The 72089-nt window shown below is 44.6% G+C and overlaps 1 protein-coding gene across 3 annotated transcripts; it reads right to left on the minus strand.

Moving 5' to 3' along the window:
- Positions 1-4935: 4935 nt before the first annotated feature.
- mtrf1 (mitochondrial translational release factor 1) lies at positions 4936-38779 on the minus strand. Of its 3 annotated transcripts, none has more exons than XM_068040137.1 (10): positions 38762-38779; positions 33404-33863; positions 30804-30895; positions 28247-28328; positions 23128-23235; positions 14538-14710; positions 9447-9564; positions 6756-6892; positions 6142-6240; positions 4936-5859 (listed from the first exon to the last, which is right to left on the minus strand). In XM_068040137.1, the coding sequence occupies exons 2-10, from the start codon at positions 33825-33827 to the stop codon at positions 5737-5739; spliced, it is 1356 nt and encodes a 451-aa protein (XP_067896238.1). In that variant the 5' UTR covers positions 33828-33863; positions 38762-38779; the 3' UTR covers positions 4936-5736. The 3 variants fall into 3 exon arrangements, with proteins under 3 accessions (XP_067896238.1, XP_067896236.1, XP_067896237.1); XM_068040135.1 differs by having other exon boundaries at positions 38680-38765; XM_068040136.1 differs by lacking the exon at positions 38762-38779 and adding an exon at positions 35055-35121.
- Between the last annotated feature and the right edge of the window lie 33310 nt (positions 38780-72089).

A 72089-nucleotide genomic window follows, 5' to 3' on the forward strand; every position in this document is an offset into this window, starting at 1 on the left:
TTGTTCTCCTAGTTGATAGAGGTCACGGGTTTGGAAGGTGCTGTCTAAGGAGCCTTGCTGCATTGCATCTTGTAGATGGTATACACTGCTGCCACTGTGTGCCGGTGGTGGAGGGAGTGAATGTTTGTGGATGGGGTGCCAATCAAGTGGGCTGCTTTGTCCTGGATGGTGTCAAGCTTCTTGAGTGTCGCTGGAGCTGCACCCATCCAGGAAAGTGGAGAGTATTCCATCATACTCCTGACTTGCACCTTGTAGATGGTGGATAAGCTTTGGGGCATCAGGACATGAGTTACTCGCTGCAGGATTCCTAGCCTCTAACCTGCTCTTGTAGCCACGGTATTTGCATGGCTACTCCAGTTCAGTTTCTGTTCAATGGTAGCCCCTGGGATGTTGATATGGGGGATTCAGCGATGGTAATACCATTGAATGTCAAGGGGAGATGGTAAGATTCTCTCTTGTTAGAGATGGTCATTGCCTGGCACTTGTGTGGCGCGAATGTTACTTGCCACTTATCGGCTCAAGCCTGGATATTGTCCAGGTCTTGCTGCATTTCTACACGGACTGCTTCAGTATCTGAGTCGTCACAAATAGTACTGAACATTGTGCAGTCATCATCAAACATCCCCACTTCTGACCTTATGATTGAAGGAAGGTCATTGATGAAGCAGCTGAAGATGGTTGGGCCTAGGACACTACCCTGAGGAACTCCTGCAGTGACGTCCTGGAACTCAGATGATTGATCTCCAACAACCACAACCATCTTCCTTTGCATTAGGTATGACTCCAACCAGTGGAGAATTTCCCCCCTGATTCCCATTGACTCCTGTTTTCCTAGGGCTCCTTGATGCCATACTCTGTCAAATGTTGCCTCGATATCAAGGGCAGTCACTCTCACCTCCCCTCTTGAGTTCAGCTCTTTTGTCCATGTTTGAATCTAGGCTGTGAAGAGGTCAGGAGCTGCATGGCCCTGGCGGAACCCAAACTGAGTGTCACTGAGCAGGTTATTGCTAAGCAAGTGCTGCTTGATAGCACTGTTGATGACACCTTCCATCACTTTATTGATGGAGAGTAGACTGACGGGGCGATGACTGGCTGGGTTGGACTTGTCCTGCTTTGTGTGTTCAGGACATACCTGGGCAATTTTCAACATTGCCAGGTAGGTGCCAGTGTTGTAGCTGTACTGGAACAGCTTGGCTCGGGGCGCGGCAAGTTCTGGAGCACAGGTCTTCAGTACTATTGCCGGAATATCTTTGTACTATCAGCAAATGTACCAACCATACATTTTGTCCCTTCATCCAAGTCATTGATAGAGCGTAAATAGTTGAGACCCCAGCATGAACCCTGTGGCACTCCACTAGTTAGTTTGCCAACCTGAAAACGACCCCTCTGTTTCCGGTTAGCTAACCAATCCTCTATCCATGCTAATATGTTACCCCTTATACCATGGGCTCTTATTTTGTTTAGTAACGTTTGATGTGGAACCTTGTCAAATGCATTCCAGAAATCCAAGTACACCACATCCATATTGTTTGTTACTTCCTGAAAAAACTCTACTAAATTAGTCAAACACTATTTCCCTTTCACAAAACCATGTTGACTGCCTAATTGCATTGAGATTTTCTAAATGACCTGTTCTAACCTCAATAATCAATTACAGCATTTTCCCTATGACACATGTTAAGCTAACTGTAGTTTCCTGCTTTGTCTTCCTCCTTTCTTGAATAGCAGAGTTACATTCGCCATTTTCCAATCTGATGGGACCTTTCAGAATCTAGGAAAATTAAAATCAACACATCTACCATCTCAGCACCACTTCTTTTAAGACCCTAAGATGAAGTTCATCAGGACCTGGGGACTTGTCAGCTTTTAGTTCTAATAATTTTCCTGGTGGTGGTAATTATTTTAAGTTCCTCCCTCCCTTTCAACTCTTGATTCCCAATTATTTCTGGGATGCTATTTGTATCATCTACATTGAAGACAGATGCAAAAAATCTGCTCAATTCCGCAGCCATTTCCTTATTTTCCATTGTTAACTCCTGGACACACTCTAGAGGACCAACACTCACTTTAATTACTCTTTTCCTTTTTTAAATACATGTAGGAACTAGCTATTTTTATAGTTCTAGCTAGCTTTCTCTCATATTCTCTAATTTCTCTCTCATTATTCTTTGCTGTTTTTTTATATTCTGTCCAATCTTCTGACCTGCCACTACTCTGCTGAATTGTATTCTTTTTCTTTCAATTTGATACCATCTTTAACTTCCTTAGCTAGCCACGGATGGTGCGGCCTTACCTAAAGTCTTTCTCACTGGAATATATCTTTGCTGAGTGTTGGGTGCTGAGTATGAAAAATCTCCTTAAATGTCTGCCACTGCATTTCTACTGACCTATCCCTTAACCTAATTTCCCAGTTTACTTTAGCCAGCTCTGTCTTCAAACCCTCATAATTTCCCTTATGTAAGTTTAAAACACTCGTCTTAGATCCACTCTTCTCACCCTCAAACTATATGCGAAATTCAGTCATGCTGTGATCACTGCTACCTAAAAGCACCTTTACTATGAGGTCATCAATTAATCCTGTATCATTACACATTACCAGATCTAGAATGCTCTAAGAAACTGTCCTGAAAACACTCCATGAACTCATCTTCCAGGCACCTTTGCCAATCCGATTCGTCCAATCTATCTGTAGATTAAAATCACTCGTGATTATTGACGTACCTTTCTCAAGCCCCCATTATTCCTGTATAGCCTATCATACAGTGTGGTTACTGTTGGGGGAGCAAGTGACTTCCTATCTTTACTATTTATCTCTACCCAAACTGATTCTACATTTTGATTTTTAGAACTACAGTTACCTCTTTATTGTACTAATGCTATCCTTAATTAACAGAGCTACCCGTCCACCTTTTCCTAGTTTCCTGTCCTTCTGAAATGTCATGTACCCTTAAATATTCAGGTCCCAGCCTTTGTCATCTTGCAGCCATATCTCTGTAATGGCTATCAGATAATATGTATTTATTTCTATTTGAGCTATCCAATTCATTTTTGTTATGAATGCTACACATTCAAACACAGAGCCTTTAATTATGTATTTTTACTATTTATGCAACCTCTTGCTTTAGCTGCTTGCACATTCTTAATTTTGTACATTCTGCCCCTTCCTGCCATCCTGATTATTTCCCTTATTGCTACCTTGTTCTCTTACCCTGTCCTCTCTCTTTTATCATATTTTCTCTCACTTGATCCCTCACCCCAGTTTAAAGCCCTATCGCCCTAGTTATACGACTCATCAGAACACTGGTCCCAGCACGGTTCAGATGAACACTGTCCCAAAGGTACAGCTCCCACTTTCCCCAGTATTGCTGCCAGTGCCCCATGAATCGAAATAACATTTTTCCCACACCAATCTTTGAACCACTCATTAACACTAATCTTATTTACCCTACACCGATTTGCTCTTGGCTGAGGTAATATCTGGAGATTATTACCTTTGAGGTTCTGCTTTTTAACTTAGCCCCTAGCTGTTCATATTCCCTACGCCGAACCATTTTCCTAGTTCTATCTATGTCATTGTTACCCATGTGAACCACAACAACTGGATCCTCCCCCTCCCACTGCAAGTTCCTCTCCAGCCCAGAACAGATGTCACAAAGCCTGGCACCGGGTAGGCAACACAGACTTCTGGATTCTCTCCTTTGGTGGCAAACAACTGTGGCCTATCCCTCTGACTATACTACTACCACTACATTTCTGTTTACTCCCCTTGCTTGAATGGCTTCCTGTACCATGGTCCCATGGTCAATTTGCTCATCCACCCTGCAGCCCTCATTCTCATCCATACAAGCTGACAGAACCTCAAATCTTTTGGACAATTTCAAGGGCTGAGGCACCTCCACCTGCCTTCTTGATCCTCTTACCTGCCTCACTCACAGTCACACCCTCCTGTCACTGACCAAATCAGATGATCCTGTTCTATGGGATGTGACAGCCTTCTGGAACAAAGTGTCGTGGTAACTTTTTCCCCTTCCTGATGCATTGCAGTGTCTTGCTGACTGAGCCGAAGCTCCTCAAGCTGCAGACGTAGTTGCCGTGGATCACACTGGTGTCTACCAGCTCCCACATACTGTAGGTGCAACACCTCACTTGCCCTGCTACCCTTAATGCATTTTAATTATTTTCTTTCATTAATGCCCCACCTCAGCAACACTTACTGAACTAATTTAAACCTTGGTAATACAATAAACCTCACTGCTTAAACTAAAACAGCAGCAGACTCACCAGCTTTTAGGTTTTTCTATATTCCACTTATTTACACACCTTTCCTAAAAAATAATGAATTAATCTAGCTATTTGCACACAGACCTTTACAGTAGATACTCACTGACAAATCAACTTAATGACTGCTATGATGTCACTGTTTGCTCTTTTTATTTTCACTCTTCCTTCAAACCCAGAGTGTGCCGATTCCAAGCAGCTGACTGGTGTGCCTCTCCGCCTCCCAGGTAAGTTTTGCATAATTTCTGAACACTTTTCTGTTTATGATTGTAAGGACTGCAGCAGATATTTCTCCCATGCTCTGTACCATAAGCCACTCTTACCCATGACCTTTTATACACTATCTAGTAATGCTCCATGAGGGTTCCCAGGGAGCCCTTGGAGCAGGCTTTCAGCTACCCCTTCAAGAACACCCTGATGCAGATCCACACTGCCTGCATCCAGGCTCACCAGCTGGACATGCGTATGTATTAGTCCCCATCCGTGTAGCAGAGCCTGGTCTCCAATCGCCTCAGCCATCCCTGCCATTGGACAAATACCTTGCTTCGCTCCGACCATGTGGTAGTTGGTGTGCAACGTGCACCCCCCCCCCCACCCCATGTTAAAAGAACCTACGCACAGGCAACTTCCACCCCTTAAAAGACCCACAACTCTGGAATGCAAGAAAGTCATCCTCGTTCCCTAAGATGATCTAGTAATGTAGCATCTCTGGGGTTGAACAGATAACCTCTTACTGCAATTAGCTCACTGAATTGACATGTTCTAGTCTTCGACAGTGGAAGAATGAACACAATTAGACTGTACAACTTGGGTAATAAGGCTATATTACAAATATACAGCACTTTTATACAATTTTTATACTCGCTCAGATATTTTAAAAAGCAACACTCTAAACCTGACAAACATATCCATCGAGATTTTGCTTAACCAATTGAGCTTTCAGCTCTATGTTGATCTGAGACATCTTGTAAACCAGCCCCGACGATGAGAAACTCTGTCAGTGCATAGCAGTCTCACTTACAGCTCACATCCAGCACAACACTGGCATCTGGGCTGGGCTATGCCCACTAGTGTAGAACTCCAAAGTGACTGCATGTTAACAAGCAGCTTTCCTTAATTCAGCTGTTCAGGAAAGCAAGCAGGCTATATTGAACTATTTCTAGTTCCTTGATGAGCATAATTCACAGCAACACCCCCACCAGACTAAATTTTCAGTAAAGATGAGCAGACACATCTTTTAAAAAAATCAAATTAGACCGATTTTATGTCAAATGATTAGCACATGATTAGCTCCTTTATAAGCATTAAAATTATACACTTTTGAATATTTCTAAGGAAATTTTACAACTCCCCACTATCCAGTATTTGAATCTTAATGTGAAGTGACTGGTTTCGGAAAAAATCTATAATCAGTTTGTGTTTTGTTTTGAATAATACTTCACTTGCTGACTTTTAGTTTTAACTCCCTTCTGTAGTTCCTTTATTACTTGTTTCTATAAGTTCCAGGAGAGCTTCCTTTTCCGCTGACTCTAGAAGCTTATTAATCAGTTCATCCAGCTGTCTCCCACCACACAGAAACTCCTAGAACAGAATAGAAGTGTAAGCCAAAGACAAGATGTGGGCTGCATAAAATGTTTTGCTGATAACTGAAAACTGGGCTGATAACCCAATGTGATAAAATGCTGCTATTTGTAATTCATTATAATGATTTGTGGATCTCAACCAAAATAGACTACACTTAGTCTGCAAACAAAGTAGAAGCTCACTGTTAATACAGTTGCAGGCACTAGAACTCTTGTAACTAAAATCCATTCAGCCTGAGAGATTTATAAATACATTAATACATCTTGATATATTCCTCACCTTAATATCCCTCACAATATAGTTAATCCGGTGATCTGTAACCCTGTCCTGGGTGAAGTTATAGGTTCGAATTCTTTCAGACTGTGATCTTGTTCCAACCTATTGTAAACAAAAGGTAAATTAAATCTCACTACAGCTCAAATCTACAGCATTTAGTAAAAACAATTGTTTTGAACTAGAAAATAAATTGGAATGTTAAAACATGCTAGGAAAAAGTGAAGATTATTCATTTATCCATTATTTGAACATACATTATCTTAATTGAACCTGCAGCTTACAGTCTCCTCGGGGCTACAGTTTTGCCAGATCTGTGCAAACGCTGAAGCTCAGAGTGTGCACAGTATGAGGGACCTTGTGTCTACTTTGTGCAATATTTTTGAAATATCTCAATCAACATGACTTCACAACAGAGCCAAAGATCAAAATAGAAGCAGTACCTCGAGCCGCTTCCTTAATGTGGTCTTTGGACCAGCACAGCAGAGAAGGGAATCAGCATCCTGGTGAATCCAAAGAGCCAGAGTGCAGGAAAGGATGAAGTCTGGCCCCATCCAAAACCTGCCCTCCACTGATGATTTAGTAGGTGAGATTAAACTTTGTTCGTTATGAACTGTTACCTGCAGTTTCCGGGTACTCTGCCTTTGCTCCAGCTCTTTCTCTGCAACCTGCTGGTACAGTTTTGCTTTCAGTAAGCGCATGGCCAGCTTTCTGTTCTCTAACTGTGATCGGTGCTGTTGGCATTCTATTGTTAAACCTAGGAAGGTTAGTCTGTATTAATGATCTGATAATATCACAAAAAGCACAACTATATAAATATCAGGTCTGCCTTACATACTCTCTGATTCAGTGGCACCATCAGTCCTGTAAGTGATCTGAGCTGTGTACATTCAGGAATGTGCCTGTACTGCCTAATATCGAATCACAGGTGAAGACGCTAGAATCCCCTTGTAATTGGAACTGGACTAGTTTTTCACATGTGTCTGTCTCCAATTTGTCACTAGACAGACTGAACCACTTTAGTGAGATGAGACTTGGTGCGAATCATTAAGTCAGTTTATTTCAAAGACTGCAAGTGAGCACGGAGGATAACAGATGTAAACAAATCTAACCTAGGTGGTTAATTGCCTGTCTCTCATTGTCCTCTTCCCCATTTAGTGATTCAACAGTAACTTTGTCATTAAGCCATCTCCCTCTCCCCTGGTTTGGGGAGTGGTCCCAATAAATTACTTCTCAAAATGGGTGAACTATGCTGACTTAACAGCCTTGATATTAAACCACCCCCCTCCCCTCTCACTCTCCCACAGACATCAGTCAGGAGGGGTGGTGGGTTAAAAATGGGGACTGTATTCCTAACCCACTGCATCCAGACCTGACAGGATACTCCAATATATTTAAATAGCAACCAATTTAAATTTTACAGCTGAGGCACAGGTTTCCCAGGGCTCGGGAAACCCAACAGTGAATGGGAGTGGGTGCTGCTGGCTCCAAAGGATAAGTGGTTTTTACAGTAGTTCAAGTCAGGAGGAGCAGGAGTGCTTCCCTCAGTCTCTCGAGGAAGCTGCTTTCTCTGCCTCCCCCCAGCCCCAGACCTGATGGCCTTGTGCTCCCTCCAGCCGATCACAGCTGATACCCACCATTACAGTCGACTTTTTCCCTCATCGACCCTACAAGCCCTGAATGCCGGAGAACATCCCCAATGTTCTCTGGCTGTGGCCTCCTGCTACTGATTTTCCCACTCGGCTGGAAATGGAAATAAAAATGATAATGAGGTCCTGTTGTTAAATTCAACAGGATCTCTGCCTCCTCAGCCTTGCTGGGTTCTTTGGCCATTTTCACCCACCTCCCTGTAAATATTGTGGCCAACAAATCAATTGACACTTGTCAGAGTTTTATTGTAACATCCCACAAACTGGCTGGTCTGGCTTTAACATGTCTTCAATGCCTGATCCATTAATATATAAACCTGTCCTCCCATTGACTGTAAGGAGACTTCTTAGAATCCACTTGAACTTAAATATGTTATGGACAAAAGAGCTAAATTCTAGAGGCAAGGTGAGTGACTGCCCTTGACATCAAGGTGGCATTTGACTGAGTATGGCATCAAGGAGCCATAGTGAAATTGAAGTCAATGGGAATCGAGGAAAACTCTCTGCTGGTTGGAATCATACCTAGCACAAAGGAAGATGGTTGGGTTTGTTGCAGGCCAATCATCTCAGCCCAGGACATTGCTGCAGGAGTTCCTCAGGGTAGTGTCCGAGGCTCAACCATTTTCAGCTGCTTCATCAATGAACTTCTCTCCATCATAAGGTCAGAAGCGAAGATGTTCACTGATGATTGCAGTGTTCGGTACCATTCACAACTCCTCAGATACCGAAGCAGTCTGTGCCCGCATGCAGTAAGACCTGGACAACATTTAGGCTTGGGCCGATGCGGCAAGTAACATTTGTGCCAGACAATGACCACCTTCAACAGGAGAGAATCTAATCATTTCCCCTTAATGTTCAACAGCGTTACCATCACTGAATCCCCCACTATCAACATCCTGGCGGTTACCATTGACCAGAAACATAAATGGACCAGCATGTATGGACTGTGGCTACAACAGCAGGTCAGAGGTTGGCAATTCTGCGGCAAGTAACTCACTTCCTGACTCCTCAAAGCCTGTCCACCATCTACAAAGCACAAGTCAGGAGTGTGATGAAATACTCTCCACCTGCAATGGGTGCAGCTCCAACACCATCTAGGACAAAGAAGCCTGCTTAATCGGCACCCCTTCAACATTTACTCCCTTCACCACCAGCGCACAGACAGCAATGTATACCATCTACAAGATGACCTGCAGCAACTCTTTGGCAGCACCTTCCACATACATGACCTCGACCAAGAACAACAAACAGCAGACACATGGGAATATCACCAACTGCAAGATCCCTTCTATGTTGCACTCCTTCCTGACTTGGAAATATATCGCTGTGCCTTCACTGTTGCTGGACCAAAAGTCTGGAACTCCCTTCCAACAGCACTGTGGGTGTACCTACACCAGATGAACTGCAGCGGTTCAAGAAGGCCATCTTCTCGAGGGCAATTATGGATGGGCAACAAACCCTGGCCTTGCCAGCAATGCTCACATCCCATGAAAGAATAAAAAAAAACTCATTTAACTTGTTTCCAAATCTTTGTAGAAAAATGGTCCAAAAGTATAAGGTACCACTGGCAGTAACATTCATGCTGTTTGTTCCTGGGGTAGGCAGCATATTATTGCACAGGAAAACCAAAGAGTTTTACAGGAAAAGCAGACAGCTACTCACTTGTTGGAATATGGACAATTCTCACTGCGCTGTCTGTTGTATTTACGTGCTGTCCCCCTGCTCCTTTGGCTCGAAATGTATCAATCCTCAAATCATTGAGATCTACTTTAATATCTACCTGAAACAGGAAGTAGATTAAAGCAGAGTATTAACTGTGTTTTCAAAGTCAACCGTAGCAATCCTAGTTAGTGTACTGCTGAAAATTAACTTTTAACACTAACGTGTTTTGAAGTGCCGAGTCATTCAGATTCAATGACTAAATTATCTGGAACACACTCAGTGTTATGCAAGAATTTTTACACTTAGCAGAATGTGATGCCCAAAAATGGACACAGGCACGAAAGCAAACAAATTCTGTCACTGACAGAGTTTCTGCTATCTTCTACTTGCCTGATTTGGAAGTGGAAACATTCGGAAAACGCGCAGAAATTATTAAAAACCTGCAAGAGAACGGAAAACTACAAAAGTATTCCTTCAGATCCAAGCTTCACAATTTTGGGAACCACTTAGACTGGAGCTTATCTGACTCTCATTTCCTTAGAAATACATAGAAGTTACAACATGGAAACAGGTCATTCAGCCCAAGTAGTCCATGTCAGCATTTACCCTTCATACGAGTAAAAAGCCCCGCTCAGAACCTTGAGGGTTAGGAACATAGGAAAAGCAGTTGGTCACTCAGTCCCTTGAGCCTGTTCCATTATTCAATTAGATCATAGTCGATCTGTATCTTAACTCCACCTACTCACCTCAATTTCATATTCCTTAATACCCTTGTCTAACAAAACTCTATCAATCTCAGTTTTGAAACTTTCAACAGCATTTTGGGGGAGAAAGCTCCAGACTTACAATTACTCCTTCTGTGAAGAAGTGCTTCCTGACTTCATCCCTAACCGGCCAAGCTCTAATTTTAAAGTTATGACCCTTGTTCTGGACTCCCCACCACAGGAAATAGCTTCTCTCTATCCAGCTATCAAATCCTTTGATCATTTGAAACACCTCAATTAGATTACCTCCTCATCTTCTGTACTGAAGGGAATAGAAGCCTGGTCTGCACAACCTGTCCTCATAATGTAACCCTTTTAGCCTCAGTATCATTCTGGTGAATCTGGGCTGCATTCCCCCCCACCCCCCTCCCCCAAAAGGCCGATAGATCCTTCCCGAGGTGCAGTGCCCAGAACTCCATGCAGGATGTGCTGTTTTATATGAAAAGCAACACTCCCTAACTGTAATATGTTACATTTGCTGTGGAGATTACACAGCCCTTATCTGGGCATATCCAGCCTGTTTAAATGTCAGGGAGGTGCTCTGATAGTTTTGTAACTGATAACTCCTATCTGTCACAGTCATGCTGGCTGATGCACACTTCTGTCACTAGGTGGAGTTTCACGAGCTCCAGAAGCTGAATCACTATAAAGCACAGAGGGAAACTGACTTTATCCAGACTCTCTATGGACAATGCTACAGGCCATCCAGTGAATCACATAAAACAGTGTATGTTGCTGCTAAAGTGTAGGTGTGTGTTTCTTTAAGGAAAATAAGTCTTATTAAAATTAACTAAAAATTAGGTGACTCCAACAACAACTTGCATTTGTATAGCACCTTCAATATTGTAAAATGCCAAGCATTATCAGACAAAAGCAGACACTGAGCCACATAGAGGTATTAGGCCAGATGACCAAAAGCTTGGTCAAAGAGGTGAATTTTAAGGAGTATCTTAAAGGAGATGAGGTCAGCCTGCAGATATTGTGGTACCAGAACATTCTGTTCCCTGAACATTGCAAATCACTGAATTTATACTTTTTTAAAAGTATAAACAAAAATTTGCATTAAAGAGCCTATGATGACTGAAATGTGAAGGACATTAAGTACATGCATTCATCCATTTTTAACAATAGTGAGAGGGATAGTAGTGAAACTACCATACCATAGTGTTGCTCACAGTGAATCGGATCATACAGGCACGATATCATATACACAATGCTGTATTCAGCTGGCATATGTGGTTAAGCTGGTCCATCCCTTTAAGGTTCTCAAAACTAACTGCTAAAAGTAAAGACAGCCTGAAGTCACTCAGACTTTTGTCTGATTAGGGACCTGTGTAGATTGGAATGCACTTTCCAGTTTTAAGTTGCAACACAGAAGCCTCCAACATATTAAGATTGTTTAGCATTTACAATGGAGATGTCTAGAGTCTGATGTTGATATATTGTTTGTGATATAGTAGCCAACTTCCTTTAACATTGAAAAAGGGGAGTTGAGACCAAGTGCAGTGTTCAGGTGAAGCAGGGTTAGAGGGCAGAGATCACTGGACCAGGACAGGCAGATAGAACGGAGTCACCATTTTAAAATCATACACTGTGTACTTATTTTTATATTTCCATGTTAAATTCCCAGAAAGGAAAGAATTTGTATTTTTGTAGCGCCATTTACATCCAGCACTTCATGGCCAATGAAGTGGTGTCAATGTTTGTTTCATAACAATCATGTGAAACGCCCTGGGACATTTTACAGTGTTAAAAGGTGCTGTATAAATACAAGCTGTACTCACTGCTACAATGCAGGAAAAGCAGCAGTCTATTTGTGCTCAGCAATGTCCCACAAACAGTAATGAGACAAAGACCAGATAACCTGTTTAGTGTTGTTGGTTGAGGGATAAATATTGGCTGGACACATCTGTAATAAAATCACTCCAAATAAACTTGACATGCTACGAATGACACACTCCTGCCAGTGCTAGTGTAATGCCCGCATTGCATGAGGGTACAATTACAGTGTGACCAGTTAACACAAACAGGTTGCAGTAGAAATGTGGGTATAGGAATTGATAACTGGAGAGGTTGCCAAGAGTGTAGGTAGACATGAAGGTAAGTTTCCTTTCAGTTTTGCCAGTAATATTAGTGCTATCTGGGTGGAATTGGTTGAACCAGAGCGAAAAATTGGGGAACTTTAAACATGTGAGTTTTCCATGATCTTTTACACTGGTTGAAGATTTAATTTGCTGAATCAAGCCCCACCCAGAAGACTGGGCATGTTTATAAAAAACATATCAAACAACATTTAATTTACTTGGAAACTGTTTAATGTACACCAGAGAATGGAGTAAATGGTTCAATAAAGTTTTTCTAAAGTCATTTTCATTGATTTAAAATCAGCTTACTCACAGATGGAGGGCTGGACCCTTATTAAAATGCCCTTTGGTGATAAACCCATTTAGAACAAAGAACAAAGATAATTACAGCACAGGAACAGGCCCTTCGGCCCTCCAAGCCTGCGCCGATCCAGATCCTCTCTCTAAACATGCTGCCTATTTTCTAAGGTTCTGTATCTCTTTTCTTCCTGCCCATTCATGTATCTGTCTAGATACATCTTAAAAGACTCCATCGTGCCCGCATCTACCACCTCCGCTGGCAATGCGTTCCAGGTGCCCACCACCCTCTGCGTAAAGAACTTTCCACGCATATCCCCCCTAAACTTTTCCCCTTTCACTTTGAACTCGTGTCCTCTAGTAATTGAAACCCCCACTCTGGGAAAAAGCCTCTTGCTATCCACCCTGTCTATACCTCTCATGATTTTGTACACCTCAATCAGGTCCCCCCTCAACCTCCGTCTTTCTAATGAAAATAATCCTAATCTACTCAACCTCTCTTCATAGCTAGCGCCCTCCATACCAGGCAACATCCTGGTGAACCTCCTCTGCACCCTCTCCAAAGCATCCACATCCTTTTGATAATGTGGCGACCAGAACTGTACGCAGTATTCCAAATGTGGCCGAACCAAAGTCCTATACAACTGTAACATGACCTGCCAACTCTTGTACTCAATGTCCCGTCCGATGAAGGAAAGCATGCCGTATGCCTTCTTGACCACTCTATTTACCTGCGTTGCCACCTTCAGGGAACAGTGGACCTGAACACCCAAATCTCTCTGGACATCAATTTTCCCCAGGACTTTTCCATTTACTGTATAGTTCACTCTTGAATTGGATCTTCCAAAATGCATCACCTCGCATTTGCCCTGATTGAACTCCATCTGCCATTTCTCTGCCCAACTCTCCAATCTATCTATATTCTGCTGTATTCTCTGACAGTCCCCTTCACTATCTGCTACTCCACCAATCTTAGTGTCGTCTGCAAATTTGCTGATCAGACCACCTATACTTTCCTCCAAATCATTAATGTATATCACAAACAACAGTGGTTCCAGCACGGATCCCTGTGGAACACCACTGGTCACACGGATCCCTGTGGAACACCACTGGTCACATGGATCCCTGTGCTATGTATTACAGTTAAAGATTTCTAGTGCATCCACTCATTAAAAAATCAAGATGATGAAAATTTATAGATTAAAAAATCAGCAAATGGAATTCCAAAGCATGAAACAGTATGATGAAATCACACCATCAAATAAACACAATTAGAGAAAATTGATCAAATGCAATAAAGGTGATCATGCAGACAATGATATTTATTAAAATCATTCATGCTCAACCATCAGACAATTCCTTTCAGCAAAACACTTAGGTGAAGACCAGATGGGCAGGTACATGATTGGATTGTATTTTTAATACCTGGGCTCCTGCAGGACAGGATAGGGCAGGTGCTGGGAATAACTAAGAGACTCGAGTTGCATCAAAAAGCGGGGGGTATACTCCAAACATATAAACAGGGCAGTAATCAGCAGGCTTTCACAGACTGGAAGGGACCTCCATTCTTATTGAAAACATACTGATGAGAGTCATAACAGGTAGAAGTGAGGGCCCTTGAAGCCTAACCTAGGAAAGCTTCACAAAAAATCCTTTACTTAAACAGAGAAATGAGAAGGGGGAACTGAAGCAAGGGAAAAAGGAAATGGTGAGCAGTTGTTCCAAACAGTTGTCCAGCAGAAAGGCTGGGAATGCCCTGGAGCTGTCTGAATTATGGGGCTCAGAAAATAGCAAACTTTATGCAGACACCATCTAGTGGCAGAGATCTGACAGTGGATGCTCAATGCCATTAGCTGCCAGTTCATTTCAGAGATACCTTTCATCACACCTCATCAATATGGGTCAAAATATGATGTTAGTGTGGATAGTACCAGGGGCTAACTCACCTCATCAATCTGGGGTAGAACGATGACAGTCATGGTGCCAGTATGGATGCGTTGCATCCGCGATGAAAGGCCCACTTCAGGAATCCTTTGAACTCTGTGGGTTCCACCTTCGTATTTTAAGAACCGATAAGCACTCTCCCCTGAAATACACGCTGATGCATGATGTAGTCCTCCTAATAAATGGAGAACACAAATAAAAACAGGAATCCACCAACAGTTCAATAATGTGCAGCGACAAAGAGTTCTGTACCTCCATTCATGCCTGTGGGAGGCTTGGAACATGGGGCACGAGAGTGATTTCAAAATCTACTCCAAACAGAAATATGAACTTCAGCCCTTACCTTGTGCTGAAATACATAAATCAACTTACACTAGCCACATGGGAGGATTTCAGTACTGGCCCTAATGTGCTGAGTTAGCTGAAGCAACCAGTGTTAGGTTTAATGCAGTTAAACAAACTTCAGCACCCCTCAATAAGCAGAGGAAAACTATCAGCTAACTCTAGTTTGGAAGAGAGAGAGTGTGAGTGTGTGGAGGGGGTGGGGCAAGTGGGAGAAAGTGGGACTTGGCTGTGAAGTCTTCAGTGAACTTAAGAACATAACATGAAAAATAGAGAGGTCGGGCCAATCAGCCCCTCGAGCCTTCAGAGTCATTCAATAAGATCATAGCTGAACTGGTTGATCAACCCCATCTTCCCACACTATCCCCATATCCCTGAATTCCCTTGATATCCAAAAATGTATTGATTTCTGCCTTGAATTTTCCTGTTATGACTACCAGTGCCCGCCCCACCCCCGTCCCACTCTGTCAGCAGTAATGAGTCAGTAGCCACCTAGAGACATCCAGGCTAGAAAAAATACATTTAAATGATCATAAAATGGTTACAGCACAGAAGGAAGCCATTTGGCCCATCAAGCCTGTGCTGGCTCTCTGCAAGAGCAATTTATCTAGTCCTACTCCCCCCACCCTTTCCCTATAGTCCTGCAATTTTATTCCCTTTAGGTACTTATTCAATTCCCTTTTGAAAGCCATGATTGAATCTCCACCACACTCTCAGGCCGTGCATTCCAGATCGTAACCACTCGTGTTAAAGTTTTTACTCAAGTCACTTTAGGTTCCTTTGCCAGTCACCTTACATCTGTGTCCTCTGGTTCTTGACCCTTCTGCCAATGAGGAGTTTCTCCCTATTTACTCTGTCCAGACCCCTCATGATTTTAAACACCTCTATCAAATCGTCTCTTAATCTTCTCTTCTCCAACAGCTTCTCCCTCATCTCATGAATCTTTTCTGCAGCCTCTCTAAAACCTTCACATCCTTCCTAAAGCGCAGGGCCCAGAATAGTACCTAATACTCTAGTTGAGGCCTAACCAGTGTTTTATAAAGGTTTTGTACTCTATACCTCTATTTATAAAGCCCAGGATCCCACATGCCTTTTTAACCATTTTCTCAATCTGCCCTGCTACCTTCAATAATTTGTGCACATATACCCCAGATCTCTCAGTTCCTGCACCCCCTTTATTTTATATTGCCTCTCATTTTTCCTACCAAAATGAATCACTTCACCCTTGCATGCATTAAATTTCATCTGCAACGTGTCCACTTATTCCACCAGTCCTCTTGAAGTTTATCACTATCCTCCTTACAGTTCACAATATTCCAAGTTTTGTGTCATCTGCAAATTTTAAAATTGTGCCTTGTACATTCAAGTCTCAGTCAATAATATATATCAAGAAAAGCAGTGGGCCTAGTTCCAATCACTGGTGAACCCCACTGTATGCTTTCTTCCAGTCCGAAAAACAGCTGTTCACCACTATTCTGTTTCCTGTCACTCAGCCAGCTTCGAATCCATGCTACTACTGTCGCTTTTATTCAATGGGCTTTAACTTTGCTAGCAAGCCTGTTATGTGGCACTTTATTAAATGCCTTTTGGAAATCCATATACACCACATCAAGCAGATGACCCTCATCAACCCTCTGTTACCTCATCAAAAACCCCAAGCAAGTCAATTAAACACAATTTGCCTTTAACAAATCAGTGCTGGCTTTCCTTAATTAATCCACATTTGTCCAAGTGCCTGTTAATTTTGTCCCAGATTATTCTATCTAAAAGCTTTTCCATCTCCCAGGTTAACTGACTGGCCTGTAGTTGCTGTGTTTATCCTTGCACTGTTTTTTTGATAAGGGTGTAACATTTGCAATTCTCCAGTCCTCTGGCACCACTTAAGGAGGTTGGAAAATTATGGCCAATAACTCTGCAATTTCCTCCCTTACTTCCCTCAGCATCCTTGGATGGATCCCATCTGGTCCTCATGACTGAACAATTTTAAGTACAGCCAGCCTTTCTAATATCTTGGCTTTATCAATTTTTACCCCATTCAGCATCTCAACTTTTTTTTTTATTCGTTTGTGGGATGTGGATGTCGCTGGTTAGGCCAGCATTTATTGCCCACCCTTAATTTCCCGTGAACTGAGTGGCTTGGTAGGCCATTTTTTATTCATTAACATAATTCGTATGTTTGTATTTCAGAGGGCGTTTTTTTTTCAAGTCAACCACATTGCTGTGGGTCTGGAGTCACATGTAGGCCAGACCAGGTAAGGACAGCAGATTCCCTTCCCTAAACGACATTAGTGAACCAGATGGGTTTTTACAACAACCGACAATGGTTTCATGGTCATCATTAAACTAGCTTTTTAATTCCAGATTTATTAATTAAATTTAAATTTCAGCATCTGCTGTGGTGGGATTCAAACCCATGTCCCCAGAGCATTAGCCTGAGCTCTAGATTACTACTCCGGTGACATTACCACTACATCTCTCTCACTATGACTTTGGCAGCATCTTCTTCCTTGGTAAAGCCAGATGCAAAGTACTCAATTAGTACCTCAGCCATGCCCTCTGCCTGCATGTGTAGATCCTCGTTTTGGTCCCTAATCAGCCCCACCCCTCCTCTTACTACCCTTTTATTATTTATATGCCAAGAGGTCTTTTTGGTTCCTTTGAATGTCAGATACCAGTCTGTTCTCATACTTGCTCTCTCTTTACGTCTCATTTCCCCTCTAACTTCCTATATTCAGCCTGGTTCTCACTTGTATTATCAACCTGACATCTGTCATCTGCACCCTTTTTCTGCTTCATCTTGCTCTCCAACGCTTTCGTCATCCAGGGAGCTCTGGCTTTGTGTGCCCTACCTTTCCCCTTCACGGGAATGTACCTCAGCTGTACCCGAACCATCTCTTCTTTAAAGGCAGACCACTGTTCTGCAACAGTTGTGCCTGCTAATCTTTGATTCCAATTTACGCAGGACAAATTCACACTCAACCTACTGAAATTGGCCCCCCTCCAATTAAGTAATTTTACTCTAGATTGCTCCTTGTTCTTTTCCATAGCTAACCTAAACCTTATGATACTATGATCCTGTTCCCCTAATGAGACTTGATCCACCATGTTCCCCAGAATCAGATCCAGCAAAATCTCCTTCTTCATTGGGCTAGAAACATTCTGATCAAGAAAATTCTCCTGAACACACTTCAGAATTCTTCCCCTTCTCTGACCTTTACACTATTACTATGCCAGTCTATATAAGGATAATTGAAGACCCTCATTATCACTACTCTACAGTCCTTGCGCCTCTCAGTAATATCCCTGCAAATTTGCTCCTCTATATCTTTCCCAGTAGAGTCATAGTGTCATTACGGCAGAGAAAGAGGCCATTGAGCCCATCGAGTCTATGCTAGCTCTCCATAAACCAATCCAGTCAGTCATATTCACTGTAGCCTGACAAGTTTATTTCCTTCAAGTGCCCATCCAATTTATTTTTGAAATTATCAATCATCTTCACTTCCATCACCCTCGTAGGAGTTCCAGGACATTACCACTCGCTGCAGAAAAAAGTGCCTCTCATCCCCCCTATATCTCCTGCCCAAACCTTAAATCTCTGTCCCTCAGTCCTTGTACCATCAGCTAATGGAACAGTTTTTCTTGATCTACCTCAATCATAATCTTCTACACGCTACCAAATCTCCCCTCTACCTCCTTTGCTCCAAGGAGAACAACCACAGCTTCTTCAACCCATGCTTGTAACTAAAATCCCTCATCCCTGGAACCATTCTGGTAAACCTCCTCTGCACCCTCTCAAGGACCCTCACATACTTCCTAAAGTATGATGACCAGAACTGGATGTAATTCTCCAGTTGTGGCCTAACCAGAGCTTTAAGGTTCAGCACAACTTCCCTGCTGTTGTAGTCAATAGTTCTAGTTATGAATCCCAAGATGCTTTATAACACAGAACATAGAACAGTACAGCACAGTACAAGCCCTTCGGCCAACGATGTTGTGCCGAACCTTTAACCTACTCTAAGATTAAACTAACTACCTACCCTTCATTCTACTATCATCCATGTACCTATCCAAGAGTCGCTTAAATGTCCCTAATGTATCTGCTTCTACCACCACCGCTGGCAGCGCATTCCACGCACCCACCACTCTCTGTGTAAAGAACCTACCTCTGACATCTCCCCGAAACCTTCCTCAAATCACCTTAAAATTACGCCCCCTGGTGATAGCCCTTTCCGCCCTTCTGGTAACTTTGCTAACTACTATCTCAATATTCATAGATCTATGCACATACACCCCCAGCTCCCTCTCTCCCTGCACACTCTTTAGAACTGTGCCATTAAGTGTATATTGCCTCTCCCTATCCCCTCTGCCAAAATGCATCAACTCACATTTCTGTCTTAAATTCCATTTGCCACTTCTCTGCCCATTCTGCTAACCTATCTATGTCCTGTTGCAATCAATTTATATCATCTCCACTGTTTGCTACTCCTCCAAATTTGGTATCATTGGCATTTTTGAAAATTTGCAGGGATATATATATATATATATATTAAAAAAAAATGTCATGGATACTGGAATGCAATCAAAAAAAAGTAGTGTCCTAGCACTGACCCTTGGGGAACACCACTGTCTACCACCCACCAGGCTGAAAAATAACCATTTACCACGACTCGCTGTTTTCTGTACTCAAGCCAATTTTTTATCCAAGCTAATCCTGACCTTCCTGTTCCAAGAGCCTCAATTTTGTTTTAACAGCCTTTTATATGGTACTTTATCAAACACGTTCTTTAAATCCATATAGACAGACCATCTCCAATGCATTCCCTTCATCAACTTTCTCTGTTTCTTCATCAAAAATTCTATTCGATTAACCAAGCACGATCTGCCTTTTACAAATCCATGTTGGCTATCCTTAATTAACTAAAATCTCTCCAAGTGCCTATTAATTTTTTTCCCTGATTATTGTTTCTATAACCTTACCTACCACTGATGTTAAACTGACTGGCCTATAGTTACTAGGACTGTCCTTAAATCCTTTCTTGAATAAAAGTGTCACATTTGCCACTCGCCAATCCTCTGGCACCTTCCCTGTATCTAGGGAAGATTAGAAGATTGTGATAAGCCCTTCTGCTGCCTCCAACCCCACTTCCTTTAGCAACCTGGGATGCAAGCCATCCGGACCAGGTGGCTTATCTACTCTAAGCATTGCCAGCCTTTCCAGTACATCCTGCCTCTCAACTTTCACTCCATCCATTACCTCTACCATCTCCGTTTCTACCGATATTTTGTCAGCATTCTCTTCCTTAGTAAACACTAATACAAAGTACTTATTAACTACTGTAGTCTTGCCTTGCACCTGTAAGCATATATCACCCTATTTGTCCCAAATGGGACCCACTCTTCCTCCTACTACCCGCTTACTATTTACATGCTGGTAGAAGATTTTTGGATTCTTTTTATGTTCACTGTCACTCTATTCTCATATTCTTTCTCTGCCAGTCTTAGTTTCCTCTTCACTTCCCCTCTCAATATATTGTATTTGGCCTGGTTCTCGGTTGAAGAATTCACCTTTTTTTTCATTTCATTGTATTCTCCATCTCCTTCATCATCCAAGGAGCCCTGGCTTTGGTTCCCCTACCTTTTGCCCTTGTTGGAATGTACCTAGCATGTATCTGAAGCATCTCCTCTTTAAAGATCACGCATTGTTCTGTTACAGCTTTCCCTGTCAGTCTTTGGTTCCATTTTACCCTGGCTAGATCCCTTCTCATCGCATTGAAATTAGCCCTCTTCCTATTTAGAAGTTCTACTTTAGATTGTTCCTTGTATTTCTCCATTGTTTATCTAAATCTTACCCAAGTGCTCCCCCACAGGCACTTGGTCCACTTCGCCCACCTCTTTTCCCAGTACCAGATCCAGCATTGTCTCCTTTCTAGTTGGGCCGAGAACATACCGATCAAGGAAGTACTCCTGAACACATTTCAGAAATTCCTCCTCCTCCTTACTCTTTATTCTAACATTGTCCCAATCGATATTTGGGTAATTAAAGTCCCCCAATATCACTCCTGTACAGTTCTTGCACATCTCTGATTTCCCTACAGATTTGCTCCTCTATCGCTCACACTATTTGGAGACCTATAGAATACTCCCAGTAGTGTGACCATACTGTTTTTGCTTCTCAACTCTAACTAAATGGATTCTGCCCTTACCCCCTCAAGTATATCCTCTCCTTTCTAACACGACAATGTCTTCCCTAATCAGCGCTGCAATCTCACCTCCCTTTTTCATTCCCTATCTTTTATGAACACTTTGTATCCTTGAATATTAAGTGCCCAGTCCTCAGCATTTTTAAGCCACATTTCCATTACTCCACTAAATCATATTCCCACACAGCTATTGTGCTTGTAGATCAACCTTATTCACCACACTTTGTGTTTACATACATGCATTGTAAACCTGTCTTTGTATTCCACATAGTCTTTCTTAAGCCATTCCTATCTAATATGGTATTACTCCCTTCTCCAGTACTATCCAACACTCACTTTTTGCACCTTATTCCTGTTTTCTACTTCTATATGCTGGTACCAATTTAGTTTTTTTGGTGGGTAATAGAATACACCCAGTGCAATGGCAGCTCTATTGTTTCTTAACTGTAACCAAAGAGATTCTGTCCCTGACCCCTCCAGGACCTCCTCTCCCTCCAGCACTGTTAAATTCTCCTTAAATCAATACCACCCCTCCTCCTTTTTCCTTCCCTATCTTTCCTGAACACCCTGAATCCTGGAATATTTAGCACCCAGTCCTGCCTTATCGCTATATCATCACACTTCCATGTAGCTATTTGTGCCTGCAGTTCACCAACCTTATTTACCATGTTTCATGTGATTAAATACATGCTCTGTAACCTAATTTAGATCTTATTGCGTTCCCTCTTACTCTGACCCCAACTAATCGATAACAATAATACTCAATTTTGTGTTTCCCGACTGTTTTAATTGGTCAGTTCAAGGGATGTGTCTGTTCCTCGGTTTATTTGGTGGGCAGTGCCTGGCGCAGGACTGGAACACATGACACACGTGCGGCTGTGGCACTGTGGAGGAGGTTGTTGGAGAAGGTAAGGGGAGCCCGACAACAAAGTTACCCTGGCTGGAACAGATTGTTTCTGTGAGGAATGGGATGGGATTGATGGAAGGGATGAGAATGGCAAGAGCAGGTGGCAAAGGAGGATGGCATGACATGCAATGGGGATGGCATGGGAGGGAGGGGATTGTATGGGCGGCGTGGTAGAAATGATGGAATTGGTTAAGTGTGACAAAATGGCAGGGACAATTATTTGATACAACTTGTTATTCGAAAGCTGTTCTCTGTGCTAAAAACACAGATGCACTAGATTTGAGTGAAAAAGATTTTAAAAAGCAGTCAGGTGAATTAAAAGAATACATCAGTGCTGATTCTGTAGATGAACATGATGATAACAGTCTATACCCTCCAGAGTTTCTATACAGTCTAACTCCAATGGGCAGGTCACCGCACAAACTTAGACTCAAGGAAGGAGCAGTTATAATGTTGCTGCAAAACCTGAATCCTAAACAAGGATTTTGTCATGGAACAAGATTGGTAGTTAGGAAGCTGTTTACTTCGATGATAGATGTGGAAATTATAACAGGCAGATTTCATGAAATAGAGCATTTATTCCTCGAATAATATTGAGCCCATCAGATGTAAACCTGCCTTTTCAACTCCGGGAGAAAACAGTTCCCAATCAGACTTTCATATTCTATGACTATGAATAAGTCACAAGGCCCAATTCTTGACAAAATTTGTGTTTATGTTCCTTTGCCTGTTTTTACACATGGACAGCTTCATGCAGCTTTTTCCAGAGTGAGAAAGTTTGATTGGTGAATGAATAACTAGAAATCCTGTATATGAAGAAGTACCATTGCTATAAAGCTACTAATTTGACTGAAAATGTTTTGCGGGTCTCTGCTAGTACCTTACTATTTCTTACTCTAGTGCTATCTGTCTCCCCAATCCTTTGTGCACCTTGTTTCTTACTAATGCCATGCAATTAGATGGTCTTTCTGGAATATGGGAGAACATCCTCTCTTTGCACAGGTTTTTTGTATGTACTTGCCCTGATTTAGGGACTGTGTTAGCAGGCACTGATTATGCGCCATCTCCAAGAGCAGGTCTGGAGGGTAGAGTAAGCTGGAGGGTTGGTAGCTTTGACTCTGTGCTGGAGCTAAAAAAGATTACCATAGTCAGCAGGTGCAGAGTTCAACACTTCAAAGCTCCAGTCCTTGTAGTCTGCGTAATGCTTGTACATATCAAAAACCTCCCTCGTAAACTGCTGGCAAATATCACCTGGAAGAACAATGAAACCAACAGTCAACACAGTTTTTTTTTTGAGACATAGAATATTTATTTGATTTGGTAACAAAATTATGCCATGAACTCATATGGAATTGGTTCCAGCAACTGTGGCTTGTTAGACTTGGCTCAAAGAACAAAGAAAATTACAGCACAGGAACAGGCCCTTCGGCCCTCCAAGCCTGCGCCGATCCAGATCCTCTATCTAAACATGTCGCCTATTTTCTAAGGGTCTGTATCTCTTTGCTTCCTGCCCATTCATGTATCTGTCTAGATACATCTTTAAAGACGCTATCGTGCCCGCGTCTACCACCTCCGCTGGCAACGCGTTCCAGGCACCCACCACCCTCTGCGTAAAGAACTTTCCACGCATATCCCCCCTAAACTTTTTCCCTCTCACTTTGAACTAGTGACCCCTAGTAATTGAATCCCGCACTCTGGGAAAAAGCTTCTTGCTATCCACCCTGTCTATACCTCTCATGATTTTGTACACCTCAATCAGGTCCCCCCTCAACCTCCGTCTTTCTAATGAAAATAATCCTAATCTGCTCAACCTCTCTTCATAGCTAGCGCCCTCCATACCAGGCAACATCCTGGTGAACCTCCTCTGCATCCTCTCCAAAGCATCTACATCCTTTTGGTAATGTGGCGACCAGAACTGCACGCAGTATTCCAAATGTGGCCGAACCATAGTCTTGTACAACTGTAACATGACCTGCAAACCCTTGTACTCAATACCCCGTCCGATGAAGGAAAGCATGCCGTATGCCTTCTTGACCACTCTATTGACCTGCGTTGCCACCTTCAGGGAACAATGGACCTGAACACCCAAATCTCTCTGTACATCAATTTTCCCCAGGACTTTTCCATTTACTGTATAGTTCACTCTTGAATTGGATCTTCCAAAATGCATCACCTCGTATTTGCCCTGATTGAACTCCATCTGCCATTTCTCTGCCCAACTCTCCAATCTATTTATATTCTGCTGTATTCTCTGACAGTCCCCTTCACTACCTGCTACTCCACCAATCTTAGTGTCGTCTGCAAACTTGCTAATCAGACCACCTATACTTTCCTCCAAATCATTTATGTATATCACAAACAACAGTGGTCCCAGCACGGATCCCTGTGGAACACCACTGGTCACACGTCTCCATTTTGAGAAACTCCCTTCCACTGCTACTCTCTACTGTTGCCCAGCCAGTTCTTTATCCATCTAGCTAGTACACCCTGGACCCCATGCAACTTCACTTTCTCCATCAGCCTACCATGGGGAACCTTATCAAACTCCTTACTGAAGTCCATGTATATGACATCTACAGCCCTTCCCTCATCAATCAACTTTGTCACTTCCTCAAAGAATTCTATTAAGTTGGTAAGACATGACCTTCCCTGCACAAAACCATGTTGCCTATCACTGATAAGCCCATTTTCTTCCAAATGGGAATAGATCCTATCCCTCAGTATCTTCTCCAGCAGCTTCCCTACCACTGACGTCAGGCTCACCGGTCTATAATTACCTGGATTATCCCTGCTACCCTTCTTAAACAAGGGGACATTAGCAATTCTCCAGTCCTCCGGGACCTCACCCGTGTTTAAGGATGCTGCAAAGATATCTGTTAAGGCCCCAGCTATTTCCTCTCTCGCTTCCCTCAGTAACCTGGGATAGATCCCATCCGGACCTGGGGACTTGTCCACCTTAATGCCTTTTAGAATACCCAACACTTCCTCCCTCCTTATGCCGACTTGACCTAGAGTAATCAAACATCTGTCCCTAACCTCAACATCCGTCATGTCCCTCTCCTCGGTGAATACTGATGCAAAGTACTCGTTTAGAATCTCACCCATTTTCTCTGACTCCACGCATAACTTTCCTCCTTTGTCCTCGAGTGGGCCAATCCTTTCTCTAGTTACCCTCTTGCTCCTTATATATGAATAAAAGGCTTTGGGATTTTCCTTAACCCTGTTTGCTAAGGATATTTCATGACCCCTTTTAGCCCTCTTAATTCCTCGTACAAAGTGAGCCTTTCTGGGCTCAACAGGCCGGCGCTTCAGCTCAACCCAGGTCCCCTTCTCCTTAGCCGCTCTTTTTGCCTCCTCATTCTTTTTCACATGCTGCAGAAAGCTGTCCCTGTTTTGCTTTGTGAGCAGCAGAAAAGGTTTCTCTCTCCTATTTATTGCCCTTCTCTGATGGCCCAAAGACACCAGAAGCTCTCCAGCCCCTCACCCAAGAGCAGCCTTGACAAGGAACAGGCAGTTTATAATTGGACTAGAAGCCATTACAGCTGAATCTAGTCTTCTCACATCAGAAATCTACAATCGCACCTTCCAGCACAGCTCACTAGTCAGAAATCAGGTATGGGAAACTCACTGGTTCTCCCTCTCTCTAACCAAGCACTAGTGAGGGTAGCTACGGCAGGACAACAGCTACCATGCGTGAAGCACAGAGCAAGAATCGAATCAGAGACCTTTTGATCTGTAGAGTTTAGCAGTATTCCAGCAGTAACTACATGAACTAGCATGGAGAGAGCTCAGAGCATTTACTTTTCAATGAAAATGCTTAAATAGATGGTACTGGAGGACAAGTACTATAGCTCCAAAAGTCAATGGGAAGAGAGCAGATGAACAGAGGGGCTTAAATACAGAATTGCCTGAAACTGCAAATGCTGCCAGACAAAGCTATAAAATGGCCAATGTAATTATGTGTTTTACAAATAGGGACAGAGAGTACAAGAGTAGAGACATAATGATAAATTTGTACAAATCACTGGTTAAGCCACATTTAGAGTGCTATGTGCAGTTTTGGGCCTCCCATTATAGAAAGCATATTAAAGCCATATAGGGTGTACAGCAGTAGCATAACCACTACACTACCATACCCCTTCAGTAAAGAGCTGGCACATATATGATGGGACAAATGGCTGTCTTCTATACCATAAATCATTTATAGTTCTTTTAGCCAGTTGTAGCAGTAGAAAGGCTGCAATATGCACCAAATGCTCCACTGCTCCTTGGACACTGGGCAGTGAACTGAACTGAGAAAATTATTAGAGCTAAAAGCTGACAAGTCCCCTGGTCCTGATGGACTTCATCCTAGGGTCACTGATCCGTGTCACCTCCGAATAATGCTCACATGGCACCATACTAGGTGACTAGTGCCTGTGGAATTATCCAGCTGTGAATATTCCAGTCTCCGCCGTACCGTCCAGCCGTGTATATTCCAGTCTCCGCCGTACCATCCAAAGAACAAAGAACAGTACAGCACAGGAGCAGGCCATTCGGCCCTCCAAGCCTGCACCGATCTTGCCTAAACTAACACCTTCTGCACTTCCGGGGCCCATATCCCTCTATTCCCTTCCTATTCATGTATTTGTCAAGATGTCTCTTAAACGTCACTATCATATCTGCTTCCACCACCTCCCCTGGCAGCAATTTCCAGGCACTCACCACCCTCTGTGTAAAAAACACCTTAAACCTATGTCCCCTAGTAACTGACTCTTCCACCCTGGGAAAAAGCTTCTGACTATCCACTCTGTCCATGCCGCTCACAACTTTGTAAACCTCTATCATGTCGCCCCTCCACCTCCGTCGTTCCAGTGAAAACAATCCGAGGTTTTCCAACCTCTCCTCAAAGCTAATGCTCTCCAGACCAGGCAACATCCTGGTAAACCTCCTCTGTACCCTCTCCAAAGCCTCCACGTCCGTCTGGTAGTGTGGCGACCAGAATTGCACGCAATATTCTAAGTGTGGCCGAACTAAGGTTCTGTACAGCTGCAACATGACTTGCCAATTTTTATACTCTATGCCCCGACCGACGAAGGCAAGTATGCCGTATGCCTTCTTGACTACCTTATCCACCTGCTTTGCCACTTTCAGTGACCTGTGGACCTGTATGCCCAGATCTCTCTGCCTGTCAATACCCCGAAGGGTTCTGCCATTTACTGTATACCTCCCACCTGCATTAGACCTTCCAAAATGCATTACCTCACATTTGTCCGGATTAAACGCCATCTGCCATTTCTCCGCCCAAGTCTCCAACCGATCTATATCCTGCTGTATCCTCTGACAATCCTCATCACTATCCGCAACTCCACCAACCTTTGTGTCGTCCGCAAACTTACTAATCAGACCAGCTACATTTTCCTCCAAATCATTTATAGATACTACAAACAGCAAAGGTCCCAGAACTGATCCCTGCGGAACACCACTAGTCACATCCCTCCATTCAGAAAAACACCCATCCACTGATACCCTCTGTCTTCTATGACTGAGCCAGTTCTGTATCCATCTTGCCAGCTCACCTCTGATCCCGTGTGACTTCACCTTATGTACAAGTCTGCCATGAAGGACCTTTTCAAAGGCTTTACTGAAGTCCATATGGATAACATCCACTGCCCTTCCTTCATCAATCATCTTCGTCACTTCCTCAAAAAACTCAATCAAATTAGTAACACACGACCTCCCCTTCGCAAAACCATGCTGTCTCTCGCTAATAAGTTTGTTTGTTTCCTAATGGGAGTAAATCCTGTCCCGAATAATCCTCTCTAATAGTTTCCCTACCACTGACGTCCAGCCGTGTATATTCCAGTGTCCACGCTACAGCAGAGACTGGAATATACACAGCTGGACAATTCCACAGGCACTAGTCACCTTCTGGTATGGTGCCATCTGAGCATTATTCGGAGGTGACACTGATCAGTGAGTGCTGACAAACTGTTTACCATAAGTGTCACTGTAACCATGCCCAATTCTGATCTATGCTATCATCCACACACACACCCATACAGGAGTGGTCAGTCTATTGAATAGGAGAGCAAACCCTGATCATATTTCCCAGAAGTGCTGACTTCACTGGCTGTACCTCAACTGCTTCCCTGCTTGAGCACAGCACCGATCGGGACCTCCCTGTGTTGTCAGACTCAGCTCCTGACTGGCTAAGAGCATGCAGTCAGAGGGGGCTCAAGTAATATATGTAATGCTGATTCTGTCCTGTGTAAATTCTCACCTCCTGTTGTTCTTCCAGCTGTTACTTCAAGAATCACATTGCTTTCATCACGTTCCTCCTTTTGCACCAGAGTCTGAAGGAGCTGCAGGTGTAGAAAAGGAAGCATTTAAATTGCATGCTGAAAACATTGCTGACATTGTTTATTTTTGCAAAAAGCTATGCTTTAAGGAATGTTCCTTAAAAATCATACTTCTGTCACTACATAGCCTCCTCAGACTCTAAAAGACTTCACAGCAAAAACTCTGATGAAATGTTATTGACTTGAAAAGTTCACTCTTTCTCTCTCCACAGATGCTGCTGACCTGCTGAGCATTTCCAGCATTTACTATCTTTACATCAGACTTCACAGTAACGTGCTCACTATTAGTCAGTAGCATATATAAGCATACAAGAAAGGGCAAAGAGAGAGATTCAGAGATGCCAACTGTGTTTTGTGGTAACAGTCAGTGATCCTGAGGTCCTATCCACGGGCCAGTGCTGACCCAAATCCATCCCTGCTGCAACTCTTGAGGCTGTTTTTCCACAGACTGAGCACATGCTGAGTTCTGGGTGCATGGATACCCTTGCAGTGAGAGAGATGGTGGGGAGCAGCCTGTAGCAACATTACCTGGAGCGAGCCTTAGATTTCTGTCATGCGCTATAGATGACCAAGTGTTTCTGAAGATATTACAGTCAAACGGCTTTTCCGAGTAGGGGTTACACTCTACTAGCAAATATGATTGGAAAAAGATGTCTGATTGTTTTTGAAATCCTTAGAAAAGATAACTGCATATTAAGGTAATGTGTTAAATGTAGTTCTGGAAGGCTGTGCAGGTTAGCCAAGTAACTTCAGGAGTACCCCTGCATTTTCCTTGCCAACATGTACCTAAGCTTTCTGTGCTTAGGTTTAAGTAGCACGAGATGTTGCCAGACCAGGACCCAATGTAGGTCAGCAAGCACAAGAGTGACAGGTGAACAGTTCTGGGTGCATGTTAGGATTCGGGCAGCAGGGTTTTGCATGAGCTCAAGTTTACGGAGGGTGGACGATGGGAGACCGGCCAGGAGAGTACTGGAATAGTCAAGTCCAGACTTAAAGGCGTGAATGAGAGTTTTAGCAGCAGATGAACTGAGACAGGGCAGAGTCAGGCGATGATACGGAGGTAAAAGTAGGCAGCACTGGTGATGGTTGGAAGTTCATCTCAGGGTCAAATATGACACCAAGGTTGCGAACAGTCCGATTTAACCTCAGCCAGATGCCAGAAAGAGGGATGGTGTCAGTGGCAATGGAACGGAGTGTGTGGGGGAGAATGAAAACAATGGTTTCAGTCTTCTGAATATTTAGTTGGAGAAAATTTCTGTTCATCCCATACCAGATGTCAGACAAGCTGTCTGACTAATCAGCAGCAGCAGAGAGCTCAAGAGAGGTAGAGCAGACTGTCGTCAACTGGAACCCAACAGCCAGGATTTTATCTGGGCAATGGGGGTCTTGACCACCAGCTAAAACACGGGCAAGAGCCCCATATCCCCTCCTCTGGGGAAGGCCCGCCACATTACATGCCAATTAGGCACTTACGTGGACAGCGGCAGGCTTTCCCCGGGATTAAGGACCCAGGCGACAGAAGTCCTGCCTGCTGAAAGCTGCCAGCCAATCAGAGGCTGGCAGCTCTTTAACTGAGCAGTGCCACTGCGAAGGTGGTGGCTGCTGCTGGTACCGGACTCAACAGAGGCGCTGGACCCAGGCCACATGTGAGTCAGGGCAGGAGGGGTTTCGTGGGGTGGGGACTGTGGGTTGGCAGCAAGAGCAAGGGGGTGGCTCTCAGCGGGATCCCCCCCTCCCAATGCTGGGTCCCTCGATCAGGCACTAAGTGCCTTTTAATGAGCGACCCCCACCTTCCCACCCCCACCCCAGAGCCAACAAGCAACCCACATGGGTTTGCTTGGCATGCTCCCCGTGCAGTGACAGGCCTGCCCGCTGCTGAGCTACTACCAGCGGCAGCAGGATGAGGCTCTCAATTGGGCATTAATTGCCCACTTAAGGGCCTCAATTGATGGTGGGGCAAGACGACTGTCTGCAGGCCTTCCCATAGAACTTAATTTGGGCGGAGGCACGAAGGTGGTGGGGGGCCTGCCCAATTATATGCTCTCCCCTCCTCCAAAGTCGCCACGGAGAGAACATAAAATTCCCAACGTATTTTTCCGTTTAAAGGATGAGTTGGTGCTCTTGGTAGTATTTTTTATGTTACCACACAAAAAACAGATGCCGATACTCACAGTCTGAATTTGCACCTTACGTTTTATTAGTTCCAAAATCTTACTTTTAGAAAGGGTAGCACCATGGAAGTGCTGAGACCCGGGCACAATTCTAGCATCAAATTGAGACAATCAGAGTAGCAGTGACATTCTCATGTCAAGTGTGTGAAGCTGCGTGCCAGATACAACACAATCCCACCACGTGAACCACAAAACCTTATGGAACCAAAATCCTGAGAAATCCCGTTTCCCACAAATATAAACAATTCTACACACAAACTATCCACACCAATTTAAGAAGAATTTCCTAGCACACATTTACACTCACTTTTCCCTTTAAACCTGCAACGCTTTTGCTGAGCTGCTGACGCTCTTCAAGGACCAATGGTAACAACTCTCGGTCATCTTTGGCCTTCAGACCTGAAAGTAAGTTGGTTAAAATTATAAATAAATAAATGTTTTAAAACTAACACCAGAATTAAATGTTTTTGTTGTCTAATTCATGCATTGAATTTCAGGTTCTTTAAATTGTCTAATAGCCAGTGAAAAGCAGTTCTGGTTAGCCCACAAGTGTGCGGCATAACTCGAGCATCGAGTGATCAGCATCGCACTTCACTTCAGCTTTGCTCTTTCGCTCATACTATCATTGTGCAGCCAGTCTTACAAAGCCTGGCAGCCTTCTTAGATTTTACATGAATTTTACAGCACAGAACTAGGCCATTCAGCCCACAAGTCACCTGAGCGTTCAAACTCCACACAAGCTTCCCCCCACCCGACCAACATATCCTATTCTTTTATCCCTCATGTACCTATCCAGCCTCCCTTTAAACACATCCATGTTATTCACCTCAATTACTCATTGTGGTAGGGAGTTCCACATGCTCATTACTCTGAGTAAAGAAGTTTCTCCTCAATTCTCTATTGGATTTATTATACATCCAAGAGGGCGCACACGGCCTCAGTTTAACAGCGCATTGGAAAGGCAGCATCTCTGGCAGTGCAGCAATCCCTCAGTACTGCACTGGAGTGTCAGCCTAGATTTTGTGTTCAAGTCTCTGGAGTGGGTCCTGATACCACAATGATGAGAGTGGTGTGAAATATTTCCTATGCTTTGAGGTTTTGACGGTAAAATGTGGAAATATCACAGAATGCACAAGAACATTAGAATCGAGCCCCAATACCCTGTGCAGTAGTGACAACTGCTCCCTATTTTAATTGTGCCAAAAATACTTTCGGACCTTGGCATGGAGTCAGTTTAAATCATTAGCTTTACAGCTCATTCTTAGTATTTAGCTCTCATCAATGGGGATTTTGAGTACCCTTTTTAGATGCTTCAAGGTTCAACCAAACTGTGGCCATGATTTAAGTTCAAATTTGCAGTTTCACTGAGACAGGAACACGAGCTTTTGTGGGAAATTCAAATTCCACACACACACACTTCCTCTGAACAGACATCAAACATGCATCAACCTGACAAGGTGTGCTTAATGCTGACATCAGGTTCAATCAGCAGACAGTTGTTTCATTCTCCAGCTCTGCTAACCTACCTCTCTGCTACTTTAGACTGTTTGAATACAGGGTCAGCATCAATTTTATCACTCAGAATTTAATAATAAAGGCTGTGGCCACAGGGATTTTCAGCTGTGTCATCGTTTCCCCCTCTACTTGCTTTTGCCTCACTCCTCCCGGACAGCACTGTTAGAATCCAGAAGCGACTGAGTCTGGAATTTGAGCCACAAACTCAAGTTCCATGCTATGCTCTGAAGCACCAACATGTTTATGCTGCTACAAACTGATGAACTGGCATAGAATTCACAGCAACAGGACATTCAGCCCAACTATTCTATGCTCCACATGCACCTCCTCCCACCCTACTTCATCTCACCCTATCTGCAGATCCTTCTTTTGATTATCCCTCATACGGTTATCGACCCTCCTCTTAAATGCATCTCTACTATTCGCCTCAACTACTCCATGTGGTAGCAAGTTCCACATTCTAACCACTCCCCAAAGGTTCTCGTGAATTCCTTATTGAATTTCATAGAATCAGAGAAAGTTTATGGCACAGAAAGAGGCCACTTGGCCCATCATGTCGGCACCGACCAAAAAACAAGCTACGCAGTTTAATCCCACCTTGCAACATTTGGTCCACAACCCTGCAGGTTACAGCACTTGAGGTGCATATCCAGGCACCTTTTAAATGAGTTGAGGGTTTCTGCCTCTACTACCCTTTCAGGCAGTGAGTTCCAGACCCCCAACACCCTCTGGGTGAAAAATACTTTCCTCATCTCCCCTCTAATCCTTCTAATCACTTTAAATCTATGCCCCCTGGTCACTGACCTCTCTGCTAAGGTGAATAGCCCTTCACATCCACTTTATCCAGGCCCCTCACAATTTTGTACATAACTATCAAATCTCCCCTCAGCCTTCCTTCCTAGGAGAACCCCAGCCGATCCAATATTTCCTCATGGCTGCATTTTTCCAGTCTTGGCAACATCCTTGTAAATCTCCTCTGCACCCCCCTCTAGTGCAATTACATCCTTTCTGTAATGAGGTGACCAGAACTGCACACAGTATTGCTAAATATCTTCTATATGTGGTCACAAACAAGAAATGCTGGAAATACTCAGCAGGTCTGGCAGCATCTGTGGAGAGAGAAGCAGAGTTAACGTTTCAGGTCAGTGACCCTTCTTCAGAACTGATAAAGGGTCACTGACCTGAGTATTTCCAGCATTTCTTGTTTGTGTTTCAGACTTCCAACATCTGCAGTATTTTCCTTTTACTTCCATATATGGTCCTTGGTTTTGGACTCCTCCATAAGTTGACTTAAAAAAAGCACACAATTAATTAGTGGAGGTCAGGAAATGCCAAAGATTGACAAAGGACATGCGATTTCAATGCCAAATACAAAAGTGGAACTTAGATTACTGTTGTACATTGATTCCAACTCCAACAAGTCTTTTTCTGACGAATGCAGCTCTTCCAACAGTGGTGCAAGTGGAGCTAGATCAACATGACGTCTACTTAATGACTTTCCATCTTCCCCATGTGGCTGAATGCAATTTAATCTCTTGTTAATTTCTTTGTATTCTTCTTTCAAGGCCTCGATGTACTTCCTTACAGCTTCCAGCTGAAGTAATTCAGTAAAATAATTATGACAGTGCCTCTCTGACTGATGCCTATAAATAGCACTTGGTGCATTTATAGAGAAGTAGGGCAACCAAAGTCTGGCAGTCTGTCTGTGTGCTGCTACATTTGGCCTCAGCTTCCAAAAAAGGCTGCAGGTCCTTCCAAGGTGACTCTGCCTCCAGATTAGGTTGGTAATAAACCAATCGAGCCTGTGTTTCATCATCTGAACAGTTCTTCAAGCTCATAAGGACGTGATTATCTGTGAGAGTTGAGAGTCAATAGATTAGTTGGGGCTAAACTCCAGAATTGGCCTTTATAGCCACTCCAGGCGCTGCTTCACAAACCACTGACCACCTCCAGGCGCGTATCCATTGTCTCTCGAGATAAGGAGGCCCAAAAGAAGAAAACACAAACAGCATATTTTCAGGCATTCAGTATGCAACATTTTGAAAATGCAATGCAATTCAAACCCTTAGAAAGGGTGCAGAGGAGATTTACTAGAGGGATGAGACACTAGAGGAGCTGGTGTTTTTCTCCTTAGAGTAGAGAACACAATGGGCAGATTTAATAGATGTGTTTAAAATTAAGAGGGGTTTTGATATACAAGGAGAAACTGGCAGGAGTGTCAGTAACCAGGGGACACAAATTTAAGGTAATGGGCAAAAGAGCCAGAGGGCACATGGAGAATTTTTTTCGAAGCACTGAGTTATGATGATCTGCAACGCACTTCCTTAAAAAATGGTGGAAGCAGATTCAATTGGAACTTTCAACAGGGGAACTGCATAAATACTTGAAGGGGAGAAAAATGCAGGACTGCTGAACTCAACCTTTTTTCCCCCCACTGCATAATTTTGAAAGAACAAGATTCCCTCTCCAACCACCAAAAAAAAAAAATCGCACTATGACAGCCCAAGTAGCCCTCTGGTCAGGAGGACCCCCCCTCCCCACCCCACCCCTCCCCTCCCCACCCCACCCCCTCACTCCCGCAGCAGAGACTGCTCTTGAGACTGTTACACAGACATACCCCTCGCACTGTTCCTCAGTCAAACTGAAAGAACTCTGTTGGGGATTAACAGACCAGGATAAAAGCCAATAATTCTTAATAAAAAAGGCTAAGAAACAGTCAATTTTCTTTAAATTACCAAGGCAAAGTGTATTAAAAGGACATATGGCAGGATGAGTTGCACATAGTGCCATGCATTTTGTTTGCACGCTCGTATTTGTTATTTCAAAAGAAAGTGATGACATAAGGGGAGGACATCTTTGATGTTCGATAATAAAGTTCAATAGACAATAGGTTGTACAATGATTTACAACAGTGTCTTCAATACAGTTTCACAGATAAAGCAGCTCTGATAGTTTCTGGAATTTCAGTACAGCACTGCAGGGAAATTAAACAGCTTAGTCCTTCTACACAGTGACCTTTAAATGACATTTACAAACAGAGCACCTGATAGAGACACCAGCCAACGTTCACAGTGTGCTTTCCAGCACAGATCACCGAGTAGCAGTCACAAAGGGAAACACCCGCTGAATGTTTTTCTCTCTCTATCACAAGCCTGGAGTGCTCAAGTCTAGTTGTAGCACCCTCACTACTGTCAAACTGAGATCAGCTGACAACACAAATTTGAGACATTGTGCAAGACACATCATTCTAGCAGCTCTCAATAAGGAATCTGCAGAAACGGGGACAGTGACTAAACACTAAAGCAACAGGAATTTAATCTGTAAGCAGGGGTTGGCATCTCGAGTAGGGAAAGCACTGGAGGAACAACTGATAAATGAGAAGATTGAGCGAGCAAGCTGGTACAGCTTTGTAGGAGGGAGATCCTGTCTAATAAATCACACGGAATCCTTTGAGGAGGGAAGAAACATTATGGACATCATGAACTGAGTGAATGCTTGTTAAAATTTCAGCAAGGATATTAATAGAGTCCCACTGCAGTTTAGGGGGAGTGCTTCTGAAATAGATCAAAAAATGACAGAGCAGATGAAGCAGTGGGGTAAGTGAGGGTTCAGTAGGAGGGTAACTACTGGGGTAGGTGGGGTAGGTGCGGATTCAGCAGGGGGGTAACTGGTGGGGTAGGTGGGGGTTCAGTAGGGGGTAACCAGTTGGGTAGGTGAGGGTTCAGCAGGGGGGTAACTGGTGGAGTAGGTGACGGTTCAGCAGGGGGGTAACTAGTGGGGTAGGTGAGGGTTCAGCAGGGGTAAACTAGTGGGGTAGGTGAGGGTTCAGCAGGGGGGTAACTAGTGGGGGAGGTGGGGGTTCAGCAGGGGTAAACTAGTGGGGTAGGTGAGGGTTCAGCAGGGGGGTAACCGGTGGGGTAGGTGAGGGTTCAGCAGGGGTAAACTAGTGGGGTAGGTGAGGGTTCAGCAGGGGGGTAACTGGTGGGGGAGGTGGGGGTTCAGCAGGGGGGTAACTGGTGGGGGAGGTGGGGGTTCAGCAGGGGGTAACTGGTGGGGGAGGTGGGGGTTCAGCAGGGGGGGTAACTGGTGGGGGAGGTGAGGGTTCAGCAGGGGGGGTAACTGGTGGGGGAGGTGAGGGTTCAGCAGGGGGGGTAACTGGTGGGGTAGGTGAGGGCTCAGCAGGGGGGGTAACTGGTGGGGTAGGTGAGGGCTCAGCAGGGGGTAACTGGTGGGGTAGGAGGGGGTTCAGTAGGGGTAAACTAGTGGGGTAGGTGAGGGTTCAGCAGGGGGGTAACTAGTGGGGGTGGGGGTTCAGCAGGGGGGTAACTGGTGGGGGAGGTGGGGGTTCAGCAGGGGGTAACCGGTGGGGTAGGAGGGGGTTCAGTAGGGGGTAACCGGTGGGGTAGGTGAGGGTTCAGCAGGGGGTAACTGGTGGGGTAGGTGAGGGCTCAGCAGGGGGTAACCGGTGGGGTAGGAGGGGGTTCAGTAGGGGGTAACCGGTGGGGTAGGTGGGGAATCGGCAGGGGGGTAACTAGTGGGGTAGGTGGGGGTTCAGCAGGGGGGGTAACTGGTGGGGTAGGTGGGGGTTCAGCAGGGGGGGTAACTGGTGGGGGTTCAGCAGGGGGGGTAACTGGTGGGGTAGGTGGGGGTTCAGCAGGGGGGGTAACTGGTGGGGTAGGTGGGGGTGCAGCAGGGGGGGTAACTGGTGGGGTAGGTGGGGGTTCAGCAGGGGGGGTAACTGGTGGGGTAGGTGGGGGTTCAGCAGGGGGTTAACTGGTGGGGTAGGTGGGGGTTCAGCAGGGGGTTAACTGGTGGGGTAAGTGAGGGTTCAGCAGGGGGTAACTGGTGGGGTAGGTGAGGGTTCAGCAGGGGGTAACTGGTGGGGTAGGTGAGGGTTCAGTCGGGGGTAACTAGTGGGGTAGGTGAGGGTTCAGCAGGGGGTAAGTGTTGGGGTAGGTGAGGGTTCAGCAGGGGGTAACTGTTGGGGTAGGTGAGGGTTCAGCAGGGGGTAACCGGTGGCGTAGGTGGGGAATCAGCAGGGGGGTAACTAGTGGGGTAGGTGAGGGCTCAGGAGGGGGGTAACTGGTGGGGTAGGTGGGGGTGCAGCAGGGGGGTAACTGGTGGGGTAGGTGAGGGTTCAGCAGGGGGGTAACTGATGGGGTAGGTGAGGGTTCAGCAGAGCGGTAACTGGTGGGGTAGGTGGGGGTTCAGCAGGGGGGTAACTGGTGGGGTAGGTGGGGGTTCAGCAGGGGGGGTAACCGGTGGGGTAGGTGGGGGTTCAGCAGGGGAGTAACTGGTGGGGTAGGTGAGGGTTCAGCAGGGGGGTAACTGGTGGGGTAGGTGAGGGTTCAGCAGGGGGGTAACTGGTGGGGTAGGTGAGGGTTCAGCAGGGGGGTAACTGGTGGGGTAGGTGGGGGTTCAGCAGGGGGGGTAACTGGTGGGGTAGGTGGGGGTTCAGCAGGGGGTTAACTGGTGGGGTAGGTGGGGGTTCAGCAGGGGGTAACGTGGGGTAGGTGGGGGTTCAGCAGGGGGTAACTAGTGGGGTAGGTGGGGGTTCAGCAGGGGGTAACTGGTGGGGTAGGTGGGGGTTCAGTCGGGGGTAACTAGTGGGGTAGGTGAGGGTTCAGTCGGGGGTAACTAGTGGGGTAGTTGAGGGTTCAGTCGGGGGTAACTAGTGGGGTAGGTGAGGGTTCAGCAGGGGGTAACTGGTGGGGTAGGTGAGGGTTCAGTCGGGGGTAACTAGTGGGGTAGGTGAGGGTTCAGTCGGGGGTAACTAGTGGGGTAGGTGAGGGTTCAGCAGGGGGTAACTGGTGGGGTAGGTGGGGGTTCAGTCGGGGGTAACTGGTGGGGTAGGTGGGGGTTCAGCAGGGGGTAACTAGTGGGGTAGGTGGGGGTTCAGCAGGGGGTAACTGGTGGGGTAGGTGAGGGTGCAGCAGGGGGTAACTGGTGGGGTAGGTGGGGGTTCAGTCGGGGTAACTGGTGGGGTAGGTGAGGGTTCAGCAGGGGGTAACTGGTGGGGTAGGTGGGGGTTCAGTCGGGGTAACTAGTGGGGTAGGTGGGGGTTCAGTCGGGGTAACTAGTGGGGTAGGTGGGGGTTCAGTCGGGGTAACTAGTGGGGTAGGTGGGGGTTCAGTCGGGGGTAACTAGTGGGGTAGGTGGGGGTTCAGCAGGGGGTAACTGGTGGGGTAGGTGGGGGTTCAGTCAGGGGTAACTGGTGGGGTAGGTGGGGGTTCAGCAGGGGGTAACTGGTGGGGTAGGTGGGGGTTCAGTCGGGGGTAACTAGTGGGGTAGGTGGGGGTTCAGCAGGGGGTAACTGGTGGGGTAGGTGGGGGTTCAGTCGGGGGTAACTGGTGGGGTAGGTGGGGGTTCAGCAGGGGGTAACTGGTGGGGTAGGTGGGGGTTCAGTCGGGGGTAACTAGTGGGGTAGGTGGGGGTTCAGCAGGGGGTAACTGGTGGGGTAGGTGGGGGTTCAGTCGGGGGTAACTGGTGGGGTAGGTGGGGGTTCAGCAGGGGGTAACTGGTGGGGTAGGTGGGGGTTCAGTCGGGGTAACTGGTGGGGTAGGTGGGGGTTCAGTCGGGGTAACACTGTGGCTGCATCCCGTATGGAAAGAAAATCTTTCCCAAATTAAGCCCCAACCCAAATACTGAACCGAGCATTCCCGCTTTACCTCTCCACGGACTCTGATCAACTCCTCTCTCCCATCATCATTCCCATACTCCCCCCCTCATTCACCTCCGTCTTTGTCTCACCTCAGCCAGGAACAATGCGCACGCGCTCCACCCGGAAGCGCGGGGCACTCTGGGAAAGTTTCAGCGGACAGAAAACTACAAATCCCAGCAGCCCTGGCCACTGCCAAAGGGCGGGGCTCCTGTGGCCTCGCCCACTTTGGGGGGAGGGGTGCTGATGCGGTCCCTCTTTTTCCATCCAGCAGTCGCTACACTGCGCCTGCGCGCCATGGCCATCGCTCAGGCTGAGGAGCCTTTTGCCCAGAGTGCCATGCGGGGGCGCTAGACACGCATGCGTAGGGTCGAGCAGTATTTCTTCGTCCTTCCATCCTTCATCAACCTGCTCCTGAGAGGCTCTGGAGGGATTTAAACAGCAGGGAGAAATCTGAGCTTTTGTGGAACTGGGATCCAGCATAGGTCTAGCGGGCACAGGGCTGTATTTGGGGTGGAAGTGGTAGCCTTTGGGATGGTGGGTACTGGAGATGAGAGGCATGGGTGAGGGTTTCCGCAGCTGAACAGCTGAGGCAGGGATGGAGATGGGAGATGTTATAATGATGGAAGTCGGCTGCCTTTATGATGGAGAGGATGTAGGACCAGAAGCTCAGCTCAGGGTTCAATATGATGCCAAGGTTCCAAACAGTCTAGCTCAGCCTAAGACTTGCAGCTCGGGCATGGGAATGGAGTTGGTGGTAGGGTCTGAGGGCAATGGCTTTGGCTTTTCCAATTTATAATTAGAGGAAATTGCTACTCATTTATATCTTGAGCCATGCTGTTTACTGTAGTGCTAACTGCTACTCTCATACAGGCTTTTATCATTCAAATTCTTCACATGAAATTTGAGAATTATGGTAAAATATTGGACTTTAGTAATTTTTTAAAACATAATTGTACTGAATCACTAGCACTATTTTAACTGGTGTGTTCTGCACATGTCTGTTCTATGAAAGCTATTTGCAGCCCTTTGAATAGAAATGTGAAATTGATGGTGAAAAATGGTAATTTTTCTGGAATATGCTCCTGGCTCTGCGGTTGACAGCATTAAGTTATCAATAATTGGCTCCATTTTGGGGAGTGCAGCAATTTTTTGTGAATCCTAGATAACTTTTAAAAGAAAGACATTCTAAGCCCAATTTTCCATGTAGTGTAGCTTATTTACAAAGGTCATTAAATGTTCCTCATTGCATTTTTGCCACATTTCTTTGGTGACTGGTGGGTTGGTTTTAAAAGAAATTCTCCTGCAGTGTTTGCAAAAAATATACCCTGAATGCTTCCTGCTCATAATCAAATCTTAAGATGCAGGTCCATTGCTTTAGTGATTTCATTATGTACACTGTATACTATGTGCGTTATATACAGCATGTAATGGGTGCAGCACCGTACAGCAAACGATTAATAATAGATCTAAAACAAAAACAAGAAATGCTGGAATCACTCAGCAGGTCTGGCAGCATCTGTGGAAAGAGAAGCAGAGTTAACGTTTCGGGTCAGTGACCCTTCTTCAGAACTGGTTCCGAAGCAGTTCCGAAGAAGGGTCACTGACCCGAAACGTTAACTCTGCTTCTCTTTCCACAGATGCTGCCAGACCTGCTGAGTGATTCCAGCATTTCTTGTTTTTGTTTCAGATTTCCAGCATCCGCAGTATTTTGCTTTTATAATAATGGATCTAATGCTATCTTCCCATGTTTCTTATTTCTCTAAAATACAATTTCTGACTGTTACTCTTCTCTCTTCTGCTTCATTTTGTTTTTGAATGATTATTAATACTATCTTTTCCACCTGAGCCTTCCCTGCACCCACCCCCGCTATCCTCCTCATTTACTAATGCCCACCCTATAGATCCTTTCCTTTCTGCTAGGACTCTGGGCCCAGCCCAGTTCAGATGGCGCCCATCCTAACTGTACAATTCCGTCCTGTACTGGAGCAAGTGTCCTGTGAAGTGGAACTCCGCTTTCCCACTCCTTCAGCCATGTATTCACCTCCCTTTTCTGCTTATCCCTGTAGAAATTTGCATATGGCTCAGGTACTAATGCAGAGATTATAATCCTTGAGGTCCTGTTCTTTAATTTAGATCACAGTTCCTGGTATTTTCCAAACAGGATCTCTTGCCAACTCTTCCCGAAGTGGATCTTCCCCCTCCCTCTCCAATATCCTTTCAAACCAGAACCAGGTAGGCAACATACCATGTCGCACTCTCAACCCTGCTTATGAAGGATACTATCTATCCCCCTAATTATTGATTCCCCTACTCTAGCATATTACACTATCCCTACTCCTCCATGGTTCAAATTCTGACTGTCCTTCCAACAGTCTTTATCCTTATCCTCAATGGTAGCAGGTACATTGTACCTGTTGAATAGGTTCAGCTGCAGCAGATCCTTATTCTCACCTTGGTTCTCTTTATACTCTCGGTCACACCAATCTGTTCTGAGTTGACTTCTCTCTACGAGGTGACTGAAGTCTGGAGCCAATTGTCCAGATTTTTTTTTTTACACTTTCTTTCATGGGCATTGCTGGCAAGGCCATTTGTTGTCATTCCCTAATTGTGCTTGACAACTGATTGGTTTGTTAGGCCATTTCAGAGGGCAGTTAAGAGTTAAGCACATTGCTGTGAGTCTGGAATCAGATGTAGTCCAGACAAGGACAGGATTACAACAATTGATAGTTTCATGGCGCCATGACTGAGAATAGCTTTCAGTTTTTTTTTAATTAATTGAATTTAAATTCCACCAACTTCCGTGGTGGGTTTTGAACTCATGATCCCAGGACTTTAGCCTGGTCTCTGAATTACTAGTCCAGTGACATTACCACTATGCCACCATCTCCCCTTGATACTGCTGACCCTCCCTTGTGTTGAAGTGTCTCCATCTGAAGCTCCAGCTCAATGATCTGAGATGGAGGTATCTACTTCACATGTGTTCACTCTGAATAGTCTCGCTGTCCACAAACTCCCACATACTGCAGTCCAGACACACAACCTGCTCTGCCATCTCTTAGTCTCGATTATTTAGATTATTTGTATCTAGTTTTTAGTTTGTTTTTTTTCTTTTTCTCCACACGAACTTGCACTCAGCATTAAAACACTGGACAACAATTTTAACTACTTAATACCTCAACCTTTCACCAACCATTGTAATGAGGAGCTGCCACCATATAATGAATTGCTTTTATGTTGTCTGATGCAATAAAAATGAGATGCGTGGAGTTTGGTTGCTTGAAGATCTCAAACAGGTTTATTAACAGCTAACAAGTATATACAGTGCAGAACTTGCCTCTAGGTGTTACAGTAGCAGAGTAACTCTTGCTGGTAGTCACATAACTGCATCCTAGTACTTAGCTCATTGGCATACTGAGATATTAAAGGGACATCTTTCTCAAAGGCAATCACACAACATCCCCCTTCTTTCCAAAGATAAGTCTCGTATGCTAAAAGTAAAAATAGATAACATTGGATAACATCAAAATCTTTTACACATGGATAGAGATTGTGAAATTCACAAAGTTTAGAGCCTCAAAAGTCCATATATCATCTTGGTGGTTTGACAAGTCTTGCTCGGGAAATTTGTGTCTCATCTGTTGCTGTTCTTTCTGAAGTTTCCTCCCTCACTGTATTCAGTTTCTGTTGCTCTGCCTTCAGCCTGCTTGCTTTTCTCAAGTTGGCCACCTTTGAGACCTTGTCATTCTTGGAAAGTTCCGGCACCTCATCTCAAAGAGCCAACAGACAATGCTTCAACTCATTCCTCCTCTGCAGAAATAACTAAAGCAGAACTTACTGTGCCTAGACAGGTTTGTGTTTGTTTTTCCCAGGTGTGCAGTGTTCTGTACCTTCACTCAGCCTAAGATCATAGACTAGAATAGGACTCTCTTTTCCAACCGCCAAGTTGGCCTCTTTCCCTGTACCTTGCGGGGAGTAGACGTACTTATATAATCTAATAACGTGAAGGGTCTCTTGGGTGGAAGCATGTGTATATGTGAGTGCCAAAGAATTTTCATGTGAATGATGGTGAGGGAAAGGGGCTGTAGGAGGTGAGCTAGGCAAATGATGAGGGGTGGCATTTAGAGTGATGGGGCCCATTTCAGGGAATTTACAAAAAAGAACGGGTGTTATTTAAAGAAGGAATGCGTGGATAATTGGCATCTGGAATGAACAACTCTGCTTGTGGTCACTGAGGGCTTCGAGAACTCTTGGCAATGGCAAGCAATAGGGTAACAACAGCATGGTATAGCTTAAGAGAGGATCCTTTTGATTCAACATCTGTATCTGTAAGGAGTATAACTAGCTTCCACAGGTTACATGAACGAAAGCACACAATGATTTCACAACTGTCCTTGTTGATTCTGTGTATCTTCTCAGAATCTTGATCACAGTTTTTGAAACTTCTCCACATTGTAACTAGCACACACATGACCCAGACTGTGTCATGGTGTAGACAGCACAATGTGTTGGGACATCTTTGGGAGTAGGAGATATGGGAGAGATGAAGGAAGGTGCGTGCGTGCGTCCTGCACATAAATAATTACTTTTGAAGTGCAGAAACTATTGTTATGTAGGCAAAATGTGGGGGTGTTGCACTCATGGCTTTGTAACCCGTGGTCTTTGCTGTTTGTACCTGTGCTAATACGTGAAAAATAGTCACTATTCCAGGGAGAGGGTGGAGTCAGTGACTAGGGAACAGAGTTTGTTCTGGGGACCGAAGACAATAGCTTCAGTCTTCCTGGTATTTGGTTGGAGGATATTACGGCTCATCCTGGATTGAATGCGAGACAAGTAGGCTGATGACATCAAGCATCGGAGGGGTTGAAAAGTGGTGAGGTAGTGTGTTGTCCACATACAGTTGGAAACAGGCATTGTACAATCAGATGATGTCGCCAAGGGCAGCTTGTAGATGAGAAACAGGAAGAGGTCAAGGACGGCTTCTTGGGGGAACTCCAGAGGTAACAGTGCGACAGCAGGAAGGAGAAACCATTGCAGGAGATTCTGTGGCCACGATTGATTAAGTCTGAGTGGAACCAGGCAAGGGCAGTCTCACTTTGCTGGACCACAAAGGAGAGTGTTGGAAAAGATTCTGTGCCATGGCCCCAGATGTCTTTTCCTTCCCTGGGGCCCCAGCTCCCCCATCACAGATCTCTTGTGGGGTTAAAGACTCTCACCCTTGCCTCAGCCTCAGTCTGACTGAGTCTCTTATCCTCAGTATGACTGTAACTTGCATGTGGAATAGGTGTGAGCCTTCTCATGTTTAACTAGTCTTTGGGTAATGGAAAAATAATCAGCTGTTGGGAAAAGGATTGGCAATCTATGTGCACCAAACAAACATCTTTTGATTTAAAAATTGAAGCTTAGAAACTTAAAATCATATGAAATATTATTAAAACCAAAGTAAGGCGTGAAAAAGGGAAAGCTGAACAAATTGTCTGTGCAGAGCCATCCTGTGGCTCAAGCTAGAACTACAGCAATTGCACAGCATTAGATGCTCTTGTGCCTAAAAAAGTTGACAAAGGCCGAATGCTGTAAATGGGAGAACCCTCTTAAAGCAGCACTTACAGACATCACAAGCAATTATAGGTAAAACACGGGTATGAGCACAGTTAAGGTGAAAGTTTCCATAACCAATATTTCCACGTGACAGGACATAACAATTGCAATACACGAGAGAATCTCCTGGAATGTTGCCCAATTCAGAGCTGGTTGGGCATTAGTTAGAGAGAAAGTAGGCAGGGTTAGGGTAATCAGTAAGCAGAAATTCTAAAAATGTTCATTCAAAAATCTGAAGATCCCAAATACAGTAAGAGAGGACTGGGAATTTTTAAAAGGAAAAGAGTCAGAATGTGGATTTGAAAAGAACAAAAGGTGATGCAGAACATGAAAAAAGTTCATTGGGACTTGTAAAGAATTGGGGTTGGGACATACATCCAGAGAGGAGGAAGAAACAAACAGGGGTTGGGGTGATGAAGTTGAATTTGGTCTGCTGGGCCAAGGAATTTAACAGTGCGGGGCAGACATGGCTTGGAACTGGGTTAGAGTCCTGGAGTGGTGCTTGAATGAACTTGGAGGGGGTAATGAAGAGGATTAAATAGGACACATTTCTGATCTATTGCAGTCATTGCAGAAAAGTTTGCACTGCATAACAGGTGATTTTTGCCAAGCCAGTCAAACTGCACTAAATTCCCAAAGTATGTGAAGGATGTGTATGTTCTGAAGAATGAAACAGACCCCATGAGATAGATCCAACTTCTTTTTGCAGCTTCTAGTTTGGCCTTGCACACAGAATGCACCATCCTGGATTGATTAAATCCAAATTGACTCTTTTCAGCAGGTAGTTCATGTCTTGAAAGGAACATGTGGCGCAGTGGTTAGCACCGCAGCCTCACAGCTCCAGCTACCCGGGTTCAGTTCTGGGTACTGCCTGTGCAGAGTTTGCAAGTTCTCCCTGTGTCTGCGTGGGTTTCCGCCGGGTGCTCCGGTTTCCTCCCACCTCCAAAGACTTACAGGTTGATAGGTAAATTGGCCATTGTACATTGCCCCTAGTGTAGGTCGGTGATAGGAGAATGGTGGGGATGTGGTAGAGAATATGGGGTTAATGTAGGATTAGTATAAATGGGTGGTTGTTGGTCGGCACAGACTCGGTGGGCCGAAGGGCCTGTTTCAGTGCTGTATCTCCAAATAAAATAAATAAATAAATATGTACATTAGGGTGCAGTTACACTGCAAGTTTAAGTGCAGAGGCCAGGAGTGACCACTTCAGTTTGATACCTCGTTCAGTGTAAAAACCAGTGTGTTGTTGAACCTGGTCTGTTATAATTCCTGGACATTTTTTTAACCCTGCCTGTTCAGAGAGCAGAAGTTGTTCTTCTGCATTCTTTCTAAACATTCACCTTTCTAACTGCTGAAAGAGTGCTTTGGGGTATGCATTTGTCTCGGCTTGTGCAGAACTCTCTCCTAAACAAGCTTCGCACTCCAGGCAGCGGAAACAAGAACCCAGTCTCTCGCCAGTAGCTGTGTTGTAAATGCACCTTTGTGAAGGTATGAACACCTCAGCGTCCAGAAGGTCTGCCAGATTATTCCTACAGCTGCTTTAATTGGAGCCCTTGTTCATTTGCAGCCTGGAGCTTGTCTCTGTTGGATTTCATTCAGTGCCTGTCGCTGCTGCAAGGTGGATTGTGGAGTATATCTTCATCACCTGGTATGTTGATGACGCCAGGTGAAACAGCAGCTGCTTTGAAATGAGCCACAGCGACTTGATGGGGTGCTGTTGATATTCACAGTACACTCAGCTTTTAAGGTAGCTGTGTGGGACAATCTTTACAACTTCACTGAGCAATATGGTCTGGACTGACTCCTGAAGAGGATGCTTTTTGGTCCATTGGTTCTTGAGTCAGAACTTAATGCTGAATGTCGAATTAATATTATTCCAGCTCTGTTTTTGGAGGTGCTGCACTTTAGTTTAAAAGGTATAGATTCATCAGCTCATCAAATCTCCACTGGTGATGTTCTGCACAGGCCACCCAGTCCATTCCAGTCTCTTACATGCTCTCCACGCAAATATGGAGAGTAAATGAATAGCCTTGGGGTTTGAAGAAGCCAGGTGGGGGCGTGTTTCTCCAGTGTATTTGGGGATGGGGGGGGGGAGGGGAGGTGGAAGACAGTGTTTCTCCAGCATGTGGGAGTTGAGGGGGTTCCTCCAGTGTTTTGGGGGTTGGGGGGGAGGTGGTGGTGTTTCAATCACCGATTATTAAGCTTCTGGGTTCAGTCCCTGACCTCTGGCTAGCTGTTCAGGTTGTAATGGCAGTGCAATCCGTGGAGACAGTAGTCGGAGTTCCCATTCTCACTTTGCTATCCATCATCGACATCTTTGGGAGTGCCAGTGTGTGGATATTGAGTGGAGGACAGGTTTGGGTTCAGCTGCAATTTCTTCCACAGTTAAATAATCAATTGGCATTCACTGCAAAGCCCAACAAGTAAAGTCACTTGAAGGAACAGGAAACCAACAAGGGTTTGGTGCCTTTTGGAGGAGTAGGGGATGGTGTCATTAACTAAATGTGATTATTCAGGTTTACTAGTCACCACCTGTACAGTGCTGAAATGTTTCATTTTGATACTCCCAAAGAATGTGATAACACGACGCCCTAAAGCAATGGATTGTGATTTCATAAAATCATAGAGCGTTGGGGATGTTAAATTAATAGTGCAACAGGCACCAGTGAGTTAATTGAGGAATGAGCACCATTGTATTAATCGATTCACAGAGCAGTGAGCGCACAAACAAATTAGCAACATAATGGATCAATGTGCTCCAGTGAATTATTACCCTTGTTCCCTTTCCTGTCATTGCCCCTGCTTCCCACCCCTGCACCCACTAAATGACCTTCACCAGTTTCACCCGCAGTTTACTTTTCAATGTGTTTCAAGTTTCAGGTATCTGCTAACCGTAACGGTGAAGTTTAAAAAAAATTCTTTGACCAAAGAACAATTTTAAATTACCAGGACTCATGAACAGCCAATGCTTTTCCTTGTGTGGTGTGATCGGTTTGGGGATTTGTAACTATTGCTTTACAAATTCAACGTTTAGCTGAGCGAGCATGCATTACCAGGAGGAGAGATGATGGGGTGGGGTGGGGGGTGGGGGGGTCAGAGGTCGTAGTGGGGTCAGGGATCACTGTATAGGATTACAATGTTCTTTTGGAGTTTTCCTCTGCTGCAGGAATGGAATAATTCTGAACTACAATGCCCTTTTCAGAGTAGCATTGCAATTGTGGCCTTTTTTAAATGCATTTTCCCAACTGATTATTTTTTAATTGTTTTGTAGCATTTTTTTTGAAATCACAGGTGACCAATTTGGCTTTCATACTTACTATATGAGAAAGATGACTCTGCGTACATGCGTTGATCTCCTGAGATTGGACGGCATGCTTTCTCCTTCAGGACTGCTTGTGCAGCTATAGCGATCCACCTGAAACTCCATGATCACTCTCTGTACAAACAAAGAAAGAACTAGAGGTCAACTCAGGTATTCTCATTGTTCTTTATATTTCAGATTCTGGAATCTGTTCCTGTTCCGGCACCATTCCTTCTGGTACCCCCTCCCCCCCCACCCAAACCAAGGATCTATCCTTGGCTCCCTCTGACTTCTCATCTACATGCTGCTGCTCAGCCACATTGTCCAAAAACATGGCATCAATTTCCATATGTTCACTGATATCTCGTTTTACCTCACCACCACCTCTCCTGATCACTCCACTGTCTCTCAATTATCAGACTGCTTGCCCGACATTCGGTATACAATGAACAGAAGTTTTCTCCGTTGAAACATTGGAAAGACCGAGGCCGTTGTCTTTGTGAAAACTCCGTACCCTAGCTACTGACTCCATCCCTCTCCCTGGCAACTGTCTGAGTCTCAACCAGACTGTTAGCAACCTTGGTGTTTTGTTTGACCCCGAGATGAACTTCATACCACACATCCTCACCATCACTAAGACCGTCTATTTCCACCTCTGTAACATTACCTGACTTCGCCCCAGTCTCAGCTCATCCTGCTGCTGAAATCCTCATCCAGGCCTTTGTAAATCTAGATTTCATTGTTCCAATACATTCCTAGCTGGTCGCCCGCATTCTGCTCTTCACAAACTCGAGGTTATTCAAAACTCTGCTGCCTATGTCCTAACTCACACCAAGTCCCGTTCCCACTGATTTACATTGACTCTCGCAGTCAAGCAACACCTCAATTTTAAAATTCACTTCCTTGTTTTCGAATTACTCCATGACCTCATCCTTCCCTATCTCTGTAATTTCCTCCAGTCCTACAACCCCCTAGATCTCTACACTCTCCCACTTCTGGCCTCTTAAGCATTGCTGATTTTAATCACTCTACCATTGTTCACGCCTGTAGCTGCCTAGGCCCTAAGCTCTGGAATTCCCTCCCTACGTCTGCTCGCCTGTCTTCCTCTCTTTCCTCCATTAAGATGCTCCTTTAAAACCTGTCTTTTTGGCCAAGCTTTTGGTCACCTGGCCTAATTATGTCCTTAGCTCAAATTTTGTTCCATAATCTCTTGTATAGTGCCTTGGGATGTTTTATTACATTAAAAGTGCTATATAAATACAGGTTATTGTGGTAGTTACTGTGATACCTCAGCACACAGGCCATCAAGATATATTGAGCTGTTTCACACTACCGATCGATATATCTTGTGAGTGTGGTAGCTCACCTTGTATGGCAAGTCCCAATGGATTGATCCCTTCCTCACACTCCCTCACTCCCAGTGTACCCATTCCCTCTCCTCACTCCCAATGTACCCATTCCCTCTCCTCACTCCCAATGTACGCATTCCCTCTCCTCACTCCCAGTGTACCCATTCCTCTCCTCACTCCCAATGTACGCATTCCCTCTCCTCACTCCCAATGTACGCATTCCCTCTCCTCACTCCCAGTGTACCCATTCCCTCTCCTCACTCCCAATGTACCCATTCCCTCTCCTCACTCCCAATGTACGCATTCCCTCTCCTCACTCCCAGTGTACCCATTCCCTCTCCTCACTCCCAATGTACCCATTCCCTCTCCTCACTCCCAATGTACGCATTCCCTCTCCTCACTCCCAGTGTACCCATTCCCTCTCCTCACTCCCAATGTACCCATTCCCTCTCCTCACTCCCAGTGTACCCATTCCCTCTCCTCACTCCCAATGTACCCATTCCCTCTCCTCACTCCCAGTGTACCCATTCCCTCTCCTCACTCCCAGTGTACCCATTCCCTCTCCTCACTCCCAATGTACCCATTCCCTCTCCTCACTCCCAGTGTACCCATTCCCTCTCCTCACTCCCAGTATACCCATTCCCTCTCCTCACTCCCAGTGTACCCATTCCCTCTCCTCACTCCCAGTGTACCCATTCCCTCTCCTCACTCCCAATGTACCCATTCCCTCTCCTCACTCCCAGTGTACCCATTCCCTCTCCTCACTCCCAGTGTACCCATTCCCTCTCCTCACTCCCAATGTACCCATTCCCTCTCCTCACTCCCAGTGTACCCATTCCCTCTCCTCACTCCCAGTATACCCATTCCCTCTCCTCACTCCCAGTGTACCCATTCCCTCTCCTCACTCCCAGTGTACCCATTCCCTCTCCTCACTCCCAGTGTACCCATTCCCTCTCCTCACCCCCAATGTACCCATTCCCTCTCCTCACTCCCAATGTACCCATTCCCTCTCCTCACTCCCAATGTACCCATTCCCTCTCCTCACTCCCAATGTACCCATTCCCTCTCCTCACTCCCAGTGTACCCATTCCCTCTCCTCACTCCCAGTGTACCCATTCCCTCTCCTCACTCCCAATGTACCCATTCCCTCTCCTCACTCCCAGTGTACCCATTCCCTCTCCTCACTCCCAGTGTACCCATTCCCTCTCCTCACTCCCAGTGTACCCATTCCCTCTCCTCACTCCCAGTGTACCCATTCCCTCTCCTCACTCCCAGTGTACCCATTCCCTCTCCTCACTCCCAATGTACCCATTCCCTCTCCACAGTCCCTCACTCCCAGTCAACTCATTCCCTTTCCTCACTCCCAATATTCCCATTCCCTCTCCTCACCCCCAATGTACCCATTCCCTCTCCTCACTCCCAGTGTACCCATTCCCTCTCCTCACTCCCAATGTACCCATTCCCTCTCCACAGTCCCTCACTCCCAGTCAACTCATTCCCTTTCCTCACTCCCAATATTCCCATTCCCTCTCCTCACTCCCAATGTACCCATCCCCTCTCCACAGTCCCTCATTCCCAATGTACCCATCCCCTCTCCACAGTCCCTCACTCCCAGTCAACTCATTCCCTTTCCTCACTCCCAATGTTCCCATTCCCTCTCCTCACTCTCTCACTCCCAAAGTACCCAATCCTTCTCCTCACTCCCTCACTGCCAATGTACCCATCTCCTCTCCACAATCCCTCACTCCCAATGTACCCGTCCCCTCTCCACAATCACTCACTCTGAAGGTGTTGCTTTGCTCTGGAGTGTTGGTTCCAGAGAGAATGAATGGAAGTTCAGTGGGAATGGCTGAAGAGTTGAATATTGCTGGTGTGACTGCAACTTGAGCAGGTGTATGAGTTAATGAAGTGATCTCTGTGCACCCTGATTAGTGCTTCTGCCTTTGCTCTTGGTCCAGAACTGCAGCACTGAACTTAGTCCCCAGCACAACTGGTTCCACACACCCCCATCAATTGATCGTGCCCACCCCAACCTGACCACTGCCCCCAGAACTCTGACGCATCCCTGATGGCTCATCTCCCCTCTTCGCTGTCCCTGCCTCCCAGCTCAATACTTCAACTGTTAATGCACAACCCTCAGCCTTGTTCACCTGCTGCCTCCCACAGCCCACCAAGCCCTTGGCTTTCGAGTGTATCGCATCGGTGCAATCTCCGACTCTATTCCTTTCAAATCTTTCTGCAGGGAGTTAGATATGAGTGTATGAAAATGACAGGCTGCTCCGTCAAGCCTGCACCATGCCCATGATGCCTGGAGCATCATGTTTAAATGCTTCCTGCCCCCTTCAGCCATGTAATCTCCTGGGACAGGCAAAAAGGCAGAATATCCCTAGTCTTGGGAAACAGATAGGATCAACATGAGCTTGGCAGCATATTCTGTCATCAACCATTGAATGATGAGGACTGCAGGGGATGGTCACCCAACCCTCCCCATCTCTAGTTCTGAGCCCCCACTTTCACATCCACCTATGCTGGTTCTTAACATCACAGTTGCCCATTCTCCATCTGATCCCATTACCGAGCTCTAGCCTGGTACATGGTGGTTACTGTTTTGCTATAAACCCTGAGCTGCATAAACGTTGAGGGATAGAGATGTAATTCATTAGTAAAGCAGCACATGTGAGAAGTATGCAGAAACTTTGGGAGACCAGCGGAAAGGAAAGGTTTAGTAGAAAAACATTATCAGACAAAATTAGACACCAAGTCACATGAGCTATTAAGACAGATGACCAAAACCTTGGTCAGAGAGGTCGGTTTTAAGGAGGGACTTAAAGGAAAAAAAGAGGTGGAGAGATTTAAAGAGTGAATCCCAGTACTTAATGTAGTGCTTTTGAAGTGTGGTCACTGTTGTATTAAACGTGGCAGCCAATTTACACACAGCAAGATCCCGCAAACAGCAATGTGATAAATGACCAGATAATCAGCCTTTTTCATATTGGTCAGCGCACTGAAGAGAACTCCCCTGCTCTTCAAATAGTGCCACGGGATCTTTTACATCCTCAAGAGGGCAGCACTCCCCCAGTACTGCTCTGTCGGTGGTGCTATCTTTCAGCTGAGATATTAAACTGGGGCCCTGTCTGCCCCTCAGCTGGATGAAACACACAGCTTTCTGACTCGGGCGAGAGTGTGACCACTGAGTCACACTGACAGCCAGCAGATGGCAGCAGAGAGCATAAACCAGGCCTGCCGTATGGAAAACGGCAAGAAGCATGTTGCATAAAAGGCAAGAACACTTTTAAAAATTAAATAAAGGGCTGCAGGAAACTGACAAGTAGTAGTTAATCTGATAACACCACAACCTTCATTACATTACGGATATTTTTTGGCAAGTTTGCAAAAATTTACTTTGTTCTATGTCACTGACTGGTACCAACAAACGCTTAGTACCAGTTACTGTTGAAAAATCCTAGAAATCCTGCAGCTCAAGGAGAACTTGTCCTCTGGTGTTGGAAGGTGCAAAGACTCTGGGAAGTGTGTGGTTCCAAAGGATATGTGAGCCCTCATTATAGTCACATGCTGTTATTCATGCGGTTAATATCTTGCCTTCAACAACAACAGAAATTGTATTTATATGGCACCTTTAATGTAACAAAACGTCCCAAGATGCTTCACCCTTTCTGACCATCTGGCGACCTTGTGTTTGACCTGATGGTTGGCTTGGAGCTTGTGATATCAGTTTAGCCTTTAATTGGGACTTGAGGTGATAGTATACCTGCCAACAGCTATGAATGGCTGTATTCACTCTAGTTATCATCACCTAATGCTGACACACACAATATGGAAATTGTACAAAATCTGATTCTTTGTTAGCTAAGCTGCTGAATGTTATCAGATGCCTTTGTGCTGACATATTTGTATTCCAGTGAGTTACAGAAACATTCTTTCAACATTTACTTTATTCAAGCTACATAAGCAGGCCGGTGACCAGTGGTGTGCCGCAGGGATCAGTGCTGGGCCCTCTGTTGTTTGTCATATATATTAATGACTTGGATGTGAATGTAAGGGGCATGATTAGTAAGTTTGCAGATGACACCAAAATTGGTGATATAGTGGACAGTGAAGAAGGTTGTCTAAGGTTACAATAGGATAAACTGGGAAAGTGGGCAAGGGATTGGCAAATGGAATTTAACGCAGACAAGTGCGAAGTGATGCATTTTGGGAAGTTAAACCAGGGAAGGACATATACAGTGAATGGCAGGGCCCTGGGGAATGTTGTTGAGCAGAGAGACCTTGGGGTGCAAGTACATAGTTCCTTGAAAGTGGCAACACAAGTAGACAGGGTGGTGAAGAAGGCGTATGGCATGCTTGCCTTCATCGGCCGAGGCATTGAGTACAAGAGTTGGGACATCATGTTACAGTTGTACATAACGTTGGTTAGGCCGCACTTGGAGTACTGTGTGCAGTTCTGGTCACTACGCTACAGGAAAGATGTGATTAAGCTAGAGAGGGTGCAGAAAAAATTCACAAGGATGTTGCCTGGTTTGGAGGGCTTGAGTTATAAAGAGAGATTGGATAGGCTGGGTCTGTTTTCCCTGGAGTGAAGGAGGCTGAGAGGGGACATGATAGAGGTATATAAAATTATGAGAGGCCTAGATAGGGTAGATAGCCAGAGTTTGTTTCCCATGGTAGGGGTGACTAAAACTAGAGGGCATAGATTTAAGGTGAGAGGGAGGAGGTTTAAAGGGGATCAAAGGGGTAATTTTTTCACACAAAGAATAGTGGGTATCTGGAATGAGCTGCCTGAGGAGGTGGTGGAGGCAGGAACAGTAGTGACATTTAAGACTCATCTGGACAGGTACTTGAATGAGCAAGGCATAGAGGGATATGGAATTAATGCAGGCAGAGGGGATTAGTATCGATAGGCATTATGGTCAGCATGGATGCGATGGGCCGAAGGGCCTGTTTCTATGCTGTACGACTCTATGACTCTAATTAAGACATACACAATTTCATAGATATAATTCTCATATAATTCAGTCACGGTTTTAGGATTAATTGTGACCGATTGATTTATTTTAATACATTAACTAATGTGTTAATATCAAATTAAAGAATAAAGTAAAACTAATACTAACCACCCCAAAATTAACTACAGAATTCATTTACTTCATGGTCCAGTTGTAAATACCCATTCAGTGTTCGAGTGTGCAGAAAAAATCTGACATTTTCCCACTGGTTTGTGTAATCAGTGCATTCCTGCAGTGTGTATAGATACAATCTATAGAAGAAAACACTATTTTCACAATTATTTACTTCTGTTCTCTGAATCATTTCCCTGATCAAAACAGTAAATGAATGTTGTCCTTAAACTGGTCGCTTCGAAATATTTAGAACGAGACACAATTTGGCTTTGCCTCCCAATATTCCCTCCCTCTGAAAAACTGATTCTACTCTGCACTTCTCTTGGACAAATGGCTGTAAGACAATTTGCCACAGAGGAGAATTCGTGTTCCACAATAAACAGGTCAATCTTTGCAACTGTGGTGTTTACCTACATTATTTATTTTCCAGGAACTAATCAAAGCAAATTCACTTCATTATTCCTTGGGCAGTCTCTTATACAGTGCTGTGCAATGTTTTCACTGGAGACTTGTATCCTTCCTCTATTTCTACAGCCCAGTCATTGCATTCCCTTCCTCCTCATTGCATCACTGTATTCCCTAACTGTTCTGGCAATGCCACAGGAGATCCAACATTGTGTACATGTGTGAATCTGTAGGCTTTTTTTCTGCTGTTGAATTCCAAACAAGTCTTTTATTGGGGTCCAATAGATAATGGTTAGGGAGCAGTTTCAAGTGTACAAATCCTAATGAAAGGTTAACAGTTGCAATGTTTTCATTTTTAAGACAGGTAGAAACCCCATTGGAGGAAGCAGTAGTGTTTCTGATTCCATTGAAATCTCTTGCTTATGATCCTAGATGTTTTAGAAAAGGTAGGATCCTTCTAAAGGCCTGCTCAGGTCACGAAAAAAAAACCCAACCCAAACCCGACAAAACCACATCGGATCCGAGCCAGACCCGGCCCGAGTCCCTCCATTTTTTCCCCTCGCCTGACCTGACCTGAGCCCGACTCGACCCAACCACTGGAATGTTCCCTTTACCTACTTCGTGACTGCGAATCTGCAGGAAGCTGCAGCATGAGCGTGATGACGTCATAGAGACGCTCACTACGCAGACTCAGAGTTTCCCTCTTTGACGACCCAGACTCCCAGCTCGGGTAGGTTTTTAACACTTCTTGCTGTGTGTGTCCGACCCGGATCCGGCCCAACCCGATCCAAGCCCGAAAGCCGGACCCGGAAGAGCGACCCAACCCAATCCCGACACATGTTGTCGGGTCCCGTCAGGTTCGGGTCGGGTAGCAGGCCTTTAGATCCTTCTACATTTTAATTCTCTTTCATGCTGTAATTTAGCAGACAGTGCATGGAAACACTAATGTTGCACTTAGAGCTTTGAGAAAATCACAGGTTACTTAGTAGTAAGAGAGAGTTGAGAGCCGGGTGTGTTACCGATCGCGTTGTCAACAATTGCGGTCTTCTAGGATAGCTGGATCTTGATTCCAATCTATAGTAATCAGGCTTAAGATGGAACATCCATCAACTAAAAGTGGTCATATAGAGTCATAGACTCATAGATAATCTGCCACATGTCATTTCAATGTAAACTTGCTCTTACCACACCAAGGATTATTGCTACCATTTCCATTTGGAAATGACATCACTTGGATTAGTTAGCAAACTATCTCAAAGATATTTTGCCAGATAAAATATTTAAACTTGGATTTTATATCAGCAAAATTCTCACTATAACTTGAGATTCAGGATACTGTAAACTGTTATGATTTGATTTTAGAATAAAATATGGCTTAAAAGTGGTGAAGACTAGGCGCTTAATACTCTAAGATATAAAGTGTTCAAAAAAGATTGTGAAGGAGAAGAGGAAGGTGGGGTGTCAGTACTAATTAGTGTTGGAAAGAGAGGATGTCCTTGAGACAGCAGGGGCAGTATCCTATTGGCTAGAGTTGAGAAATAAGAAAGATATGATTATGCTACTGGGGATATTCTATTGGCCTCCAAATAATGAGAGAGAGAGGGGAGCAAATCTGCAGGGAAATCATGGAGATGTGCAAGAACTATACAATAGTGATTTTGAGGGACTTTAATTACCCCAATATATATTGAGATAATGTTAGAGTAAAGGGTAAGAAAGGGGAGGAATTTTTGAAATGTGTTCAGAGAACTTCCTTGACCAGTATGTTCTCAGTCCAACTAGGAAGGGGGCATTGCTGGATCTGGTTCTGGGGAAAAGAGGTGGACCAAGTGTCTGTGGGGGAACACTTGGGTAAGAGTGATCATTGTATCATAAGATTTAGATAAACAATGGAGAAGAACAAGAAGCAATCTAAAGTAGAACTTCTAAATTGGAAGATGTCTAACTTCAGTGGGATGAGAGGGGATCTAGCCAGGGTAAAATGGAATCAAAGACTGATGAGAAAAACTGTAATGGAACAATGGATGATCTTTAATGAAGAGATGTTTCAGGTACAAGCTAGGCACATTCCAACAAGGGCGATAGGTAAGGGGCCCAAAGCCAGATCTTCCTGGCTGACAAGAGAGATAAAGAATATGATGAAGCAAAAAAAGATGGTGTATGATGCATGTCAGATGAATTCTTCAAGCAAGTAAGTATAGTCTCCAATCCCTGTCGCCACCTATTTGGTCACATCTTCAAAAACCTCTCTTAAATCTGACAAACACAGCTTGCTTTTAACTATACTGCCATTCTTGATTAACTCGTACATTACTACATGTTCACTAATTTACCTCAAATTGCGGATTCTAAAAGTTTGCCAACAACTAGATTGACTGATCTGTACTTACCTGGTTTATCCTTCAATCTCTTCTTGAACAAACCTGTTACATAGGCTACTCTCCAGTCCTGTGGCACACTTTCCATATTTAAGAGGGATTGAAAGTTTGGCCAGAGCTTCCATGTGCCTCTCTACTATTACCATCAAACCAGGGGACCAACTCTGGTTCAATGAGGAGTGCAGGAGGGCATGCCAGGAGCAGCACCAGGCATACCTAAAAATGTGGTGTTAACCCAGTGTAGCTACAACACAGGACTACTTGCATACCAAACAGCGGAAGCAGCATGCAATAGACTGAGCTAAGCAATCCCACAACGAATGGATCAGATCAGATCTCTGCATTCCTTCACATCCAGTTGTGAATGGTGTTGCACAATTGAAAACAAACAGGAGGAGGAGGCTCCACAAATATCCCCATCCTCAATGACGTAGGAGCCCAGCAAATCAGTGCAAAAACAAGTACCAAGTCGATGATCCCTCTCGGCCTCCTCCTGAGGATCCCAGCATCACAGATGCCAGTCTTCAGCCAATCCAATTCACTCCACATGATATCAAGAAACATTTGAAGGCACTGGATACTACAAAGGCTATGGGCCCTGACAACATACCGGCCATAGTACTGAAGACTAGTGCTGCAGAACTAGCTGCGCCCCTAGCAAAGCTGTTCCAGGGCAGCTACAGCACTGGCATCTACCCGACAATGTGGAAAATTGCCCAGGTATGTCCTATCTGCAAAAAGCAGGACAAATCCCACCCGGCCAATTACTACCCTATCAGTCTACTCCCATCATCAGTAAATTGATGGAAGGTGTCATTGACAGTGCTATCAAGCAGCACTTGCTCAGCAATAACCTGCTCACTGACGCTCAGTTTGGGTTCTGCAAGGGCCACTCAGCTCCTGACCGCATTACAGCCTTGTTCCAAACATGGACAAAAGAGCTGAACTTCAGAAGTGGGGTGAGACTGACTGACCTTGACATCAAGGCAGCATTTGACCGAGTATGGCATCAAGGAGCCCGAGCAAAACTGGAGTCAATGGGGATCAGGAGTAAAACAAGGAGCCCGAGCAAAACTGGAGTCAATGGGGATCAGGAGTAAAACACTCCACTGGATGGAGTCATACCTAGCACATAGGAAGATGGTTGTGGTTGTTGCAGGTCAATCATCTCAGTCCCAGGACTTCACTGTAGGAGTTCCTCAGTGTAGTGTCCTAGGCCCAACCATCTTCAGCTGCTTCATCAATGACCTCTCCTCCATCATAAAGTCAAAAATGGGAGTGTTCGCTGATGATTGTATGATCTTCAGTACCATTCGCAACTCCTCAAATACTGAAAAGTCCGTGTCCATATGCAACAAGCCCTGGATAACATCCAGGCTTGGGCTGATGAGTGACAAGAAACATTCACACCACAACACTACCAGGCAATGACCATTTCCAATAAGAGAGAATCTGACCATCTCCTCTTGATGTTCAATGGCATCACCATCGCCGAATCGAAACAAAAAGTGCTGGAAATACTCAGCAAGTCTGGCAGCATCTGTGGAGAGAGAAGCAGAGTTAATGTTTCAGGTCAATCACCTTTCATCAGAACCATCACTGAATCCCCCACTATCAACATCCTGGGGGTTACCATTGATCAGAAACTGAACTGGAGTAGCCATATAAATACTGTGGCTACAAGAGCAGGTCAAAGGCTAGCAATTCTTTGGGGAGTAACTCACCTCCTGATTTCCCAAACCTGTCCACCATCTACAAGGCACAAGTCAGGAGTGTGATGGAACACTCTCCACTTGCCTGGATGGGTGCAGCTTCAACAACACTCAAGAAGCTCAACACCAACCAGGACAAAGCAGCCCGCTTGATTGGAACCCCATCTACAAACATTCACTCCCTCCACCACTGACGCACAGTGACAGCAGTGTGTACCATCTATAAGATGCACTGCAGCAACTCACCATGCCTCCTTAGACAGCACCTTCCAAACCTGCGACCTCTTCCATCCTAGAAGGACAAGGACAGCAGACTCATGGGAACATCACAAGCTGCAAGTTCCCCACCATCCTGACTTGGAAATATATCGTCGTTCCTTCACTGTCCACTGGATCAAAATCCTGGAACTCCCTCCTTTCCAGCACTGTGGGTGTACCTGCACCACATGGACTGCAGCGGTTCAAGAAGGTAGCTCACCACCACCTTCTCAAGGGCAATTAAGGATGGGCAATAAATGCTGGCCTGGCCAGCGACACCCACATCCCATGAACGAATAGAAAATAATTCCAATAATCCGTGACTTTATGAATTTATGAATAGATTCACAAACTGTAGCAAGTATGTTTTTAAAAATAATCTTTTTAACAAAACTTCAGCCAACTTGTATCCTGTTTAAATGATACTCTTTTGCACTGAAGTTTTACTTATGAGTTATGATGAAGAGAAATGGAGAGAGACTGCAGACTTCTGTGAGGGATCTGGGTGTCTTCATACATAAAAAACAAAAAAATAGCATGCAGGTACAGCAAGTAATTAGGAATGCAAATGAATATGTTGACCTTTATTGCAAGAGGGATGGAGTATAAAAGTAGTGAAGTCTTGCTACAACTGTACAGGGCATTGATGAGACCGACACCTAGAGAACTGTGTGCAGTTTTGGTCTCCTTATTTAAAGATGGATATACTTGCATTGGAAGCAGTTCAGAGAAGTTTCAGTATGCTGATTCCTGGGATGAGGGTGTTGCTTTATGAGGAAATGTTGCACCTATACACATTTGAGTTTAGAAGAATGAGAGATGATCTTGTTGAAACATGTAAGATTCTGAGGGGACTTGACAAGTTAGATGCTGAGAGAATGTTTGCCCTTGGGAAATCTAGAACGAAGGGGCATAGTTTCAGAATAAGGAGTATCCCATTTAAGACCGAGATGAGGAGGAACTTCTTCTCTCAGAGGGACATTAATATTTGTAATTCTCTTCCCCAGAGAGCAGTGGAGACTGGGTCATTGAATATATTCAAGGCTGAGTTAGACAGATTTTTGATCTACAAGTAAGTCAAGGGTTATGGGGCAGGCAGGAAAGTGGAGTTAAGACCACAATCGGATCAGCCATGAACTTATTGAATGGTGGAGCAGGCTTGAGGGGCCGAATGGCCTACTCCTGCTCCTATTTCTTATGCTCTTATGTACAATGGCTTTTATATAAAACTGTATGCTGTTGTCTGTAACTGAAGTTTGTACCAAGAGGGTTTTGAATCACTTCATTGCAAACAGTTTTATACATCATCAGACTGGTTTCAACGTCCATTGCAAGGGGCCAGACATTGTCAAATTTAATCAAAGGAGCTGCTATTCACATGCAGTGCCCTTGTGAAAGGGGTGTACATTTATCCACCTGGGTAGGACTTGGCTCAGCAAGTCGGCATATATTTCCCATTACTCTCTGCATACACTTGGTCAGGTTTCCAATCTTCCTCCGGCAATAAGACTACCCTTGACCAAAGTTGCCAGTGATAAATTTTGTGACTCCGACAGAAGCCAGGGAGGAAATAACAGAAGGTCTGACCACCATTTTCCAGCCCTCACTGGATACAGATGTGGTGCCAGAGGATTGGACGTCTGCTAATGTTGTACCTTTGTTTAAAAAGGGAGCGAAGGATAAACCGAATAATTACAGGCCAGTCAGTCTAACCTCGGTAGTGGGAAAATTATTGGTATCAATTCTGAGAAACAGGATAAACTATCAGTTAGAAAGGCACGGATTAATCAAGGATAGCAAGGATTTGTTAAGAGAAGGTTGTGTCTCACTAACTTGATTTTTGAGGCATTAACGAGGATTGATGAGGATAGTGCAGTTGATGTGGTCTACATGGGTTTTAGCAAGGCTTTTGACAAGGTCCCACATGGCAGACTGGTTAAAAAAAATAAAAGCCCAGAGGAATGTAGCAAGCTGGATACCAAATTGGCTCAGTGGCAGGAAACAAAGGGTTAATTGTTGACGGGTGATTTTGCGACTGGAAAGCTGTTTCCAGTGGGGTTCTGCAGGACTCAGTACTAGATCCCCTGCTTTTTGTGATATATATTAACGATTTGGACGTAAATGTAGGGGATTGATCAAGAAGTTTGCAGATGACACAAAATTGGCAGTGTGGCTGATAGCGAGGATGATGGCTATAGACTGCAGGAAGATATCAAGGGACTGGTCAGGTGGGTGAATTTAACCCAAAGAAGTGTGAGGTGATGCATTTGGGGAAGTCAAACAAAGCAAAGGAATGCATAATTAATGGGAGGAGACTGAGAGGTGTCGAGGAAGCGAGGGACCTTGGAGTGAATGTCCACAGATTCCTGAAGGTAGCAGGACAGGTCGATAAGGTGCTTGAGAAGGCATATGGAATCCTTTCCTTTATTAGCCGAGGTATAGAATATAAGAGCAGGGAGGTTATGCTGGAACTGTATAAATCATTAGTTAGGCCACAACTTGAATACTGTGTGCAGTTCTGGTCACCTCATTACAGAAAGGATGTAATTGCACTAGAGCGGGTACAGAGGAGATTTATAAGAATGTTGCCAGGACTGGAAAATTGCAGCTATGAGGAAAGTTTGGATAGACTGGGTTGTTCTCCTTGGAACAGAGAAGGCTGAGGGGAGATTTGATTGAGATGTACAAAATTGTGAGGGGCCTGGATAGAGTGAATGGGAAGGGCCTTTTTACCTTAGCAGAGACAGCAGAGATGTCACTGACTAGGGGGCATAGCTTTAAAATGATTGGTTAGAGGATTAGAGGGGAGATGAGGAAAACATTTTTCACCCAGAGGATGGTGGGGGTCTGGAACTCATTGCCTGAAAGGGTGGTAGAGGCAGAAAACCTCATTTCATTTAAAAAGTGTCTGGAAATGCACTTGAAGTACCATAATCTGCAGGGCTACAGACCAAATGCTGGAAAGTAGAATTAGGCTGGGTGGCTATCTTTGTCTTCGGTTCGCGCAGACGCGATAGGTCGGGTGGCCTCTTTCTGTACCGTAAACTTTCTAAGATTCTATGCAACCTCTACTTGTCTTCCTCTCCCTTTCCATGTCCTTCACACGGTAACCACTTTCTTCTCCACCACCCTATCCCCATTGCTCTGTGATTTATCTCCCTGGAACTATTCCAGCTCTCTTGTAATGGCTTTGCCTCGTGTACCTGTACATGCCCCTCTGGTGTGTTCCAAACTCCATCATCCACATGGTGCCTCTCAGCAACATTATCAATAAATGTGGCCTCAGCCTATTACACCCAATATGTGGATAACCAGTCCGTGCTTGCACTTACCAGCCACATGAACAAATTGTCCTGATCACATTGACGTACCCTGTAGCCATATTCCTTCATTCCCTTGTCCTTCATCCAGCTAGCTAATCTAATCTTAAATGTTGACATAATTTCTGTCTGAACTATTAACCCTGGAAGCTCATAACTCTGAGAAATTTCTCTTGCCCTCTGTTCTAAATCTCTTGCATTTAATCTTGTATCTATTGCCCCTTGATCTAGACCCTTCAATTGCTAGAAACAGTCTGCTGCTTCTACCCCATCCCATTCTTTCCGAATTTGAAATACTTGTAAAATATCGCCCCCATAATCTGTGTTCTAACAAAAATAGATTCAATTTTGATTTTTTTTTTTAGATTTAGTGATACAGCACTGAAACAGGCCCTTCAGCCCACCGAGTCTGTGCCCACCATTAACCACCCATTTATACTAATCCTACACTAATCCCATATTCCTACCACACCCTCACCTGTCCCTATATTCCCCTACCACCTTCCTATACTAGGGGCAATTTATAATGGCCAATTTACCTATCAACCTGCAAGTCTTTTGGCTGTGGGAGGAAACCAGAGCACCCGGAGGAAACCCACGCAGACACAGGGAGAACTTGCAAACGCCACACAGGCAGTACCCAGAATTGAACCCGGGTCGCTGGAGCTGTGAGGCTGCGGTGCTAACCACTGCGCCACTGTGCTGCCCAAATCTTCAAATCTTTCATATTTGTATTTCCTCATTCTAGACAGCATCTTAGTGAATCTGAAGCCTCGATACCCTTCCTATTGTGTGGATCCCAGTACTACACAAAGCCTCTACAAAGATTTATCCAGCTCATTGCACTAAAATGAAGCCTTTGCCAGTAGTTTTTCTCCTGTCAACTACTTGTCTATGGAGAAGGTATGTGCGCTTCTCCAATTCTGGCCTGTGGTACATCTGCGATTTCCATTGCCCTGCCATTAGTGGCTGTGTTTTCAGCAGCCTAGTTCCACAATTCCTTTCTTAAACCTCTCTGTCTCTCTCCCCTAATTTCCTAGGAGCATTTCTGTAGAGATTGCCTGCATAGAGGTTTTTTTTTCTTTTGCAGTATCTGGTCATAGTAATCTTCCTGAAACAGTTCACAGAAGATGCATAAGCTTTTCACTAAAAAGGACTTCAATGAAGAGTTCCTCAACAGAAATGCTGCCTCAATTCAGCACCTTCTTTCAGGTTGGCTGCTATTTGGTGGTTTTCTATTCTACTAAAAGTAGGAGGCGTAAGACTATATGTTACGGTGCTGTCTGTCTGCCCACAAATGTCTAACAAACTCCTCAGAAATGCCGCAAAAATCTCCCCTCGTCAAGAAACAAGTGGCAATTGAGACTGGTAGTCAGTCTAGCGTGGAATCAGACCAGTGAAAGGCACTGGTGGTCAAGTGTATCATCACCTCTTCTGCCAATATTTGTCATAGTGATTTTGGGCAAACAAACATCACTGATCAACCTTATGATTAATGCTTAATGTTAGTGATTCGACAATTGGTATTCACTTGCTTCACCAAAAACTAGAAGCAGTCGAGGTTAGCATCGAGCTAAATGGCCAAGGAAGCAAAGTCAGACACACAGCTCTAGCATCAGGTTAAAATGGTGAACACAGAAAATTGGAAGTGTCAACATTAAGCTGCAACCAATCCTTGATGATGTTTAGAGTGATGCAGTACAAGATTCTGTCTGCATTACTGTAGATTGATGACTCAATGTTGTAGCTGATATCAAATTTGGTACAGCTTGTAGAAGTAGCTTGTAGAAGTAGATACAGCACAGAAGGAGGCCATTCAGCCCATCGTGCTTGAGCTGGCTCTTTGAAAGACCTATTTAATTAGTCCCACTCCCCTGCTCTTTCCCCATAGCCTTGCAATTTTTCTCCTCTATGTATTTATCCAATTTCAGTTTGAAAGTTGCTATTGAATGTGTTTCCACCTCCCTGTCAGACAGATCATCATAACCCACTGCGTAAAAACAATTCTTTTGCCAATGTCCTTAAATCTGTGTCCACTGGTTACCGATCCTCCTACCAGTGGAAACTGTTTCTCCTATTTACTCTATCAAAGCCCCTTATAACTTTGAAGACCTCTATTTAACCTTCTCTGCCCTGAGAACAATCCCTCTCTAGTCTCTCCACATAACTGAAGTCCCTTATCGCTGGTATTATTCTAATAAATCTCCTCATTAAGGCCTTCACATCCTTTCTAAAGGGTGCTGCCCATAATTGGGTACAGTACTCCAGTTGAGGCTTAACCAGTGTTATATAAAGGATTGGCATTACTTCCTTGTTTTTGTATTCTATTCCTCTATTAATAATTCTAAGGATCCTGCATGTTTTTTTTCAACAAGCCTTATCAACTTACACTACCACCTTCAAAGATTTGTGTGAGGTGCAGGTTTCCAGTGACAAGGGCACTTGAATAGGACTTGTGACACACCTCAGCAGCTTCAAGTGACAAACTTAAAAGTGACATTGTCCAAACCCGACAGCAATTTGCCTTGATATGGGAACAACAGGTAGAGTGAGAGAACTAGTTTTAGAAGAGGGTGGAGAGAGAGAGAGAGAGAGAGAGAGAGAGCATGTTTCCACACTTTAACATTTGAACTGGGTTTAATGCTGCTTTTTCATGTGAAAGGCACTGAGGGTGATTGTAAGGATCTTGCTTTCTTTTGTAAATAATGCAAGAACATCACAAAATAGTGATCAGGTCCCCTTAATAAGGTAGTATCATGTCTGGTGCTAATTTTTTCATCCTCCTTATGCCAGGTGCAGTCTGCCAGGCTGAATAAGAACTCACAAGCATCGTTGTGTATTAAAAATAGGAATAATACCTGGGCTAAAAGAGTTAAATTATGAGGACAGATTGCATAGACAAGGCTTGAGTATGGAAGATTAAAGGATGATCTAATACAGGTGTATAAGATGAGTAAATGAGTTGCTAGGTAGACAGGGATAAACCACTTCCTCTGGTGGGACAGTACAGAACAAGGAGGCATTACCTTAAAGTTAGAGCTAGGCTGTTCAGCGATGATGTCAAGAAGCACTTCTTCACGCAAAAGGTAGTGGAAATCTGGAACTCTCTTCCCCAAAAAAGATGTTGACGCTGGGGACCAGTTGAAAATTTCAAAACTGAGATTGATAGCTTTTTGTTAGGAATGATATTCAAGGTTATGGAATCAAGACGGATATATAGAGTTTAGAGATAGATCAGCTGTGATTTAATTGAGTTGCTAAACAGGCTCGAGGGGCTGAATGGCCTACTGCTATTCCTATGTCTCAAATGTTATCCAGTGCTTCTTTTCATCCTATTACTTTGCATAAGGGTCAGAAAAGACAACTTGCAAAGGAGATTGCCAACTTTAACAATCAATACTCACCTTATCCTCTTGAAAGGAGCCTGGGCACAGGGAAACACCATCCTCCCTATGATCCTGCATGTAAACCAACTTGAAAACCAAGTAGTTTCAAGGATGAGAATTTTGAAATCAAGGCTTTGCCAGGGCAGGAACCAATATAGGTGAATGAGCACAGGGTGACCAGGATTTGGTACGAGTTAGGATTCGGGCAACAGTTTTGGATGAGCTCAAATTAATGTAGGATAGAAGATAGGAGACCGGCTAAGAGAGCACTGGAATAGTCAAGTTGAGAGGTAACAAAAGGCATGGATGAGGGTTTCAGCCGCAGATGAGCTGAGGCAGGGGCGGAGTTGGGCAACGTTACAGAGTCGGATTTAGGCAGTTTTGGTAACGCAGTGGAGTGGACATGTGGTCAGAAGCTCATTCCGGAGTTGAATACAACAGCAAGGTACAAACAGACAACATTACTTGTAGTATAGCCTTGACTTTGAAGATGTGCGATGCCAAATGGAGGTACGTCCATTAGTGTCACAAGCATAACTTTACTGTACCAAAGTGTGATATACAAGCAATCATAACCCAAGTCATCATGCTGTGGATCAGACACTGAGTTACTTTATGTTGCTGCTCTATCTGCTTACAACAACAGCTTATATTTATAAAGCACCTTTAACATAATACCCAGGGTCATTAGAAAACAAAATATGACCAAAATCTTGGTCAAAGAGGTAGGTTTTAAGGAGTGTCTTAAAGGAGGAAAGTGAGGTGAAGGAGTGTGCTGAGGGTATTCCAGAGCTTTGGGCCTAAGCAACTGAAGGAACGGCCACCAGTGGTGGAGCGATTAAAATTAGGGATGCATAAGAGGCCAGAATTAGATGAGCACACGTATCTTGGAGGGTTGTGGGACTGGAGGAGATTACCGAGATGGGGAGGGGCCAGGCCATGGAGGGATTTGAAAACAAGGATGAGAATTTTAAAATCACGATTTTGCTTGACCGGGAGCCAGTGTAGGTCAGCGAGCACAGGGGAGAATAGGGAACGGGACTTGATGTGAGTTAAGACATGGGCAGCAGAGCTTTGGTTGACCTCAAGTTTACAGAGAGTAGAATGTGGGAGACCAACCAGGAGTGTGTTGGAATAGTCAAATCTAGAGGTAACAAAGGCATGAATGAGGGTTTCAGCAGAAGACGAGCTGAGACGAGGTGAAGTCAGGTAATGTTACAGAGGTGGAAATAGGTAGTCTTGGCGATGGCATGAATATGAGGTCAGAAGCTCATCTCGGGGTCAAATGTGACACCAAGGTTGGGAACAGACTGGCTTAATCACAGACTGTTGCCAGGGAGAGGTATGGAATTGGTAGCTAGGGAACATAGTTTGGAGCAGGGACCGAAAACAATGGCTTCAGTCTTCCCAATATTTAATTGAAGGAAATTTCTGCTCGCCAAGACTGGATGTCAGATAAGCAGTCTGATAATTTAGCAACAGCAGAGGAATTGAGAGAAATGGTGGTGAGGTAGAGCTGAGTGTCGCCAGCATACATATGAAAAATAACACCGTGCTTTTGGATGATGTCGCAAGGGGCAGCTTGTAGATGAGAAATAGGAGGGGGCCAAGGATAGGACACCAGAGGTAATAGTGTGGGAGCAGGAAGAGAAGCCATTGTATGTGATTCTCTAGCTATGATTAGATAAATAACAATGGAACCAGGTCAGAGCAATTCCCACTCAGCTGGACGACCATGGAGAGGCACTAGAGGAGGATGGTGTGGTCAACCCTGTCAAAGACTCAGACAGGTTGAGACGGACGAGGAGGGAAGATTTACCTTTGTCACATTCACATAGAATGTCATTAGTGACTTTGATAAGCGCCATTTCGGTACTGTGGCAGGGGCAGAAACTGATCAGAGGGACTCAAACATGGAGTACCATGAAAGATGGGAAAGGATTTGGGAGGCAAGAACATGTTCAAGGAATTTGGAGAGGGAAGGGAGGTTGGAGATGGGACAGTAGTTTGCAAGGGCGGTGGGGTCAAGGGTTCTTTTCAGGAGAGGGGTGATGGCAGATTTAAAGGAGAGAGGGACAACACCTTATTAACTGCTTGTTGCAGAATAGCAGTATGGTTTACAAAAGATTGTTGGAAAGTGTGAGTTTAGTTTCCCAGTTTGCTCCTACATCGAACTTGAACCCCACCTGAGTTAGGTAGACAAAGGTCATTTCTGGTTTCTCATGTCTCAGGAAATCAAAATGCCGAAGTTTTATCTGTCTCTTAAGCTCCTTCTGTTAAAAAGAAGCATCACTGAGTTGGGAACATGATATTCAATTTGCATGCAGAAAGGGCGATGAGTCCAAGCTTTTGTGTCTTTTGAAAGCAAACTCACGTAAATAAAGGTTAGCAAATTAAATAATGCAGTGCTTTTCCCTGTTTGGTATGTTCACCTAAGAACTCAATCTACTCATGTTGTGGGCCCTTAGGGTCAATGTGTAGAATTACTCTTAGGCATAAAACAGTATGTATTATGACTAGGTTGTATTATGAGTGACCTCAGATGACTTGTTCTGATGCTGCTGCAGTGCAAGTTAGCTCTAGTAGTTGCTCCACCGAACCTCACTAATCGTGACTCTGATTTGTGCGTCGAGGTTTTTTATTCGTTCATGGGATGTGAGCGTTGCTCGCTAGACCAGCATTATTTGCCCATCCCTAATTGCCCTTGAGAAGGCGGTGGTGAGCTGCCTTCTTGAACCGCTGCAGTCCATGTGGGGTAGGTACACCCACAGTGCTGTTAGGAAGTTCCAGGATTTTGACCCAGTGACAGTGAGGGAATGGTGAGATAGTTCCATGTCAGGATGGTGTGTGACTTAGAGGGGAACTTGAATGTGGTGGTGGTCCCATGCATCTGCTGCCCTTGTCCTTCTAGGTGGTAGAGGTCGCAGGTTTGGAAGGTGCTGTCTGAGGAGCCTTGGTGAATTGCTGCAGTGCATCTTGTTGATGGTACACACTGCTGCCACTGTGCGTCGGTGATGGAGGGAATGAATGGCACCCCATCCACAAACAATCAAGCAGGCTGCTTTGTCCTGGATGATGTTGAGCTTCTTGAGTGTTGTTGGAGCTGCACCCATCCAGGCAAGTGGAGAATATTCCATCACACTCATGACTTGTGCCTTGTAGATGGTGCACAGGCTTTACGGAGTCAGGAAGTTAGTTACTGCAGGATTCCTAGACTCTGACCTGCTCTTATAGCCATGGTATTTATATGGCTACTCCAGTTCAGTTTCTGGTCAATGATAACCCCCAGGATGTTGATAGTGGGGGATTCTGCAATTGTAATGCCATTGAATGTCAAGGGGAGATGGTTAGATTCTCTCTTATTTGAGGTTGGGTGAATGAGGGAAGTGTGAAAGTTCTAGAGATTACTGCTGCCAAACACTTGAACCATTCACATGGCATTTCTCTATCCACTGTTAGTGCAGGTTGTAAGATTAAAGCTTCTGCTAAAACAATTAAGTACTCATGCACTACAAATAATAACAGTACTTTATAATGTATAGCCATCTTCCTTTTGAGGTAAATTCAACCTTCATGTATATGAAGTTCCGAAGAAGGGTCACTGACCCGAAACGTTAACTCTGCTTCTCTTTCCACAGATGCTGCCAGACCTGCTGAGTGATTCCAGCATTTCTTGTTTTTACTTCATGTATATGGCTCCTCTTGGCTGTCCATTCTTCTCTTTCTGACCATGAGTGACTTAACCTCTTGTAGTTGTACTCCTGGTCAGTTATATTTCTACCCCAGATAGACAATTGAAGATGTATCCAAGAGCAGGACTGTTTTACACTATAATAGGGGACGACCTTTCAACTGTACAGGTTACAAAGTTTCTTAAAGGGACAGTGTCTCAGATGATTCTATCCAAACCCACGGTTGGAGTGATGACCATTCCAATTTGCAAGTAGAATTTGGGCCTGTCTACAATAATTAAGCTTTCTTTCTGAACCACATAAGCAGCCATATTTGCTTTTCTTCGAATCCTGAAAGAAATTTCAGCAATACTAACTACATAAAAGCCCTGTCGGTGCGAGGGCCAGGAGTTAGTGTTCCTTTCTCAACTTGCATTTACCCAATAAACCCACATTGTTTTGCAGATTTAAGCCTAGTGATTCCTGTTTAATATTAGTAAACACACACTTAATATGTTTGTGAGACATTGTTCTAATGCATATGTAAACGTGTTTATATTGATTAGGTTGACGTATCTCTTAAACTAGTGGGCAGAGGAATGTTGTTTGAAAGCATTAGTAATACCTGATAGTATCTGCTAATATCACTGATATCTGAGCTGTAGTGGAGTCCCTTTGACCTGAACCTAGATTAGTAGGCTGATTTCTGATCATGCGCCAATGGAACATGCCCTGCGCTGGACCCAGGAGATCAGCACCAAGCTGATCCTGGAGTAAGCTTGCACTGTAAGGGTAAAGTCAGTGATGCTGCAGTCTCAGCATAGAGTCCCACTTGATGGCAGTCGGCTTTCAGAATCAGACGTATAAAGGTGACTTGTCCGTACATGCAGTCTGGTCAAATGAGCTTCTGTACTGGGAATGCAATGTCATTGAGTTTACCCACTAGTGTAGAAAGTACCCTGAACTGTTCAGACATCTTCAAACCCATTTCCAGTGCACTTTCTCTTGTTCAAGCAACGTTGGGGTGTTGGGAATGGATCATGAAAGAACCTGTTCTTCCAAGATAGACTCTCATTTAAATTATAATCACCGTATCACCTCTCGCTGACATTTTCCAGAGCACATTTTATGCAATGAATTATTTTGAAGTTTGGTGACCATTAGAAATCCCACTTGCTGTCAAGGCTCCATCTTCCATTAGGTGAAATATATAAATTATCAGTCTGGATATTCCCCAGCCAAGGTATCTTTAACAATGAAAATTCTACCAGCAGGGTCTTGTCTCTCTGCTCATCTGGAAAGGACAGTCAGTGATGAACCAGAATGGCTGCATCCCTTTTGCGAGAAGAAGAGGAGGAGGATGCCACCCACTCAGTCTCTATGGAAACGCTGAGGCTCCATGAGGTGCATTGCATTCAGCAGGGTAACTTGGCAACAACCAATATTATTAAGCGTGATCAATTAGTTTTACCTTTTTATATGATGGTCGACCCCTTCTATGCGAAGAGACAATCTTAGTATTTTGCCATTGGCCATCCTCATTTGCAACTTTCCCTCACATTCTAAGCCTGTTTTACTAAAGACCTCAAACAAAAACTAAGCTTCAGCTTAGTTATCTGGGGGCAAGCTGGGGGGAGGAGGGTGAAATCAATCAAATGGTTAGACTAGGTTTCTTTCCAAAATAAACAGTTGAAATGGGCCTCCAGCCAAATCCCCAGTAAAGTATTGTGTCATGCAGGCCCCCACCTGCCAAGAATGAGGCATATTAATTTCGCAACATGGACATTAAATTTCAAATTGTTGCTGGGAAAAAGAGGAGGTCTGCGACAAGAGGTTGCCAGGCCACTGGCTGGAAAAACAATTTTGCATATTAACAGACAGCGCTTGGAACAAAGGACTATCCCCTGCTTCAATACAATCCACAAACAGACGTGGTCAAACCAGTCAGTCACATGACTAACTTGCTTGGCAGTCGGGGTTTTTTTCTGAATTGTACAGTTTGATCTGAGAGTCTGCAGAAAGCTGTTTGCTCCTGGACGGAGCAGATCTCTCCTGTCTGCTCCCATCTCTTTCTCACAAGCTTCTGAATCCACTGAAGACACATGAGCCCCAAGAGAGAAAAGTCTTCTACAGTGAACAAGGTTTAAGAAGAATACTAGGCCCCAACAAAAAGCAAAGTTTACCTTCAATGAAGGACTCGACAGTGAGCTCGAAGAACCGTAACAACAACTCTTCAGATATTGCCTCAAACTTTTCCTCTTTATTTCTTTTTCTGCTCTTTTCTGTCTCTTGCATGTGTTGTGTGCGTTGCGTATGCATGCTAGTATGGGCGCGTCGTGTATCCGTAGGCGTTAACTGAATTAGAGTTTAAGTTTAATAAATTTCAACTTTTCTTTAAACCTAACAAAGCCTGTTTGTGCTGGTTTCTTTGCCTTATAATTGGAAAGCAGTGAACAAGGATTCAACAAGGGGGAGCTAAAAACATGGTGTGTTTAAAAATAGAACCCTGTTACAGTAAGACCAGGTGAATTCTGAAAGGGAACCATCGACCTCTTTCTCACCTGGTCATAACAATTGAAAGGGAAGATTGAATCTGTGTGCTACCTGTAGCAAACTTGTGAACCTGGTACATTATGAACACTGCAAGTCACGTGCAAAAGGTATTAGAGGCTTGAGAGCTGATGATAGTGTAGAAAAAAAGCTCGAGCGTCGAGCCATCGCCAGACTGACTCTCTGAAGGTGGCAGCTCATTCAAGTACCAACAGAAACTCTTCATGTTCTCTCTCTCCTTCAGCAACCAATTGTAGGATCCAACAAGAGAGCACGACTTCTTTCTCTTCCCTCTTCCTGCTCCTCCTCGAGTCTGTAATGCTCTTCCACTCAGCCCTCTATTCCTCTTTCTTC

This window comes from Heterodontus francisci, chromosome 10 (assembly GCF_036365525.1).
Source record: "Heterodontus francisci isolate sHetFra1 chromosome 10, sHetFra1.hap1, whole genome shotgun sequence".
Taxonomy (NCBI): domain Eukaryota; kingdom Metazoa; phylum Chordata; class Chondrichthyes; order Heterodontiformes; family Heterodontidae; genus Heterodontus; species Heterodontus francisci.

Bases quoted from the DNA above. Each gene is read 5' to 3' on its own strand.
- mtrf1 (XM_068040137.1), bottom strand. From the start codon at position 33,827: ATGATGAAACACAGGCTCGATTGGTTTATTACCAACCTAATCTGGAGG. The intron at 23,236-28,246 runs GTGAGAATTTAC...TTGTTCTTCCAG, and splicing joins AGCTGGAAGAACAACAGGAG to GTGATATTTGCCAGCAGTTT. The intron at 5,860-6,141 runs GTGAGGAATATA...ATTCTGTTCTAG, and splicing joins ATATTGTGAGGGATATTAAG to GAGTTTCTGTGTGGTGGGAG.